At 38.5% G+C, this 69,494-nt stretch overlaps 16 protein-coding genes across 16 annotated transcripts; 6 read left to right on the top strand and 10 right to left on the bottom strand.

Annotated features, from left to right (window-relative positions):
* Positions 1–30,985: 30,985 nt before the first annotated feature.
* Positions 30,986–33,765, bottom strand: GCK72_002284 (uncharacterized protein; the record flags this gene model as incomplete). The annotated part of the gene is made up of 7 exons (XM_003104666.2): positions 30,986–31,147; positions 31,346–31,685; positions 32,176–32,414; positions 32,459–32,655; positions 32,857–32,983; positions 33,031–33,128; positions 33,723–33,765. 7 exons carry the CDS (start codon positions 33,763–33,765, stop codon positions 30,986–30,988), a joined length of 1,206 nt encoding a protein of 401 aa, XP_003104714.1.
* Positions 33,766–35,524: 1,759 nt separating this feature from the next.
* Positions 35,525–37,876, bottom strand: GCK72_002283 (uncharacterized protein; the record flags this gene model as incomplete). The annotated part of the gene is made up of 5 exons (XM_003104730.2): positions 35,525–35,737; positions 35,846–36,100; positions 36,144–36,341; positions 36,899–37,010; positions 37,776–37,876. 5 exons carry the CDS (start codon positions 37,874–37,876, stop codon positions 35,525–35,527), a joined length of 879 nt encoding a protein of 292 aa, XP_003104778.2.
* A 1,058-nt stretch (positions 37,877–38,934) lies between these two features.
* GCK72_002282 (uncharacterized protein) lies at positions 38,935–42,260 on the bottom strand (the record flags this gene model as incomplete). The annotated part of the gene is made up of 11 exons (XM_053723345.1): positions 38,935–39,250; positions 39,298–39,408; positions 39,452–39,550; positions 39,595–39,902; positions 39,946–40,027; positions 40,073–40,391; positions 41,012–41,241; positions 41,287–41,597; positions 41,711–42,033; positions 42,077–42,181; positions 42,239–42,260. The coding sequence occupies 11 exons, from the start codon at positions 42,258–42,260 to the stop codon at positions 38,935–38,937; spliced, it is 2,226 nt and encodes a 741-aa protein (XP_053591990.1).
* Positions 42,261–42,736: 476 nt separating this feature from the next.
* GCK72_002281 (uncharacterized protein) lies at positions 42,737–44,578 on the top strand (the record flags this gene model as incomplete). Its single annotated transcript, XM_053723344.1, has 6 exons — positions 42,737–42,820; positions 42,866–42,931; positions 42,976–43,056; positions 43,105–43,197; positions 43,241–44,011; positions 44,069–44,578. The coding sequence occupies 6 exons, from the start codon at positions 42,737–42,739 to the stop codon at positions 44,576–44,578; spliced, it is 1,605 nt and encodes a 534-aa protein (XP_053591989.1).
* A 280-nt stretch (positions 44,579–44,858) lies between these two features.
* On the top strand, positions 44,859–45,540 carry GCK72_002280 (uncharacterized protein; the record flags this gene model as incomplete). Its single annotated transcript, XM_003104797.2, has 3 exons — positions 44,859–44,981; positions 45,076–45,377; positions 45,423–45,540. 3 exons carry the CDS (start codon positions 44,859–44,861, stop codon positions 45,538–45,540), a joined length of 543 nt encoding a protein of 180 aa, XP_003104845.1.
* Positions 45,541–45,667: 127 nt separating this feature from the next.
* Positions 45,668–47,229, bottom strand: GCK72_002279 (uncharacterized protein; the record flags this gene model as incomplete). The annotated part of the gene is made up of 5 exons (XM_003104835.2): positions 45,668–46,060; positions 46,107–46,427; positions 46,471–46,904; positions 46,997–47,124; positions 47,174–47,229. The coding sequence occupies 5 exons, from the start codon at positions 47,227–47,229 to the stop codon at positions 45,668–45,670; spliced, it is 1,332 nt and encodes a 443-aa protein (XP_003104883.2).
* Positions 47,230–47,707: 478 nt separating this feature from the next.
* GCK72_002278 (uncharacterized protein) lies at positions 47,708–53,158 on the bottom strand (the record flags this gene model as incomplete). Its single annotated transcript, XM_053723343.1, has 12 exons — positions 47,708–47,785; positions 47,835–48,561; positions 48,627–48,786; positions 48,892–49,576; positions 49,623–49,985; positions 50,031–50,805; positions 50,853–51,391; positions 51,540–51,635; positions 51,746–52,486; positions 52,534–52,827; positions 52,874–52,980; positions 53,026–53,158. 12 exons carry the CDS (start codon positions 53,156–53,158, stop codon positions 47,708–47,710), a joined length of 4,698 nt encoding a protein of 1,565 aa, XP_053591988.1.
* Positions 53,159–54,310: 1,152 nt separating this feature from the next.
* GCK72_002277 (uncharacterized protein) lies at positions 54,311–54,862 on the bottom strand (the record flags this gene model as incomplete). The annotated part of the gene is made up of 2 exons (XM_053723342.1): positions 54,311–54,535; positions 54,626–54,862. 2 exons carry the CDS (start codon positions 54,860–54,862, stop codon positions 54,311–54,313), a joined length of 462 nt encoding a protein of 153 aa, XP_053591987.1.
* A 192-nt stretch (positions 54,863–55,054) lies between these two features.
* Positions 55,055–57,329, bottom strand: GCK72_002276 (uncharacterized protein; the record flags this gene model as incomplete). The annotated part of the gene is made up of 5 exons (XM_003104721.1): positions 55,055–55,219; positions 55,267–55,459; positions 55,577–55,979; positions 56,055–57,190; positions 57,256–57,329. 5 exons carry the CDS (start codon positions 57,327–57,329, stop codon positions 55,055–55,057), a joined length of 1,971 nt encoding a protein of 656 aa, XP_003104769.1.
* A 234-nt stretch (positions 57,330–57,563) lies between these two features.
* Positions 57,564–59,018, bottom strand: GCK72_002275 (uncharacterized protein; the record flags this gene model as incomplete). The annotated part of the gene is made up of 3 exons (XM_003104804.2): positions 57,564–58,123; positions 58,226–58,768; positions 58,811–59,018. The coding sequence occupies 3 exons, from the start codon at positions 59,016–59,018 to the stop codon at positions 57,564–57,566; spliced, it is 1,311 nt and encodes a 436-aa protein (XP_003104852.2).
* A 402-nt stretch (positions 59,019–59,420) lies between these two features.
* On the top strand, positions 59,421–61,651 carry GCK72_002274 (uncharacterized protein; the record flags this gene model as incomplete). The annotated part of the gene is made up of 7 exons (XM_053723341.1): positions 59,421–59,471; positions 59,525–59,690; positions 59,844–60,345; positions 60,392–60,698; positions 60,750–60,899; positions 60,959–61,375; positions 61,418–61,651. 7 exons carry the CDS (start codon positions 59,421–59,423, stop codon positions 61,649–61,651), a joined length of 1,827 nt encoding a protein of 608 aa, XP_053591986.1.
* A 178-nt stretch (positions 61,652–61,829) lies between these two features.
* GCK72_002273 (uncharacterized protein) lies at positions 61,830–62,909 on the top strand (the record flags this gene model as incomplete). The annotated part of the gene is made up of 5 exons (XM_003104761.2): positions 61,830–61,884; positions 61,934–62,305; positions 62,349–62,488; positions 62,534–62,657; positions 62,713–62,909. 5 exons carry the CDS (start codon positions 61,830–61,832, stop codon positions 62,907–62,909), a joined length of 888 nt encoding a protein of 295 aa, XP_003104809.2.
* Positions 62,910–63,014: 105 nt separating this feature from the next.
* Positions 63,015–63,863, bottom strand: GCK72_002272 (uncharacterized protein; the record flags this gene model as incomplete). Its single annotated transcript, XM_053723340.1, has 4 exons — positions 63,015–63,310; positions 63,436–63,561; positions 63,613–63,706; positions 63,756–63,863. 4 exons carry the CDS (start codon positions 63,861–63,863, stop codon positions 63,015–63,017), a joined length of 624 nt encoding a protein of 207 aa, XP_053591985.1.
* Positions 63,864–64,518: 655 nt separating this feature from the next.
* On the top strand, positions 64,519–66,162 carry GCK72_002271 (uncharacterized protein; the record flags this gene model as incomplete). The annotated part of the gene is made up of 4 exons (XM_003104686.2): positions 64,519–64,566; positions 64,649–64,780; positions 64,827–65,911; positions 66,093–66,162. The coding sequence occupies 4 exons, from the start codon at positions 64,519–64,521 to the stop codon at positions 66,160–66,162; spliced, it is 1,335 nt and encodes a 444-aa protein (XP_003104734.2).
* Positions 66,163–66,411: 249 nt separating this feature from the next.
* Positions 66,412–67,699, top strand: GCK72_002270 (uncharacterized protein; the record flags this gene model as incomplete). Its single annotated transcript, XM_053723339.1, has 7 exons — positions 66,412–66,467; positions 66,521–66,631; positions 66,678–66,876; positions 66,921–67,085; positions 67,132–67,377; positions 67,421–67,589; positions 67,635–67,699. The coding sequence occupies 7 exons, from the start codon at positions 66,412–66,414 to the stop codon at positions 67,697–67,699; spliced, it is 1,011 nt and encodes a 336-aa protein (XP_053591984.1).
* A 298-nt stretch (positions 67,700–67,997) lies between these two features.
* On the bottom strand, positions 67,998–69,117 carry GCK72_002269 (uncharacterized protein; the record flags this gene model as incomplete). Its single annotated transcript, XM_053723338.1, has 7 exons — positions 67,998–68,046; positions 68,093–68,262; positions 68,310–68,434; positions 68,482–68,583; positions 68,627–68,777; positions 68,824–69,032; positions 69,084–69,117. 7 exons carry the CDS (start codon positions 69,115–69,117, stop codon positions 67,998–68,000), a joined length of 840 nt encoding a protein of 279 aa, XP_053591983.1.
* Between the last annotated feature and the right edge of the window lie 377 nt (positions 69,118–69,494).

The raw sequence follows: 69,494 nt of genomic DNA, 5'->3' as shown, positions 1-69,494 counted from the left end.
TCTGGAAGACCGACAACCAAGTCGTCATGCGAAATGAGCGAGCTTGGAGCGACAGCCTTCTCGTTGTTCGAATCTGTGACAGCCTTCAAGGTGGTGGTATCGGCGGCGAGTTGATCAACAATCGGAAGTGCATCCTCTGGCTTGAATTCATCGACCTTCGTCAACTCCTTCTCCAGATTGTTGAGACGATCTTGAATCTCTGCTTGCTCACGGCGAATCACATCCTCTTGTGGAATGGATTTTTCGAGAATTTGAAGCAATTCCTTAGCCTTGGTCTTGGAGTCCTTGATGTCCTTGGCGACTTGTGGATCGATCTTGTCGCTAGACTTGGCCAACTTGGTGAGTTGTTCAACGACAGTCTTGAGTTTGTTGGCATCTTCCTTGGCAACGTCGAGTGGCTGACTTTGATTGTGATATTTTGAAACCACATCATCCACATTGTTGACGGCATTTCCAACATCGTTCTTCAATTCTTCGGCACGCTTTTCATCGTCACCAGTCTTGTGGATGTTCTTCTCAAGATCAGAAACGAATTTGGCGGCACGGTCACGCAAAGCAGCTGCTGAAGGCTCAACACTGAGTGGAACTTCTTTGACAGCTTCAACCAAGGTGGCAATGTGTGGAGCGATGCGATCCTTGAACTCGTTGAGTGCGGTCACATTGCTTGGAACGACAGTCTTTTCGGCATCGTCGAGAGCGTCTCCAAGTCTCTTGATAGCATCGTTTGCGTAGTTCAACTTGTCGAGTTCATCTTGTTTCTCGGAAACTTGAGTTTCAACGTCCTTGACGAATGATTCGAGATTCGAGACAAGTTGTTCGGCCTTTGGTTTGTCATCGGCTGGCAGATGCTCGTTCTTGGCAGCTTCTTCGATCTTTGGAATGAGTGCCTTTGCTTCAGCAACTTTAGCACTGAGCTCGTCAATCATCTCTTGTGGAGACTTCTTCTTGTCCTTCTTCTTCTTTTTGGCTGATTCCTTAGCGGTAACGTCCTCAGCTTCTTTCTCAAGTGTCACAAGATTGTCGTGAGCGGCAGAGCGAGCTTCATCATTTGCTCTCTTTGCATCTCGTAGTTCTTGAATCTTGGCCAACAATGGTTCGGCTTCCTCTGGCTTCAATGAGTTGGTGATTTCCTTTTCGGCGGTCTTCAAGTCATCCGGCTTGAGCTGATCCAATGGCAACTGCTCGAACTGAGAGATGTTGAGTTTCAGTGAGATAATCAGTTGCTCCTTGTCATGCTCATCAGAAGTCTTGATGGCGTCATCGAGTTCAGCTTCGAGTTTGGCCAACTTGTTATCCAAATCTTCAGCAATCTTCGGATCTGTCGTCACATGCTTGCGAGAAGCGTCGGCGTTGACAATTCTGTCCTTGATTCGATTGATTTGGGCCTTGAGAGCAGGAATATCGCTTTTAGCGATCGTATCCAAAATTGATTTTTCTGGATCCGTCGAATCAATCATCTTGCTGATGTCGTCAATTTCCTTGGCAACTTGATCGGCAGATTGCTTGAGAAGTGTTTCATCTTCGAGCTCGGCGGCAACGTCGTTGAGAACGTCGTCGTATTGATGACGTGTTTGCTCGCCGTCAACATCGAAGAATCGAACATCAGCGTAAGCACTCTCAAGTGGATCAAGAAGTTCGGAAATGCGTTGCAAGTTGGTGATCTTGTTATCGAGATCACCAAGCTGTTGAGCGCTTTGTTTGAGGTTTTCCACGTCTTGAGCGGCTTCTGCAGCTGATCGTTTTGGCTTGGCAACGACTGCATCCAGTGGTTGTTGGAGTTTTTCAATGAGAGCATCGATTTCGTTGCGAGCGACAAGGAATTCGTCCCAGAGACGGGCTCTCTCCTCGAGGTCCGGAATGAGGGTTTCTGCGGTGGCAACGGCTTGTTGAAGTTGTTGCACATGAGCATCAGATGCTGGAGCATTGGCGATGATGGACTTGGCAGCTTCGACCTCCTTCTTCAGTTCTTCAGCCTTTGGAGCGTATTGGGTTGGAACTGCTTCAGCATTGTGACGAAGTTCTTCAGCGTCACGAACGAGTGGTACAAGACGAGACACAATGCGGTCAACAACGTCGTGAAGGGATTTCTCCTCAGCCTTGGCCTTGATTGCTTGCTCGAGCTCGGCACGCTTGTTCTGCAAAAAAATAGGTTGAAAATTGGAAAAGTTGATCGAAAATTAGAAAACAAATGATTTTTTCGTGATTTTTCAAATCTAGACATTTTCAGAAAGTTGATGAAAGTTGAATATAAACATTGAAAATAGTGGTGTCTTACCTTGAGAACATCAGCAGCGGTTGCAAGTCTTGCAAGCAGATCGTTGTACTCGGCTCGTTCCTTTTCATCGAGCTCGTCTGGCTTGACTCCGGCCACAATTTCACGAAGCTTGGCAACAGTTTCCTCCTTCTTGGTGAGGTCATCGATAAGCTCATCTGGCGACTTGCTATCATCAGTTCCATCTTCGCGGGTGATGTCAAGAAGAGCGTCTTCGGCATTCTTGCGAGCTGCATTGAAAGCGGCAAGAGCGGCAAGTTTGTCTCCGACGGCAGAACCAAGCTGTTTCAAAAGATCCTTGAGTCGCGACAAATCCCATTGGCTCTTCTGTCTCAATTCATCAGCAGCTGGGTCGTTTTCAGGAAGGTTGGCGAGCAAGTTCTCCAAATTGTGCTTTTGGTTTTCAACATCCTCCAAAAGTTGTTTCTGCTCATCAAGTGAGGATGGTACTTCTTGTGGAACGGATTGGAGTTGTTGAGAAACGAGTTGGAGTTTTGGAGCAATTTCGTTGACAGCTGCAGCCTTGTTCAAAGCTTGTTTCTTGTCATCGATGGCATGTTGGAGTTGGAAGACCTTCTCTGGAAGACCGACAACCAAGTCGTCATGCGAAATGAGCGAGCTTGGAGCGACAGCCTTCTCGTTGTTCGAATCTGTGACAGCCTTCAAGGTGGTGGTATCGGCGGCGAGTTGATCAACAATCGGAAGTGCATCCTCTGGCTTGAATTCATCGACCTTCGTCAACTCCTTCTCCAGATTGTTGAGACGATCTTGAATCTCTGCTTGCTCACGGCGAATCACATCCTCTTGTGGAATGGATTTTTCGAGAATTTGAAGCAATTCCTTAGCCTTGGTCTTGGAGTCCTTGATGTCCTTGGCGACTTGTGGATCGATCTTGTCGCTAGACTCGGCCAACTTGGTGAGTTGTTCAACGACAGTCTTGAGTTTGTTGGCATCTTCCTTGGCAACGTCGAGTGGCTGACTTTGATTGTGATATTTTGAAACCACATCATCCACATTGTTGACGGCATTTCCAACATCGTTCTTCAATTCTTCGGCACGCTTTTCATCGTCACCAGTCTTGTGGATGTTCTTCTCAAGATCAGAAACGAATTTGGCGGCACGGTCACGCAAAGCAGCTGCTGAAGGCTCAACACTGAGTGGAACTTCTTTGACAGCTTCAACCAAGGTGGCAATGTGTGGAGCGATGCGATCCTTGAACTCGTTGAGTGCGGTCACATTGCTTGGAACGACAGTCTTTTCGGCATCGTCGAGAGCGTCTCCAAGTCTCTTGATAGCATCGTTTGCGTAGTTCAACTTGTCGAGTTCATCTTGTTTCTCGGAAACTTGAGTTTCAACGTCCTGGACGAATGATTCGAGATTCGAGACAAGTTGTTCGGCCTTTGGTTTGTCATCGGCTGGCAGATGCTCGTTCTTGGCAGCTTCTTCGATCTTTGGAATGAGTGCCTTTGCTTCAGCAACTTTAGCACTGAGCTCGTCAATCATCTCTTGTGGAGACTTCTTCTTGTCCTTCTTCTTCTTTTTGGCTGATTCCTTAGCGGTAACGTCCTCAGCTTCTTTCTCAAGTGACACAAGACTGTCGTGAGCGGCAGAGCGAGCTTCATCATTTGCTCTCTTTGCATCTCGTATTTCTTGAATCTTGGCCAACAATGGTTCGGCTTCCTCTGGCTTCAATGAGTTGGTAATTTGTTCAACCAATCTCTCCAAACTATCAAAATCGATTGTGTCCACTGGTATTCTGGTAATCTCGCGAGTTTTATTGATAAGTTGTTCTTTCTGTTCTTCTTTTTCATCTTGAACTGCTTCTTCATGAGTGTTTTTAATCTCAGAAATCTTATTTCGAATTTTATCAACGAAACAAGCTGGAAGAGTGTCAATATTCAGAAGGAATGGTGCCAATTTGTCCTCGGTGAGTGTCAGTGGTGGTTCTTGGCTGAGTCTGTCCAACTGAGATAGTATATTTTCAGCGTTGTTCTTCTCGTCTTCAAATTTATTTTGTTTCGCGCGAATTTCGTTGATTTTGTATTCAATTTTCTGTGATAGTTCTGGTTCGAATTGATCTACTCCACTTGTGAGCATTTTCAGAACACTCTCATCCAACGACTCTGCTGGCATCTTCTCAATTTCAATAAGCTCATTCAAGATCTTATTTCCTTTTTCATCATTCTCTTTCTTCTTGTCTCGAAGTTTTCCGATTGCAATTTGAAGTTGATCTGACGAGTCACTTGGAATAGTTGGAAGTTTCTCCTCAATTGAATTCAACAAGTTCTCATCAATCTCGTTGACTGGAAGCTTATCAAGAACCTCTATTTGAGCCACGATATCAGCTTTTGTTATCTTGATCTCTTCGATTTTATCCTGAACGGGCACTCCTTGTTGTTTTGGAAGTGCTTCCAACTTTTCATCAATTGTATTCAAAAGAGTGTTGCTGTAATCCTTTGCTGGCAGCTTTGAAATTTTTTCAAGATCATCAAAGACTCCAGACAACACTTCCTCTTCTTTCTTCAATGATTTCAACTTATTCAATGTATCTTGAACACGAGACTGATATTCAGTTGGAATCTGAGAAACTTGATCTTCAATGGTGGCGAGAACGTTGTCTCCGACAGAGCTGATTGGCATTGCTTCGATCTTTTTCAATTCGATGAGATAGTTCTCAGCATGATCAGCAAGGGCCTTTTCAGTTTTTAATTTAGCTATTCTGTCACGAATTTCGATGGTTTCTTCATCTGGAACACCAATCAAACTGTCTTCAATTTTCTTCAATTCTTCCAGATTGATAGAAACTGCTGGCTGTGAAAATTGAATTTCAAGAACTTGAGTTGCATTTTCGAATGCATCAGCTCCTTCCTTCTTCTTCCTCAAGAAATCAATTTCAGCTCGAATTCTTGATGCTTCTTCAGCTGGTAACGTGTTCAATCCATCCTCAATTCCCTTCAACATATCCAAATCAATTGTATAAGATGGCATTTCAGAAATTATGTTCAATTCTTGAAGAAGTGATTCCACTTGATCAGAACATTCTTTTTGACTTCTAAGTTCATTGATTTTTTCACGAAGTTTGTCGGCGTCTTCTTGTGGAATAGTTGGAAGATTATCTTCGATTCCTTTCAACATGTCTAAATCGATTGAAGACGATGGAAGCTCACCAATCACATCGAGTTCTCTTAGAATGTCATCAGTTTGATCAGCAACTTGTTTCTTTTCTCGTAGTTCTCTGATTTTTTCACGGATCTTGTCTGCCTCTTCAACTGGAGTGTTTGTCAAATTGTCAACAATTCCTTGTAACATTTCCAAATCGAAAGTTGAAGGAGGTAGATTAGAGATAACATTCAACTCTTGAAGAACAGCTTCCGCTTGATCGGCGTTTTCTTTTCTCTTGCGAAGTTCCGAAATTTTCAAATGAATCTTCTCGGATTCCTCGGCTGGCAGAGCCACGAGTCCTTCTTCTACGGATTTCAATAAATCAAGATCCACAGTAATAGCCGGTAACTTAGAGAACGAATTGAGATCTGCCAGAATTTGCTCAGATTGATCAGCAATTTCTTTCTTGTGGCGAAGCTCGTTGATCTTGAAACGAATTTTCTCAGCTTGTCCTTCTGGTAATGTGACTAGTCGCTCCTCAATTGCATCTAACATAGCCAAATCAATTGTGATTGATGGCATATCTGAGATGACATTGAGTTCAGATAAAATCTCGTCTGAGGCGGAAGTATCTTCTTCAACTGGTTCCGGATTCTTTAGTTCTTCAATCTTGTCTTCAATCGACACTATTGTAGCTTCATATTGTTGATGGACGTTTGACAGTGCATCAATTGCATCAGACGCATCTGGAGATTGTTCACGAGTCAGTTTCTCTACATTCTCTCCAATTTGGTCCAGTAGTGGTTTAGCATTCTCCAGTTTCACCTTTGATTCCTCCAGCTTTCCAATGTCTTCGCAATCGATCACTACATCTTCACATTCAGCAATGACATCTTGAAGTTGTTGAACAAGATCTTGACGGGATGGGTCATTGATAGGAACATCAATCTGAAAACAACGTTTTTTTGAAAACATTTTTGAATAGAATATACTAACCTCATTAGACAGTTTCTGGTCAATATTTGAAACCAATGTAGCGTATTGTTGCAGAACAGGTTGAACTACGTCAATTGATTCCGGATTACTCCAAATATCTGCTTCAGCTACATCGACAAGTGGTCTCACATTCGTCAAAATCTGTCTGGCATTCAACAATTTCTCCGTATTGCACAAGTCGTCATAAACAACATTGGATGCTTGTTTGATTGCATCTTCGATATCTTCCAATGGAGTTTTTGTAGACTTCTGAAATAAAAATAAGTAAAGCCTGATTTGAAAAAAATGGAAATAACCAATAATACCTTTGGAGCCACAACTGGTGTTTGGTTGTAGTTCAAATTGTCAATTTGTCGATTGATGTTATCACGAGCCATATCAATTTGACTTTTGATTTTGTTCAACGATTCGAGAATAGCTGGTTTCTGCTCTTGATCATCAATGGTTTCCAAAATAGAATGGATCTTTCTCATTGTTCTATCTTGTTTTGTCAGTTTGTCACTGGCAACTTGAAGAGCATCCACGTCATCAGTTCCTTCACAAGCCAATGGAGATGCTTCATCGACAGCGGTTTGAAGTTGTCCAAATAATTCAATAATCTTTGGAACTGGATCTTCATCAGTGCGAACTTCAAACTTATCAATGGCGCTTGGGTCAGTCTTCAATTCAATTCGTTCATCCGATAGAACTGGTGGTTGTCTTGAGAACTCATCAGTATCCCAATTGCTTCTTTCGGTTGGAACAGCTTGAACTTCTTGAATATGTTGAAGTGGTTGATCTTCTTTTGGAGCTTCCGATGGTGTCATCAGTTCTTCATAAACTTCTTCAACTGCAGATTTCACATTTCCAAGTTTTTCTCCAACGGAACTGGCAATATCAATAGCTTCAATCTTATCTTGTTCTTGTTCTACAGGTATTCCATCGAGAACATTATGAAGATGATTGAGAGTAACTTTCTGATCATCAAGCAGATGTAGTGCTGATTTCAGAGCATCCTCATCAGTTGGTGCATCTTCATACATCGAAGAAACTGTATCAATTGCTTGATCGATTTCAGCAGCAAGTCTCTTCACTTCTTCCAAATCATTTCGATTCTCTGTTCCAACTGGAGACATAATCGAAGGTGGATGAGGCGTTAATGTAGCAGTGTCCAATTCACGAAGATTCTCTTTTACGGCTACAAGTTTCTGTTGAAGTGCTGGATTTTGTGGAGCATCCATTGCTTCCAAACGTTCTTCGACAACATGAATGATGGTTGTAATAGTATTTGATACCATTACCATTACCTTCTTCTTTCTTCTTCTTTTCTCTTGTGGTGAGCCTTCACGGCTACTGTCGATCAGTTCACATTCCACATATTTACGTGGTTTGTTGCACATCACTTTCACAAGATCAAGTTGCATTTGAAGGCGATCGAGTTCTGCAGAAATATCCAGATCTTCAAGTGGGGAATTCTGAAGAGTTTGTTCGGCATTCGAGAGTTCGGCTAGAATTTCCTTGTTCTTCGCTGTCAGTTCTTCATCATCTCGAATCTCGTTTTCGATTGATTTGAGAAGATCGTCGTAGTTATTGAGCATCAGAACGAAACGATGTTTCAATCCTTCTTTCTCAGCATCTTCGATCTTACTTGTTGATAGTTGCTGGAGAATTTCAGCTCCACGACTACGATACTTCTCGAGTTGTTTCACATCTTCTTTGACTGTATCAAGAGGTTTTGGTCCCTTGAGATACGAGTCTTCGATTGTGTGAATTTTTTGAAGCAATTTGTTGATTTTTGCTTCGTATGGTGACAATTCTGCGACATCAGCTGGAACAACTCCAATTGATGACGTCAGAGACATCACGGACTCTGGTCTCTCCAATTCAGATGAGGCGATTGACGACACCGAAATCTGAAAATTCAAAGTTTTACTAAAGTATTCACATCAACATGAAGTACCTGAGATTGGAATGGTCCATTGCGATCCAGATTGGTAGAGACGTGCAATGGTAGGCCGACGGCAGATTGGAACGGTGTCAGCTTTTGCATGATGGTATGGTAGCGATCACAGAGGCGCAGCACTTCCTCTTTGTTCGTTACATTCAGACGTTCGAGTTTCGCAACAAGCCGTTGTTTGGCGAGTGCAACTTCAAGTAATGAGCCAAACCGATGTGATCTTTCAGGATCTTCGAATTGTCTTTCTGTTTGCTCGATATCTTCTTCGATTGCTTTTAACCATTTTTCAAATTGCGAAAGTTTCGCATTGATCTTGGCAGAATGTGTCAGATATTTGTTGATACGAGCCTCCATTGAATCTTGTTTTCGATGTAAATCAGCAAGTTCAGCACTCAAAGCTTTCTTCGTTTCCGGACCAACTTGACGTTCAATTTCAGTCAAATCAGTTTTCCATTGATTCCATTCAGTTGTATTCATTCTTCGAAGATCATCAGCACGGCTCGTTTGAATCGTCATTCCGATTTCCTCTTCAAGCTCATCGAATTCACGACTGAGCCAATCAAGATAAATCAGAACAAGACGTTCAAATACAATTCGATGTCTGTCGGCGCGTCGACGATAATCCTCTATCAGTGGAACGAAACTGGCACGTTGTTCATCTGTCAGTGTCGTCGCCTGAATCTCGTCAATTGTCTTTTCGTCACGCTTCTTCTCGTCCTTCATGCGGAGGATGTCAGCCACAATTGCTTCCGGTGAAACATCGCGGGGCTCAGATATTGGTCGGGCGATGATTTCACGGAGGGCACGTCTCAACTCTTCCACGTCGGGTTCAGCGTCCTGTAAATAGAAATTCTGATCTGGTTAAGAAGTAAAGAACTTACGCTTCCGAGTTGTCGGCGTCTGAAGGAAAGAATCAGAGCAACGACGACGAGGTCGGTTATATTCATTTCGGCAAGCTCGCCGAGTCTTCGCAACTCTTCTCCTTTGATTTCGAGGGATTTTGTCACTTCGTCGGTCTGAAATCAATTTTGATTGGAACAGATTCTTCTTTGATTAAAAAAAACATACAGCACGAAGAATATCATCAGGATGGTCGCTAGAGGTGGCACGTTGTGTTAAGTCAGTCTTCGCATCGGTAATCAGTTCGTTTGCGGCAGTAAGATAATGGCGTCGGTGTACCATTAATTCCCGAAGCTTGTCTTTCTCATGAATCAGCATATTCAATCTGAAAGTCACTCAATTTTTGTTTGTTTAATCATCTTCCAATTCAATTACTTTTCATTCAATCGATCAAATTCAAGCTGGAAGAAACTTCCATGAATGCTGGCAAGCTCGGCTCGCAACTGATTCGCATCTTGAGTCCATTCCTCGTCGAGACGAACAATAAGGTTGTCAATCTCAGACTGTACTTGATCAATCTGAAAATAATTCCTTTGTTTCACTCCCTTGTTTAAACATTTGTTATGTTCCAATTGTGTTTTTAGATGCCCTTTGCAACCAACTAAGTGTAATAAAAGAAACGGGTAATATGATAAATGACCGATTTTTGAGAATGTGACATGGGAGAGAGAGTGGCGGCAAGTTGAAGAGGAATCACTGAAGGGAGAAAAGAACAACCACATGTTGTTTCAGGTGATTTGCAAAAAGAATGATGACTAACCACAGGTTATTTTTAGCACTTCCAAAGAAAAAGTTCTTTGTAAGAAAGCTCCTTTCGCGGATAGCCCTTCTAACATATTCAATTGAGAGCAGTCAACTTTGGAATAGGGTTACTGTGAAAAACGAAAGCATAGGCTTTTACTTTGTGCTTGAAAAAGGAAACAAAGAACTTTCTAATCACAGTCAAAATACCCTGAATTTATTCCTCTAACATTACATTATTTATACTCTTTTCCTTCTCAATTTGTCATTAGGTAATATCATAAACAAACACTGAAAACTTCTGGAGCCACAATGGTTTGTACACAAGTAATTACCATTCAAATTGTGTCATTAACATGGCATATTTTATCGTATTGCCGTCCCGCTATAGCATTTTCTCTCTCTTTCTCTTTTTCTCTCTACCCGTCATTTAAATTGTTGCATTATTCGAATTATCAGAGGCAAACAACAAACGATAGATAACAAGAAGGGAATTCCCTTCGTTCCATTTTGAACTTAGATCTCAATTAGTACATATCAGGTCACATGTGATACTTGTTTTCTTTTTTCAATTGTGTCTTTGGCTCTATTGGCAAAAAATGGTCCCAACCGCAAAGAACGGTCCCAACCGCAAAGAATGGTCCCAACCGCAAAGAATGGTCCCAAAATTTTTGGTGACCCAAATTTCCGAATTACATGGTCCCAATCGCAAAGAATGGTCCCAACCGCAAAGAATGGTCCCAAAATTTTGGGTGACCCAAATTTCCGAATTACATGGTCCCAACCGCAAAGAATGGTCCCTACCGCAAAGAATGGTCCCAAACTTTTGGGTGACACGAATTTCAGAATTGAATGGTCCCTACCGCAAAGAATGGTCCTTCAAAATTGATACGAAAAACTTTTCACCATTCTCTTAGGCTTAGGTTTCTTAGAAATTGGAGAAAAAATTGACAAAACCGGTTGGTAATCGTATTTGTCAATTTTTTCCCAATTTCGAAGAAACCTAAGCCTAAGAGAATGGTGAAAAGTTTTTCGTATCAATTTTGAGGGACCATTCTTTGCGGTAGGGACCATTCTTTGCGGTAGGGACCATTCAATTCTGAAATTCGTGTCACCCAAAATTTTGGGACCATTCTTTGCGGTTGGGACCATTCTTTGCGGTAGGGACCATTCAATTCGGAAACTTGTGTCACCCAAAATTTTGGGACCATTCTTTGCGGTTGGGACCGTTCTTTGCGGTAGGGACCATGTAATTCTTTGGGACCGTTCTTTTATTTTTTGGGACCGTTCTTTGCGGTTGGGACCATTCTTTGCCAATAGAGCCGTGTCTTTTGCTCTGAAGAGTTTTAGTGACGGATGCGGATGCTCTCTTGAGATTTTGTGTCAACAGGCGATTCAGGAATTTTTGAAAAAAAATAGTTTCGAAACTGCTGGGTCTTCCTTTATTTTTTTTGTCTGCTTTTTGCAGATTTTGCAACAAAAATAAGCGGAAAAGTATTTTCTGAAACTGAGAAATACGTGGGTGTTGGATAGAAACGATTTCCGAACGTTTGAACAATTTGCAGTTTTATTTGTTTTCAACTTTTTTCTAAATTCTTTTTTTCCTCAATTAAACTTATTTTATGAGACAACCTGATTCTGGTCTCCGTCCATTTTGTAGCCTCCCATCTCAATGCTACAGTAATCCTTTTCACAAACAAATTTAAAACATTTTGTGCTCACTGAGCATCACTCAATTCACAAACCTGCGAAATCTTAATTGCGTTCCATTTAGTGTTTTGCGATCGCAATATTTTGACGGCGTCGCAGAAATTCTGAAGCCGTCGGAACAGCTCCATCTTGGTTCGGAGCACGTGAAGCGTGTAGATGTATCGCTCGTCAACTGCCTCTGATAATTTAGTGACCGACTCACGGCCAACCTCCTGAAATTAGAGAGGTGAGGAATCAGATGAAGTGGGTTAATGGAATGATAGCAGATGGATGTAGTGGTGGAAACTGTTATTTTTGAACTGAAAATATGGAGAGAGAAGATGAAATTGAAGGAATGAAGCAGCGGAAATCTAGATTTGCAAAGGGTGTTTAAAGTACAATTTACTATCCAAAATATATTTGAAAAGCTGAAATTCTGGAGGTTGGCTGTTCAGAGTTATTAGAATTTGAAGGTGGATAATTTGAGTGTTATTTACAGGGATCCTGGTGAATAAAGCAAGTGGAAAAGGGCACAAAAAAGTTGTTTGACTTGGAACTTTTTTGTTTCTAGTTGAAAGAAAGTAGCCGAGTGAGCAAATAAAAGAAAACGGGAAATGGTTTGGATTGAAGGGATCCACTCCATCAATCAATACTATTTCCCCAGGGCTCCTATCTTTTTTCTGTGAAATGGACACTCGCCTTTTATGAACACAAAAAGGGTTTTGAATACCTCGAAACGAGAAAAAAGGAGAGAGAAAAAGAGAAAGAATGATTGTTTGTGGGTTGCAATATGTTTCAATATCAGTACGTGCACACTGAGCGATGTGCACAATTGAGAGGAGTGAGAGGAGCACAAGAAGAGAATGTACTGAATCAATTGGAGGTGGAGAAAAAGAAAAAAAAAAGAAGAAGAAGAACACGGGCATTAACAAACAGAATTTCGGAGAAAAAAATGAGATGGAGGGGGAGGACAAATTGAACGAGATTGTGATAAAGCGGACGGTATGTTGGCAGGAAAAATGAAGAAATTGAGGGTGAGTGACCGAGAAAAAAGGGCAAAATGAATTAAATTGGAGAGGATCAAGAATCAAGAATTTCGAAGGCGTTGACGAACTGAGGAAGGTTTTCTTCAAAAAATAGTGAAAATGAAATATTTTCAAGTACAGGAAACTGTAAAAGTGAAATGGTTTCCGGTATGTTTATCAGTTGTAACCTGTCGTGATCGTTCGAACGGTTTTCGGGAGAAATGGAAAAATGTGACTTGGCAAGAAAACGAAAAAAAAAAAGAGAGATAGGTTGCAGGAGGCAGTGAGAGAAACTGTAGTTTATGGAAGTTTGTAATTGGTTTATAGTGAATTGGGATACCGAATTTTCAAAAAGGAAACTGACCATAGATAACTGAGAGTAATAGTTTTCAAATGATTTAGTAGGCAAGTTTTCATTGAAGTTTTTGAACTCAGCTGTATGATGTTTAGATATGAGAGAGCTTATTTATAAATTCAAAATTTATGAAAACTTTAAGACCTGAACGAAGAGAGCACAAAAAATGATTCAAGACAACTTTTTTCTAAAAACAACTAATCAATGGCTATTTATTATCCGACTGGATAGGAATATGATCTTTCTTGAAAATGTGTTAAATATTTCTCATTCAGAACTCATTTCCTCCATTATCTACAAATTTGATATCGAACTTTTGGCAGGTTCAGTCAACGATTATAGTTGCATACTCTCCTCGGACTCCCTCTTCTGCTCGCAGTTTCAAAATTGGGTGTTCACTTTGTTACAATAAATCACCGAGACCCTTTGTCGCTCAAACTTCAATTCTTTGTCTAATTTGTAAAAGAAATTTCGGAATTTTTGTTTGAATCGATCGAACAACGACCACAAGTTATTGCCTCCTCATGTGAAACATTCTCTAGCTGCCGAGATCAGATTAGCGGAAACGTTTTTGGAAAATTCTTTTCAGGTCATTTTGGAGAATGAAAAATGAAAGATACAGTAGGATCAGTGATATGGTAATAGGCGAGAATTTGAAATTACAAGAAAACAAACAACTTGATGAGAAGACTTTTGATCGGATGAAGAGGAAACAGCTGATGAGAAAACGGACATATGGTTCAGAAAAAATACGGAAGATTCGAAGAAAAAGAAATAAACAAATGAAAAATGGCACTTGTTGGTTCGGTTTCAACCGTTTGTTGACATTGTTCAATTGGAAAAAAGTTCGCACTTTTTGGAGAAAAGATACATTCAACACTGAAGAATAGAGAGAAAGAGTGAAATGACGGGAAGGACAACCCCTCTCTCCCGCTCTCTCTTCAACGGGGCACACGGGAAAGAGGCGACAACCCACACGGGCGGGTTGAGAGATATCAGGTTAATGTATTGAACTGAATAGAATTAGAGAAAAAAAGAAGTAAAGACAAGAGGGAAAATTGAGAGGATAAGATAAGAAGAGAAGTGTAATGAGCGGAAAATGACTATACTTACCTCAAGAAATTCAATGGCATCTGGACAGTCCTGTTCATTGCTCAATTCTAGATTCTGAAGGTGTCGATGGACAGAAGTCTCACTTGTTGTTGCTAACTGTTCGAGAGATTCACGAAGTGTTCCTCCAAGTTCACTCTGCTTTATCTCATACGAACGTTCCTTGAGAATCCAGATTGTTTGAATTACAGTAACATCCAGTCTAGTCTGAATTGTTTGTGAAAGAACATCAACTTGTTGCATCATTTCATGCCATGATTCAAATTCTGACAGTTTCTGATTCCACGTGGCACGAAGTTCTTCAATTTCTGAGCTCTGCCATCCCTCAATAATACGATCACATTCTTCCATATCCCGAATCGATTCTCGGATTTCGTCTTGGTTGTGCTCTCGACGGATCAGAATATTTCTCTTGCGATTGATGATCTCACGAACATAATCGGCACTCAACACGTTTTCTGTTAGGTTCACCGGTACCTGAAACTTTCCAATTGTGCATGTTCCATAGATTTATTCTCAATAATCGGGTTAGACCGAGCTCTCCTTTCCCGCGTTAAACCTCCCATGTACCGTAATCTGGATTACTGTACCTCCGCCCCTTTCTCTTCTCCTACCTGATTATACTCGTCATAGACGAACGCGTAACAAGAGAGATCAACAAAGCTGGCATATTCACCAGCCTGAAGCCCGTAGATAATTGTTCCCATATCGTTTCGAATCAAATTTCGATCGGCAGTGTCAATCTGAAATTATTTCGAAAATCCTTTTTCAAAATTACATCATCATCAGTCTCTTCTACACTTTCAATATGATACATGATGCTTCCTGCATTTCTGATCTTTCTCAAAACGTGTCAGGTGTCCCTCTGAGTATGTGCCAACTGTGTATTTCCCGTGTTCATTTCATCAACTTTGATGTATGTATTTCCTATCCGTTTTGTCGGTTCTTTTTCCCTTTTTCTCTTTTTTTTTCGCAAGATTTCAAAGTGAAAACAGAAGAAAAAATATTTGGAATCGGCGCGAAAAAGTTCACTAATCATTGGGGGTGTCCAATTACTTTTTACACTAAAAAATGCAGAAACGGCCGTTGGAAAAGCATCTACAGGAGGGTAACAGAATCATTGCCGACGAAGAGAAACGAGAAGACAATTACGCGCGAATCGAAAAAAAAGAGAGAATGACCTTGGATGTCTTGTTGAAATGCAAACAGTTTTGATAAACATGCAAGTTGTATTCGAATGTACATAAACACAAAACATTCATTTCTTTTTCGATGATATAAAAACGGACACCTATTAATCATTCTCTCTCTATCTCTCTCCGAGTGCCGAGTGACATTTACGGGACGGCGGAAAGATGGATTGATGATCTGATAGGTGATAAATGATAAAGGGCATTTTGGTGAAAAAAAAGTGGGAGAGAAAGATTAATTTAATTGAGAAGGGTAATTTGGAATGAATACTAAAAAGGAACTGGTTTCCTGGTTTCCCAATTAATTTTATGTCAATTTGGACTGTCTTATTTCAATAAGCGAAGGAATAAGAAATATCAACAAAAAAAACTGATTTTGATATGGATTTTCAAAAAATCCACTTCTAGAGCTCTGAAATTGATCTAAATTTCCGATCCAGTTTTATGGCACACGCTTCCAAAATTTGTATCCGTGAAACTATGAAGTTTTGCAACTTTACAGTGTTAGGTCCAAAAAAAGAATCAAAGTTTTACAAATTTTCAATTCTGCAAAACTCTGCAAGTACAAAGTTCATATCTTTGACCCGAACTATACGTCTCAAATTCGTTCTTTTCTAATCTAAACCGACGATTCCTTAAAAATTCGAAGTATGTGAAACCACGTGGTTTCGTATCAAATCAGTTTGATCTACCGTAATCCTTATCAATTTTCTATTAAAATAACTTTAATCCAAATCATCATGTGAGTCATGAACGCACTCTCTTTAACTGTTCAAGAATCTTCTTATTTCTCTTCGAAAGCCTCAATTCAATCTGGTTCTTTTCTGAAGAATGTGTCACATCGAATCAGGTAACAATCTCTTCCTTTTGACCCTTACCGCTTGTTTTCTTTCTCTTCATTTTCTACTCTTTTTCTCTTTTTTTCACTGTCAGTTTTTGCCACCAAAAAACCTATAAAAAAGTTGTTTACGCCTTTCCGTCACAGATACTGAAAGCGCTAAAACGACCTCTGAACCTATTTTTTCTCGATTTGCGAGAGGAACGTTGATCTTTTGAGAAGAAAAAAGAAAAGAAAGAAAGAAGAAAACGACACGGAAATCACGTTTCTGAGCAAGAGCAGGAACCGAATGATTCTTATTGTTGTAACTCACCTGATCCCGACTGTGTTTATCATAAAGTTCATTCAACCGTTCCAACTCGATCAGTTTATCCCGAATGTTTCGAAAAACTTCAACCCGATATTCAAGTGGTTCACGATCTGATGAGTCAGCATCTCGTTGAATTCGATCCCGTAATTGCATTTCAACTTTCAATAATTCATCAGATGCTTGATAACTATATGAGATCTTAGAAGCTTGTTCAGATGTGGATGGTTCTAATTCGACAACAAGTCTACCACCGATTTTGATTGTTGTCTGAAAATAATATGAAGAGGTTTTGCAGAAGAAATCTAAATTCTACAGTAATCAACCTAATTTTCCTATTCTCAAAAGAAACTTCTCAACTTTGAGGAAGCTTGAAACAACGTCTTCAAATGAGACTTAATGACGAAATTTGAATTAACTGCTGTTGAAAAACGGAAATATTTTATGTGACTTTCTCTGGGTGTATGTAACATGCTGGAAGCTAGTCAAGTTTACAGTAATTCCTGTTGTTAAATGTTTAGACAAATTCCAGATGGAGTCAAGGGAACGTTTAAAGAAACTACAGCATTTCTTATTTTTAAATCTATCCAGAGAGTACTAACCTTGTGGAGTTTCTTAAAAGAATGCGTGAGCACATCCAATCGTTGATTATTCGAAAGACGTGCAGAAGCCCCCAACTTCGGAGCCAATTGATCAGCTCCAGCAGTGATAACAGCCAGTGCTTGTTCGTCTTCCTGAGTCGGCGCGATTCCATTTCGACGTCTCTCCTCGACGATCTCCTCTAAACGACTGACATGTGTCTCCCATTCGACCCATTCGACTTTCAGTAATTTCAGCTCGATATACAACGATTCGAATCGTTGCAATGTCTCAGCTGTTCTCTCGTTCGATATCTTCAGTATCGCTTCTTTATCTAGCTTACTGCCTGCAATGATATATAATTGATACTGGAAATACCCCTGAAAGTGAACTCACTACTATCGTTGTTCATTGTCAAAGTGAGTTTATTAATATAACCAGCACATTTAGCTTGCGGGTTCTCGGCATTCAATTGCGTGTATTCCTTTATCCAACGGAGGAGCAAAGTTACACTATCAGCCGTTCTGAAACAAAATCTTTATTTATGGAAACAAACGAATTGTTGTAAAAACAAACCTCCAAAGAATGATTTTCTCATCAATGTGTTGCAGATATTGCAGGAGAATATAATGTGTTATCAAAATGCGCAATGTGGAAATGCGCGGTTCATTCTCCTCTTCGATCTGGATGAATCTTGCTCTCAATGGCTCACAGAATTCCGGAGCAACTGGACGTCCTCCGAGACCTCCGTGTCTCACAGCTTCTTCGAAATCTTCTCTTCGTTTAGGCAGCTCTTCGAGATATTTTTGATGTTCACTTATCAATTTCTGAAGCATTGTGACTGTCTTCTTCGCATCGTTTGCATCTAAATCCAATGGTCTTGACAGAATATGTTCTGCACCTGCAAGCCACGTGGCGATAGAAGCAAACGGTTCCGGAAGTTCTCGTTCGGAACGGCGAGCGTACTTCTCGAGAGTTTCACGGATACAGTCCCATTTCTTCTCAATTTCCACTAATTCTTCCACATCATAATTCACTTTTGTGACGATGATTGTGTTGAAAAGTGGACGATGCTCAATGAATTCACGACGAATACGAGAACATTCCTGAAAAAATTTAAAATACAATTTTAGAATTCATCATAAACTTCGAAACCTGTGAATTGAGATCATGTCGTGAGCAGAGAAGATATGTTGCCTCGAGCCAAGTCAGGAATACAGCGTGTTGCTCTCTTCCTTGCATTGGTGAACGCTCTCCGAACATTCTGACGAATTGTGAAACGTAAGTGATAACTGATCGTTTATCTGGTTTCTCAATCATCATGTCTTCAACAGCCAGAAGACGTCGAATTCCAAGATGTTGATGAGCAAGATTGAATGCCAATTCAAGATTATCTCTTGGATTTGCATTTGTAACTTCTTTCATACTGATCACATCTGGACGCCATCGAGACACAAGAGCACAGAAAAGAACTCCATCTCTCCATTGTTTATCCATATTCTCGACTGTTCGTCCACCGACTAAATCTCCAATTTCAGAATTAATCCATCTAAGGAATACTTGTTCAACTGATTGTTTCACTGGATGAGTTGTCAATTTCGGAGTCTTCTTTGTCGGTGTCAAAAACGATGCGATTCGTTGTCTGAGTGGTGACGACGGTGCCTTTTCCCCGGAGGCAATCGACGTTTTACTACCAGACAATGATGAAGTTTTTGATGAAGATTTCTTCAATGAAAGGGTTGGTGAAGGTGCAGTCACAACTACTTGTGGTTGAGAAGATGTTGATTCCTCTGTTGACGTGGCAGCCCATCCCCATTCACGGAGCAAGATCATATTCGTTTCGATCTGGAAGTAATTATACTGAGTTTTGGTATTCAACTTTATGTATTGAACCTGTGTATTGTATTTGTATTGAATTTTATTCCCCAATCTATTCTTTCACAATACTTTCACGATCGTAATGAATAATATTAATTATTATTATTAAAATATCTTTTGAAAAAAAGTTTTCCTTGTTTTGAATCTGTTTAGTATTTTCAGTATTGTTCTTTCAAACTTCTCATGAAATAATTTTCAAGAACTAAAATACTTGGCTTTTTTGGAAAATAAATCAAAACGTCGTTTCAAAATTTGTTGCAAAAAGTATAGGATGTTCAAAAAGCGGGCCGAACCAAATTCTGATTTCGAGATAAGTATGCATTTGAAAACTGATTTTCTCGCTTTTATATTTCTTGGAAGATCGAATTTCGAACAAAAAATAATTGTGCATTAATTCTTTTTACAGCTAGAACGCTTTTTTGCCGTTCCAGACAATTTCAGATTGCAAAAATACACACATCCTTGAACCTAAAGTTTCAGGTTTTCAGTTAACAAATATTCCGGATTCGTCTTTAAACTTCTTCTTCAAAAACTCAGAATCCCCGTTTCACGTGTTTCAATCAAACATCGACCGTCGACATTCCATCCATCTCACAACACATTTCATTCGAAAAGACCTTCATTTCCAATATCCGTTTCAAATCTATCTTCTACTTCTGTATCATTAAACATAAAAAATGACCCCCTTTTTCTCGCTTTTTCCGTGAAAAAGCCAACCGAAGTGTGATCGTTCAAATAACATTTTCTCGTTTTCTTTCTTTTTCCATATTTAACTACAAACAGTCAACTTTCGTAGAGGTGTCCAATAAATCATCGTCATCTCAGTGTCCTTGAGACGGAGAGTGATTTGTGTGTGTAGAGAGTAGATAAAGCCTTTTTCAAGGTGCCGGTTCAACCCTTTCATCTTCTTTTTCACACCTTTGTTCTCAGAAATTCGAAAAGAGAAACAAGTGAAAAATGAGTCAAAGATTACCTGGAAGTGAAGAATAATTTGCCAAATGAGCCCGAGTACGATACGTGGATTTCCATCCGCAATATCAGCAGCATTGTTATTTATCAATTCAAGACCACGTCGACGCAGCACTGTCAACGCAGTTGTTAGATTAGCAATGTGATGAACTCGTTTCGATACTCGTCCTTTGTGAACCGCCTGAATTTTGTACTTGTTATTTTTTAGATTTTCAGATTTCGACTTTCTGTGGATTTTCACTGGATTTAAAAATTTGGATTTTGTAGATGAATACAGTATTCGATTATGGTATTTGATAATATACATTTCTGACTCACAATTCAGAAAAATATTTCTGAAAATTTTTGGCTAAAATTCGAATTTCTGTTTTAAATGCATTCATCTCAAGAAGGAAGAATATGACATGGCAGAGTTGGATCCCACTTTTCGTCCTTAAAAATTTTCAGAGCGAACTTCGAATAGTTTATAGTTCTAAAACACAAAATAAGAAATTTTGAACTAATTTATTAAATATTCGGAAAGTTTTTTGCTACGGTTCAAAAATTGTGTTTAGTGTTTCTTTTAACAATGGTTTTCGTGTCAAATACTCAAAATTTAATACCAAAGCCAATCCTGTTCAACTAGGTCGGTTTCAGTTTCTCCACACTAAAATTATATGATTCAAACTATTTTTTTTCTTTTATGAAATCAAGAATCTCGTTTTATTTCTGCTTCACTATTCAATAATCGGGTTGTTTGTAAACGAATTTTCTTAAACCTTTACGGTAGAGTGAATCTGAATTGAATTGCATAAATACATCTAGTTCAGATGACAGCCCTCTTCCTCTCTTTTTCCAAAATGCCTTTTTTCTAATTTCTATATTCCCAGTCTCCCAAATTTATTTTGCTAGTGAGTAACCAGTAGAATGAGGCAAAATCTTGATGAGATGAGCTAAAAAGATAAGTTATTTCTTGTCTCCTGTCCCTCATCAAAGCCATCATCGAAAGGCTGACCGCCGATTGTCTGGCTCTCTTCAAATGGTATAGTCTCTCGGGTTGATCCGATATAAAATAAACATGACGGTATGTCACTAATTGTATTTCTCAAAAGAATCATTTCCTAAGTAAGGGACACAGAGAATACTACTATTTGCAATGCTCTCATGGATACATTTCGTGTTTTTCATGTGGCACTTCAGTCGAAAAAAAACCCGCGTTTCTCTTCGGTTTTATTTTAGTTTTTCTAAGCTTTTTTATCAATAAAACGAATTGGAAAAAGGCGGAGAGAGGGGGTGACGGGGAGAGTAGAATCATCATACAACACCGTGCTTTTTTGCAGTTGATGATAGAAGAGCAAATAGAAAAAAGGAAATTGTACTATGCGGGAGGCACAAGTAAAACATAAAAAGAGATTATATGTTATGATGATTTTGTTTTCTTTTTTGTTGTTTCAGAAGTAAAGAAATACTTACGAGGGCCTCTCCGGTGAGAACTTCAATGAGATGACATAACAAAACACCATCTCGAATATCTTCGAAAAGATCCTCAATTCGACCGGATGAACTGTGCTGAAAATATAAATAATTGGAAAAAGAAGATTCTGATTCCGAATCTGAATCTGAAAAACAACATTCGAAATCAATGTTGACAGTCGAAATTTATATTTTTGTAGACTCAGCTTGTCGAAACCTCCAAATTTCCCAAATTTAAACAATTTCCATTTTTCTCAACAAAAACTTAAACAAACCTCTTCCAAATGAAAGTTGATCCATCTGGTGAATGTATTCTTCTGCGCTTTCTCGTCCTCATCTGAAGTAAAACATTTTTGATTTATTTTTTTCTTCGCAGATGTTTTCTCTGAACCATCTTGACTGTCTAGAGTGTTCCCCATATATTGAATGTCTCTCTATCTCAATTAGTACTTTCTATAGAAGTGTGGACAAATATTGTCACTGATTTGGACGGCAAAGAGCATTGACCGACTCATTTGGAGACAGTAATTTGGGTGCAGGTTTACTAGATTTTCGGTATTCAGATAGCTCATTGAAGTAAGAACCATGAAATTTGAACTTACGAGGTCTAAATCTGAAGCAGACACAGCATGGTCTGGCAGGAGGAGAGCTTGACATGATCTAGTTTAGACCTAGTATAATGGAATTGGCAATAATAATAGTTTCTACAAAAGTAGAAGGGTCTGGGAGATTGTTGTATATAGGAAAAGAGGTTAGGTGTCTGGAAACAGAGACCTCCCACTAAACAACAGAATGCAACAAATATAAATAATGGAGGAGAGAGAGAGAAAGGGCAGCACACTCACTCGCACAGCAACTAGTCGAATAAGAGAGAAGGAGAGACTCAATGGTGTTGCCGATTTGGAAACGATTCGAGAGGAGAGACGCAGGAATATACAGAAAGAAAGATTATTATACACAAGGAAAATAGAAAAGGAAGAAAAGGGAAGTAGGAGGAGGAGAAGGACAGATTGGGACACTTGAAATGAGGAAGAGGACCGTTTTGTATTCATGGTCAGATCTAGAGACAAGTTGCCAACCGGCGATTAGCATATGCGACAGAGAAAGAGTCTACTTCCATTCAGATGTTTTCGGTTGGAGCTTTTGTATTTTGAGAAATAGTCTAGATTATTAGAATCTGTTTTCCGGTTCAGCCCAGAGAAAAGTTTTCAACTTCAAAATAATTATTAACCACTCTGAACGGATATGAATGGTACTGTAAGTATCGCCCTGGAATTGCGTCTACATCTCAAGGTATATATCTCCACTCATTTGATTTTTCCATTTTCTCTCAAAATCAGAATTACGATAAAACTGGACAAAAGAGACAGTTTGATAACAAAGTACGGGCCATTAAAACGTCAAGATAGCTGCCAATAAATCTTTTTGATAATGAGGTTTCTCTGTCATTTCCAACTGATCGAAAAAAATAGAAAGAAAGAAAATGTTTGGAGGTATCAAGAAGTTTTCATATAGGGCAAAAAATGGAATCGTATATAAAGAGTTTTGAAAAGAACTGACTGGATATCACTGAACTGATAGAAAGTAAAACCGATTTTCTTTTTCGATTTCAAGACTGAATGGAGGTTTTTCTTTCAGCTCTTACTCTCCTACAGTAACCCGTTTCAAATCTGTTTTCTCACTTGCTCATCGTTTCTAAATGTCAGGAAATCACTTAATATTTGCTCTCCATTTGTTCAATGTTATTCCTTATATTTGACTCATCTCCACTCAATATCAATTTTCATAATTGTTTCCTTCCGTAACCATTTATTTCTGTCTTCTCAAAATTTCGGGCAATTATAACAACTTTGAGGGAACTGGTTGAATGCGAAGAAAAAGAAAAATGAAAAGAAAAAAGTGAAATTCGAGATTCGAGAATTGGGAATCTGGAGATCTTGAAATTGAGTCGGAAATCTCATAAAATTGAGGAAACCAGTGGTTCTTTTAGTGCTCCAAGGTTACTTCAGATGAGAAATAGAATGAGAATCACAACTTGATTCTCATCGTTTTCTTTGAAATAATGGGCATATTCAAAACTGGAAAATGACTATATTCTGCTCTATAGTAAAAATAAACTTGTTTTCAAATTGAAAAAAAGTTTTTTTTCAGTTTATTCAAAAAAAGAAAAATACATGTAAAACTACTTTTCCAGAGTAAGACAGAGATTCATTTTTGTATCCCTCAAGATGTATAACGTTTCGAGACGAATTCTACTTTATTGGGGGTGTCGGCTTCATTTTTTAATAATATTTTTCTCAGAATTTCATATAGAAAAAACTCACCAAAATGAGTGAATCTGAGACCGAAAAGTGGCATATTGAATGTCGTTTCCGTTTTCTTTTATCCCTTCGTTCCGTTACTCTTCGATCGATCGTCGCGTTGATGGTTCTGGAACGCGGGATGATCAGAAGAGCTCGTTGGCAGTGATATTTCGTTTATTCTGGAAGAAATCCGAGGTTTAAATGATGGAATAGTAGGTAACAAGTGGTTTTGAAAAAGAACAAATGAGCAAGTCAGTAGGAGAATGAACAAGTTGACACAGTGACTTATGGTAAGGAATCGAGGCTAAACACAACATTTCGAAATTAAATTTTGAAAAAAGAATGGAGTTGGATATACCAGATGTTGGAATTTCTCTTGGTGTGGAGATAACTTTTTAGAAAATTTTTGGGAAAAAGTCAGTGTTTAGACAGGAAACAACTGATAAAAACAAAGGAAAACGTTTCATGGAAATCAACATATTGATTGGATTCCGTTCTTTTCCAGACATGAGTCATGCCTATTTCTGTTATGAAATAGGAATCTGAATCCCTTCCGGTTCATACTTGATGACGTGGCATTTGATTGTTTAGGTGGGTGGGGAGAACCGAAAAAATGCAATTAAAGCAACAATGATAAGAAAGGAAATTTTGTGCTCCGGGAAAATAGAAAATGCACAAAAATAGTTGGAGTTGAGAGATAAAACCCAGGTTCTTCTTCTGATAACGATAATGAAATGTTGCCAATTTCTAGTTGCGGGGAATCAAAATGAAACAATTTAGACAATTCGTGGATTCTGCAAAATCCGGGGGTGAAGAAAAACATATATTTGCAGGGATAGAAAGTGTGTTTTGAATCCATGAATCACAGTGAATCAGGCGACAGAAAAGAAAATGAAGAGGAAGAACATTTATCAAATGGGATATGAAGAAGAAACTATGAAAAAAGAGAAAGAGATGGTGGAGGAGGAGGAGCACAAGAAGGAAAAGAGGACATTTAGTGGACATGAACAGTGGAATTGAGAGGGGTTGAGAGAGAAAGTGAGAGGTGTGATAATGTAGATACAAGCGAACAATTGATGTAATTGTTTGCATAAACTAGGACACATGATGAAATGATACGAACACTCCTCCCCGTTTTGAATACATTTTTTTGTTGTTTTATGGAAATTGTTCTAGAACTCTCTGGACTAAAATTTTTAAGTTTGGTAGAGAATTCAGGGAAACCTTCGGGATTGAGATGGTGGTACAGCAGGATTACGTAGTGAAATTTAACAGCATACCAAAATCTGACGAAATTCAAAAGAAATGGAAGGAAACGCTTGAATATATCTTCAAAGAATTATACGAATGATTGCTTCTCAAAACCGAAATTAAACACTACAGAATCGTCTTCTACTGGCTCAGAGAAGTCTATGGAAACTGTTCTATGGAAAGAGACTCGGGTATTCGAACGAATTTAAAATCTGAGAGAAATGTAAATCTGTGAAAAAGAAAGATTTCTTTCTTCTTCTCTTTCTTCTGAATCACTAGAAACTGTCATCAAATCGGGATTTTAATGGCTTCAGCGGGGGTACATCGTAATTCAAAAAGTGACTTGATTTGGATACTCAAATGAAAAGAAAAAAGAGAAAGATAGGGGAAAAAAGGGAGGTCTATTGAATCAACATTGACACAATAATAGTAGTTTTTGTAATCAGAATGAAGAAGAAAAAGTGATACATGCTGTGAAAAAATGACCAAAAGAGAAAGAAAAAGCGAGAATTTTGAAACGATTCGAGGAGACAGGACAAGGTAAACGAAGAGGGAAAACAAGGGAAAGTGAAAGAAAAAACGGAAAAGAAGAGGGATGAATGACGTGGCAGAAACAAGGATTTATTCGAGTTTTGGAGAGAAGAATCTGAACTTTCCTGAAAAAATGAAAACAGAAAATCTGAGATCTGTCCCCGAGTGCTTTGTCATCACAGAATATTGGGCGGGAACAACAAAACTCCATAAAGAACATTTGTAATTCGTAGAGTTAGACTAACAACAAAAAAATGTTTGTGAGTAACCGATGTCTCATCGAGTTCAAAGGGAAGCACCGACACTTTTTCAACATCTGGCATTCACAACGAGTGGTACTATTACGATGCTACAGTAGGCCTCTTGTGTCCCTTTTTAGAAAAAAAATTGAGTAACATTTTTCTGGAAAAAAACAGTTCAGCTCGAATTTTCACATTTTTGTCCTTGTTTTCTATCAGCAGTCCTTCCATGAAATTCCGGAAAAAAAACCTTTTAAACAGATAGACAGAATGAACATCTGGAGACAGTTCTTACTGCAAAATATTCCGATTTCTCAAGGTTTCCACTGCTGAATTATCTAAATTTCCATCTAGACTTCACTATCCAAACATGTGATAATCTCTGTCAAAAGTGTCTGTGTTAACCTCGAACAAGACACACTCGCACACTCAAACTGCGTCATTTTTCGTTTGCATCTGATTGTTTCTGCTAACAAATTGATAAAAGAATAGGAAAAAGAGGAGGAGGAAGAGAATTGATAAGGAATGACCGCCCGTGTGGACGAACGGGGAAAAGAACGGGCGGTCGAAAGAAAAGAAGGAATGAGGTTTAAAAGTGATAAAAGTTGGGAAAATTTGTATTAGAATGGATGAGAGAAAGCGGTGAGAACCTGAAGATCAAAGGAAATATTATAAAGATTCTTGTTTGATTTCAGATTAACTGTGATACTGTTCAATCGAGCACGATGACTATTCACAATCATGATTTTCATTCGAGTCTCCACAAAAACGTGCTTGAAAAAATAAAGAATCTGTTGAACTTCGAAGAGTGGACAACAGAACGAAATGATGACTAAAATGATGGGAGGGAGTGACAGGTGCATGGGGTACGGTAGATTTCTCTTTTTGAATGAGAGTAAAAACAGAAAAAAGAAAGGAAAAGGGCACGAGAAAACGGGTGAAAGGCAGGTGTCGACATGTAAATGAGACAAAAATTGTACTTTTTGTGCAGAACATGACGAAAAAAAGAGAGAAGAAGGAGAGGTTTATGGAAATAATAAAAGTTGCGAAATGGGAAAATTAAAGAAATTTGACACAGTATGTACGAATGTGTTCTGGAGGTCAGTATTACTGCGTTCGGGCTAGATTTGAATTTGAGAAACAACAAATGAAAATAGTTACAGTACTCCTTGAGATGAAAAATAGTTTTTAGCATGATTTTAATTCAGAATAATAAAATTTTCAGTTCATTTTGCTGAAATTATCTTTGAAAATAACTTGAAAAGGCTATAGTCTTCAAATCTCTCCGAAACTGAGCAATATTGAAATTTTCGCCGACGCTTCTGGTCGAATTTTCCTTGATATAAAGAAGAAAAAAACAAATAATTGTCATGATAAGCATTTTAATCAGAAATCCAGAAATAAAGCAAGTGCCGTTTGATATATAACAGAAAACGCTTGTTCAGATTTCTCGAATTATGAAAAATAAAACTTTCTGCTGTTATACTTCCTGAACCTTCGAAAATAGAGATATTCTTATTTATTTTGGGATTTTAGAAGAATATAAACGAGAAAACAGCTCAAAAACAGGGAATTCTGGAGAACGGAACAACCGGAGAAGAGCTCATCGAGCATTTGACGATGTGCAGAAACGGAGAGATTGATAGACGCAGACAGAGAAATGTTTCCATCTTTCGGAAAAAGGGACTCAATGTAGAAGAAGAAGAGGTCAACAACAACCAGGCAACGAACCATTATGATTCATTTTTAATTAGTTGAGGACCCATTGGGGGAGAGACAATGGAATTAGTTATAAAAAAGAGTATGGAATTCATTAGAAATTGGGAAAAGTTGGGAGGAGAAACATGTTGGCAGTGTCTTTTTTGTGGTTGTTTTGTCGAAAAAAGACAGAAAAAGAGGAGAAACTGAGCAAATATATTCGGAAATGGGAATGTTTTTGTTTTTTGAAGTGGCAGATTAGATGGAAAATTGGAGATTGGAAAACATGAGAATGGAGAGAATTGACAGAATTTCTAATTTGATTTATTTCTTCATAGAAGAAATTCCATAATTTATTATTACTTTTAGAGACTTGAAGAGTTCATAAAACAACATGAATCTGAGCATTTTGAACCATCTGAAAAGAGCCCTTAAAGGGAAGAAAACCAGAATCCGAAACCAGTTAATTTCTCACTTAACTTCGAAAGTTCAATTTGCAACCAAACTAGGTCAGACTGTCTCTTTCTCTCTCTCTCTCATCAAACAATTCAGTTCAGCGGAACTATTTTCACACTGAATGTCATTTATATGTCGAGTTAGATGTAAGATTTGAAATTGAACAATTTTTCAAGATCGTCTTTTTATAAGATTTATGAAAACAACTACACGACGAACCTCAATTTTTAAATACAGGCATCTTGCACTGTCTCCTACTCTTTCTCTTTCTCATTTCTTAGAAACTTGAAACGGAGAAAAAATGAAAATGAGTAAGGACAAGAAAGAAAAAACCGACGACAATGCGCACGATTGGGCGCCAAACTTTTGTCGCCTCCAAACAACATTTGAATACGCGGGCAGAATAAGAGAGATTAATGAAAAGTTAGAGGACTCAGACACAGTGAAAACTGAGTTGAATGAGGATGGAGAAGTGGAAAGTATTGGAATTGGAGAAGACGCAGAGAGAGGGAAAAAGAAATAGAGAGGAGCAAGTAAATAGAGAAGACAACAAGTTAGTTGACACTATTCTGTGCTACTTCTGAAAAAGGAATGCACAGGAAAAAAGATGAAAGAAATACGATACTTGGTGTATCATTCAATACGGGAACACATGGTAAATAAAAGAAGAAAACATCAGGAAGCGGATGGCAAAAACTGGAGCAAATGGAGAAACTTAGGTGGTTCACAGTACTGGAATTCTGGATTACAGTACTCCGGGCGAAGTTAATGATAGAATTTGAATCTCCTCCTTTGATGAAGGATCTTGCTCTCCCATTTCTTCTATCGGACAGTTCCTCAAATTTCAGAAAAAAGATTTACAAATTAGCGTGAAAGGTATTCCAAAGGAAGTCTCAAAACGTATTATTCCGCTAATCAATTTCAGAATAGAAACGGTTGATACCCCTAAGTTCTCAAAAAGTGCAACAAGCTGAGCTTCGTGAGCAGTAGAAGTGAGAAAAAGTCGTTGTTTTCTGACCAACTTGGAACCAAAAATAACAAAAAAACTGAAGCGTGACAAGCGAAAAGACAAATTTCTCCATTGTTTCGTCTAGCTTTCTTTCTTGACTTGTCACAACAAATTCCACTTTTTAGGCCATCCCTCATTTTATCTTTGTGAAAAATCTTGCAGTTTTTAGGTGTCAAAATCGAATTTGTATTTCTTTTCTTTCCACAGTTTTTGCTTAATTTGGTTTCAGATACTGGACAGTTAACAGTTTGGAATCTGAAAATTCAGATTCACTCCTATTACTTTGAACTCAGAAGACTACTCTACGAATACGTAATTTTCAAACGGCTACATGAGAAGCATTGAGAGCGGGAAAAATTGTAGTGGAGACATTATGTGAATTCACATAAATTCGAGGTGCGGGACGGCAATTTTTATTGCGTTGTTTGTTGCGAAGACGAGGAGGGCAACATGTCTCTGTGTGAGGTTTTTCGAATTGTGATGCTTGACGCGTGCCATTTGAAAAATGGAAAAAAAAGAAGTAGAAAGGGTAAACTTGAATTTATTGGGTAATAAATGTATAAATATCTGTCGAAAAGGTCGTCTTACTGTAGTCCATTGGGTATTAGAAAATAAAAGATTCGATCAGTTGTCAGTTCTAGAAAATGACGAAACGAAACATTTCGAAACTTCAGGAAAGGGAAGGATCGGGAAATAAGAAACTTCTCATTTTTTCACCTCTTTCAACTCTTTCCAGATTTGAAATGTTTCGCTTTTGTAACGTCTCGGAATCAATTTTCCTTAAATGTCTGTATTTTTCAATTAAAAGGAAGATTCAAGAAGGCGAAGTATTATAAATGTTTTCTCGAAAGTTGGATTAACATTTCCATAAAAATACCAAACATTTCCATCTGATATACTTTTAAAAACAATAAAGTCCTTGGCGAATTAAGTCTGACAAACGAACTGCATAGACTCCACCGCCACGAGTGAAATAATCTGCCAACATTTGGTTCATCTAACTGGTAAAAAGACTTTCTGTGTCAACTGTTCCTGTTTGTCTATTGACTTTGAGAGTAGTAATCGGCGTGAAAGAACATTGTTCTTATGGTCAACAAGAAGAGAAAGAGAAGGTCGAGCTTTCTGAACCAATAATGGAGCTTCGTTTTTTTCAACAGAAGAAGTGGTTGGGTATAAATATAAATGTATGAAGGATATTGTTCGAACGCAACTACTCAACTTCCGAATATAAAAATTCCGTATCTCAAGTCTCTCTCTCTCAAGAACTGAAGTCATTCCAAACCTTGCTGAATTTTCTAGAATAAACTTCTAGTTACTTCTTTGAAGACTGAAAAGAAATAAATGAAAGGAAACACAAAAAGAGTTTTGAATGACTGTGAAATACGGAAAAAGACAAAAGAAGAGCACAATGAGAGAAAGTAAGAGAGACCGATTGCGCGGACTTCTCTAAATCTCTTGATTCATTATAATGTTTCACTTCTGGTCGCTTCGGGTCAGTGACATAAAGTAACAGCAGAACCAGATGTGGAGAAATGTGCAAGGTTAATGTGGAAACAGGCATGGTGTGAAGTGGAATTAACATGTGAAGGGGGTGAATGAAGAATCTGAAACAATGGGGAATAGATTATCTTCGAGTTACGATGGGAGATTCTGTGAAAGGGAACTATAGACATCATCTAGGGAATACAGTTATGTCATGTAATAGAGTTTTGCGGGCTGAAAAGAAAAATATCAAATTCAATAAGACAAAATGGTGCATCCGAAGAGAATGCACAGAATTACAGTACATTTTTTGTATTTTAGTATTGTGGGGAACCTCTGTTTGTTTGAACTGAAAATCTGTAAAGAAGAATTTCCAATAGATGTTTGAACATTACTTTTCCCAGAAAATGACTTTATGTTTTAAATGTACAACTGCTTGATTAGGTTATTAAAATCATTTTTTAAAACGGTGCTTTAGTAGAAAGGCAATAAATTAGAAAAAAAGACATGTTTAGTGACTTTGCTTGGAATAGAAAGAAACATCGATACCACCAACTATGTCAGTAACTGTCAAGTTTTGGCGTCAAAATGGTATGGCCCTGAAATTACATAAATATCACAGAAGTTGAAAAATAAATAGTATGTAACAGAAAAACCGAAAATAACGCGTTATTGGCTCAAAGAATTATCTGATTTTTGTAGCTACACGTGAGCTCCTTGTATGGCAAGACGACGCAGTTGAGAATGATAGTTTCTGGAGCAACTGAAACATCAGATCCAAGAATTGTAAGAGATGGAGTGAGACGACCATCCGGAAGGAAGAGTGGCTTGTTATCCATCTGGAAAAAATGTTATCCTCCTCGATGTTTTAAGCTTTAGGAATTTAATGTCCGTACTGAAAAATGGAATGTGAACAGTGTGCATCAACTACTAGAATTTTTCAGATTTTTAAAAAGTTTGATAAATTCCGTTTTTACCATTAAATATAAGAATATTTTTTCAGTTTCATAAATTTTACTTTCTTTCTTGAAACTAACCTTGGCGAACGGAAGATTTGGATTCGGCTCGAGCGGAATCCCTTCTATCCGAGCCCACATTCCCACAATTGAACGCCAACCGATAACTGATTGAAGAACACACGCGTTTTCTTCAATAACAGCCTCCGGAAGAATAATTGATTCCTTGATACGTACTCCTTTTCCGATTACAGCGTTTGGACCAATACTAACATTTGGGCCGATCTTCGCAGTAGGATGCACTTGGGCACTTGGATCAATGAATACATCTCCTATAATTTGAGCTCCAATTCTGCACAGTCTTGCAGCATAACGTTTCTTGTAAAGACGAAGATAGTGACGATTCGCATAAAGTACAGCTCTGAAAACTAGAGAATAAATCGACGAATACAGTGAGCGAAATGTCTTTAGGACCCCCAACGATTGGAGAACTGATATACAAGTGTTGAAGTTCTGAAACAGTGAAAATTTCAGATGGTTGAAAATTCGAAGGTGGCAAACACTTGATTTCATGTTCGGAAAGGACGGAATCGAAAAGAAAATACTTGAAAACAACGAAAGAGTATGTTTCGACCACATAGAATAGATTTCCAAGAAATTTTTCTAAAAATCAACTGAAACTTCGATTTTCGAGGTGGTCCTAAAGATATTTTGCGACTAAAAAAGTGACTTTTTGGTGATTCGAGGTATGAAAAGTGATAGATTCATGAAAATGTGTTTTCGGGGGTTATTTTGGATTTGAAATCGACTGGCTTTTACAGATTTTTGATATCTCCACTTGTTTTTCAAGAACCCCCGAAAATGAGGGGTCCTAAAGATATTACGCGCACTGTATAAAAAAGTAAACTTACGCAGCGGTTTTCGTCTGACTCCACCATCTGGTGGTGTGAAGAGCATAAAGGTTTCCAGACGCAGCAAGTTGAGGGATAACGTCTCTTTCCAACCAGATTCCATCGCCATTTAGAGGAAGATCGAGTTGTCGGATGACCTCTGCTTTCATCAGATAAACTCCGCATGAAATGTTGGTTGACACGAAAGTCGTTGGTTTGTCGACATAATGAACTACTTTTCCTTCGGAATCTGTCACAACCTACATCAAAAAATCGTTATGATTTCTAAAAAAAAAGAACTCACAGAGCCAAAGTTCACCGACTGCTGACGTGTAGCTTCAGTTGTAAGCATAAGCATACTGGAACCAGAGATCGAATCAATTTTGGCTCCCATATCTTCAATTGGAAGGTCTCCACAGACATCAGCATTGATGACGAAGACTGCATTTGGATCACCAGATAGAATTGTTGCTTTGAAAGAAACAAGACCTCCAGCAGTACCTGAAAATGAGTCGTATCGGAGAAGATTCCATACATTTTTGAAAACCGTTGCGTTTAGTTGTAAAACCAGGTTAATGACGATTATTCTGTTTTCAATCCAAAAACGAAATCTTTCACCTCTCGAACAATTAGATTACATTTGGTTCCACCTCCCACCTCTACGCAATGGGAGTTAACCGGTTTCTAGGAAATAAAACATACCAAGTGGATTGGGTTCTTCGAGATATTTTATGCTGACGCGGTAGGTCTTCTGGCAGCGATCGATGAATTCAGTGAAGAGATCAGTGGGGAAAAAACCAAGTAGCAAGATTTCAGACAATCCAGATAACTGAAAGATCTGCATATAAGGAATATTGAAGAAAAACAAATAATTACCTGACAAAGTTGATCGATGTGATGTTCAATCAAAGGAACTCCAGCAATTGGGAAAAGCGGTTTGGGCAGTTGAAGTGAGAGAGGGCGGAAACGAGTTCCTGTAATGAAATTATAATTGTTTTTTTAATGCTTCTATTGCCTAATAATTAAAAAAAAGATTTCTTTCATCTCAAACTTTATTTTATGATACTTTAAGAATCATGTGTTTGATCTTAGGTATTTCTAACTTCGAATGCACTTTTAGGGTCAGAAACGTTGATCTTGACGGATCACATAGAATAGTACGAGTCCCTATCTGGTTTCCCTGTCTTTTGCAAAAAGCGTGTCATGTCTTTTTTTTGTAGACTAGAAGTGTTAGAAAGACTGGATCTCTTCAAAATCGCTCAAACTTACATTTTCTGGGGATATGAAAACAGTGAATAGATTAGAAATTCTACGAGAAATCATTTGGGTAAAGCATCTGTTGTGTCTACGAATTTTCGGAAGATGCTAAAGTCGAAGTGGATAATGCTGTGCGGCATAAGCCATGATAATGATGGGGAGCACCAGGAAGAAGGCGTACAGGGACAGCAGAGCTCCAGCGGCAAGAATCATGTTGATTCAGAAGATTCAGAACTGAGGATTTCTGACGCAAGTTGTCTTCTTGTATAGGGGCGGGCCTGTCTGTTCGAACAGTGACGCAGTCTCCTCACCTTTTTGTGGGCCTCCGACTAGAACGACCGCTTTGAAGGACATTTTGGTGGAGAGAGGCAGGAAGCGAAGGAAGACGCGTTTCTTTGGAACCGGGTCACTTTCGCCGCGGAAGAAGGAGGTGGGCTGCAAGAAGAAAGAACTAACTGGATGGATTTGTAGTCGATGCGGTTGGAGGCTAAAGAAGACGTGGGTGAAGGAAAGGAAGATAGAAGAAGCATCAGAATTGAATTGAGAATGATTGAAAAGACCGGGGCTTTTGGGCGGTCGTTTTCTGTGGGAGGTACTAATTTATTGAACTTTTCACTTTCTTTATGTGAGGTCCACTATCAAGTTCCTAGACAAGAATTTCTAGAACTCTCTTTCTAGTTTGAACTTTTCTTTTTTTTTCTGCGATGTTTTTTCGGAGTTTTTGAAATGCAAAAAGTTGAGCTTGTAAGCTCGAATGATGAATACAAAATTGTGGGTAAGAATAACAAAACCTGGGGTCGAAATAATGGCCCAAAAGAATATTTTCTAGAATAACTACTAATCAAAATTGCAAAAAAATAAGATATCTCTTCTAAAAACAAATAAAACTCTAAAAATAAACAGGTGGAAAAGAACCAAGCCCAGTTATTTCAAGCTTATGAGGAAGTGTCAAATTACATAATTAAGAAAGCTGAATATAACGAGAGAAAAAACATCAAAAGTGAAGTCCTTTTTTTCAGAAACAGGATAACGAACTAGATGAAGTGTCAGCAAGCGTCTCGTCTGGCGACACAATGTCGGCATGGAAACGTGAATATTGAGGGAAACGAAGCAGTTTTCGACTATGCGTGATTTCTTCAAAATATGTTAAACATGTAACTTGAAAGAGTTCCGCTATTTCTAGGGTTACGGTAGTTTTCGACTCGAAACGCACTAGATCTGATGGTTGAACAAGTTCCATGATGCAAAATGATGAAGTTTTTGCATTTGAACAACATTACTTCATTCAAGAAATAATTTTTTGAAAAAATTGACAAGAAGCAGTTTTAAACGAGCTCCAGCTTGTAGAATGTGTTGTTTGTCGGCGAGTGCAACGTATCAGTTTAAAGGCACACGCCTTTGTTTGTCCAACGGGTCTCGCAGCGGCTATAGTTTACACGCTCACGGCCTCCAGCGGAGGCCCTCTCAATGCACTGCGCGCAGTACTTTGAGAGGGCCTCTGCAGGAGGCCGTGCACGCTCTAATTTCAAATTTTGAAGCTAAATTGTTTAATCAAATGAGATAAAAACGTTTCCAATGCGTTTATTGAGTCATAAATTGGATTATAGTTCAACAGCTAAATGCTAATTATCCTTTTTTATTATCGAAATGAAAGTTTATCAATACTAGAGCATGTTTAAGGTAACGATTAGTTGCAACTAGTTGTAATACATTTTCTCTGTCATGCATTCTCGCCAACGTATATTACTAATTTTTTATTATTTGGCAATCTTCGATATCGAACTAATCATTTTTCTACATGAAAAAACTATGCGGTTTATTAAGTTCACAGGGATTGTTTTAATGAGGAATATTTGACACCGAAACTTGGGTATGTAAATGAGATTGGATGATGGCACATTGTGCAAAAACGAGTATTGAGAGTATCTGAGGTGGTTGGGAGAAAAAATATGCAGATCATTTTTTTTCTTTTCGGTAAGATATAAAGGCGGCGAGGAAATGAAAGAATAACAGTCTTGAGGTATTTAACTGGAGGAGAAAAAAACAACAATCGTGTTTTCTGGAATGGGGACTACAATATTTACAAACAGACAGCTTTGAAAACAGAACGAATTCATCCCTGTACTAATTGTAGAGGTTTCTGAGCCACTTGTGTTATTAACTGCTCTTCTACGTGATTTTCTTCCACTTCTTGAGCTGGAGCAATGTGTATTGGCATAATCATTGGCATACGACCAGGTCCTTCTTGCTGATGGATTATACTGTAGAAAGGAATGTGGTCACGGAGGCGATATCTACGTCGTAGGATTTCGCGGACGTCACGACCCTGTAATACGACAATTTATCCTGAGTCATGCAGTTTGGAATTGAAAGTAAGTTGAGAAGTGGAAGTTCTAAGAAATACTGTTTGAAAAAATAAAAAGATAATACTCACGGCTGACGGAACAGCTTCAAAGAAGGAGCACAATTTTAGCAATTCGGTGTCACTTTTATCCTCGAACCAACTTTCGATCGGAATTCCATTATCCAGTTGATAAGCAAATGATTGAATCGCGTTATCAAGGATCATTGTCTTCGATAAATCTCTTCCCAATATTGTCAAATCTTTTACGTAATTGCCATAAACGCAGACGCAGTGTTCTCGGAACAGTCTATGTCGGATCATGGTTTTTTGAGGATCGATGATGTCCTAAAAATTGAAATTTTTGAAAGGTTATAAAAAATAAACTTACACATAGTTTATTGGCATATACTTTTTTACTGGCGGTGAATATTATAATCTCAAAAATTTTTGACATTCGCCTCAAAAAAGTTCGTAGATGTGGTCGGAGACGAACGTATACTTGATATGTTATATCTTGAAACATAACAGGAAATATCATTGTGGCATTGTCGAGTGGTGTGAGACTGCAGTGGACGAGAGTTTCATCCTGTAATTGGAAATTGTTTCTTGAAAAAAAGACTTGGATTTCAAATTAATTGATGATTCTTAACTAATGTAACTTTCTTATTCAATGGAGGTCAGCTTTTTTTATAAATTACAATTTGTTTTGAAAAAAATTCAAGAATTCAGAAGTTAGTCTCTTCATGATAAGGACATCTTCTAGTTTAAAATACATACTATACTTCTTGAATAAAATTTGTTCTGGTCTTGATATCTTGATACAGTATCAGAAAAAAATATTTCAAAAACCGTTTCGAAAAGAAACCCAAGATTATCTTCCTAGTTAAGAGTTATTCAAACGATTTTTAAACGAGAAGATTGTACCCGTATTGCAGAGAAAAACAAGGTTTTGAACTATACGCACTATAGAGATCTTATAGGAAGGCTGTCATTGACAAAGATGAAAATTCAAATTTGAAGATCTTGTGAGCTTAACTTTCAAGGTTAGTGTCCCTAGGATTACGGTAGCTCCGGGATTCTAAATATATTTAAATATTCGATTTCTTAATTTTTTTCCCCATTTTTTCCCCATTAGAAACTTACCAAGTCCAAAACCAGTGTAAACTCTGCGGATGACCGAGTTTTGACAGGAAGAGCTGGACTCCTGCTCAATAATTCTTCAGTGAGGGGAGGGAGGTTCGCCAGCATCACCAGTCTGAGATTATTCCAATTTTAGAATATTTGTTCTCGATTTGGCACTGTGCCAAGCACAACGTTTTGTTTTCTACGTTTTGCAACAAATTTCTTATCAACGGTGTTCTTATCAATTCTATCTTCGACATGTCGGTCTCTCATCGTTGACATTTCAACTGTTTTCCCAGCTTCTTCTTCTTCAATTTCGATAATATTTTTTCTATTTGGCTAGCTTCCAAGGTTTATTGCGCAATACAATTCAAAGTGTCTACGTCTCATCCCTCGCTTTTTCTCCTAACAATACCGTCGGCAAGGTCATTGACATGAGGAATAGATTCAATCGATGTGAACCGATAGATGACGTCATTCTTTTAGAGAACCGTAATTGGAAGGCAGTTGTTTTTAATTACGGACCACCGAGAGAAACCTTGTGAAAAGTCAAAGACATTCAGAAATTGCGGTTTAAACTGGAGAGATATTGGTAAACAAACAGGTGATGAAGATAGATTTTCTCTCCTTTCTCAATCTATCACGTGGTGGAAACGGAGACATCAAAATGTTCGTTTAGACCTATTTTTATCAAAAAAATAGAAATTGATACCGTGTCCAAGGTGGCCACTGTCTAGAATTAAAATAACTTTGTGAATGATGAGAGTTTATTAGATTTTTAACAAACACAGCTATTTGACTTTTTGTACAAATCCATACAGTCTCGGAAAAAAGAGCCATTTCCTATCCCTCTACTGCTCCAATCTCAGTTTCATCGATAAAAGTGAGAAACACTCACGCATCGTAATCCATTCTTTCGGGTCCTTCATGTTCTTCTAGTTGTTCTTCATTCACTTCATCATCTTCAGGCCATACAAATGGTGGAATAACGTTATTCATATTTAGAGGTCTTTTAGGTATCAGAGGGATAGGAATAGGAGATGGAACTGGTGGACACCTCTTCACAACTTTTGGTTTCGGTTTAACTGCCAAAACTTTCTTCTTTGATCTTTTTTTTCTTGCAAAGACAACAGAAGACGAAGATGTCACTTTCTTCGTCTTCTGATTCTGAATTGTCTTTGAACGGCGACGCAGTGTGCTCAGCAACACGCTCACCGCACAGGGAGGGCGAATGAAAAAGTAGAAAGAGTTGTGTGAAAGAGAGGGGAAGAAGAAGGAAAAGAAGGCTAAAAGATCTCTTTTCTCTTCCCTTTTCTCTATGTTGTTGCTGCAGGAAAACGGGCAGCAGAAACCGGCAGCAATAGGGTAGCAGTGGGAAAAACGGAGTGGCCGGGGGGTAACGAAGGAGGACTCTTTTCGAAAAGAGGAGAAGAGAAAAAGAAGAAGAGGTAGAGAGAGAAAAAGAGAAAGAGAGTAGTGTGATCAATAGTTGACCGCCTCCCTTCACTCTTTTTCGATGTATGTTGGTGTGTTTGCTGTTGGCACGCCGCCAACATTTTCCTCACTCGATTCTCTCTCGTTTCTCTTCGTCTTCTTCCTCTTTTTCCGTTGTCGCCCACCCATGCCCGTTGAGTGAGGAAACAACGAAAATAAGGGAAATGCAATATATACATATACGACATATAGAAAAAAAAAGTGGAAAGGAGTGAGAGAAACGAAGTGTTATGGCAAACAAGGTAAATAAATGATAATTGGCAAACAAAGAAACGTTCGGCCAGAAAAATAGTTCGGGAACAGTGAAAATGAGCAGATTTTGGTGATCAAAAACTCAAATTCAGAGACTGTGAAAATTGGCTGAGATACTATATTTTTTGCAAGTTCAAGTTTTAAAAACTGTATAGGAACAAGTTTAGAATAAAATCGATAACCTTCCTTGCAAAAACATTACGACCGGGAGAGGGAATTAGCCCCAATTTCCATTCAAATTTATCAGCAAAACGAATGAAAAAAGGATTCCTACCCATTAAGAATTTACAGCATAATAAGTTAACATTTATTCAAAATCCAATAGGATCAGAGGCGAAAAATTCAGCATCAAACGGTAGAAGTTTCATAAGTTCTTTCTTCTCTTCGTCAGCTTTCTCTCCAGAATGACTTATTTTTTCTGCGGATTCATTGCTTGCTTTCTCTCTACTCGTCTTCTCTTTACTCGCTTTTTCTTTACTTGTTGTTTCAGTCTTTTGAGCAGTTTTCAGATCTTCTTTACTAAAATTCTCTTTGCTCAATATCTCACGACTTCCTCCATTCTTCTTTATCGTTTCTTTACTCAACTGGAGCGGCGATGCTGATGTGGATTTAGATGGCTTTGGTGGTCTGAATTCATACAGTTGATTTTAAAACTTCTGATAAAGTCTTCTTACATCATTTCCCAATCGAATGGGTCACTCCACTGAAACTTTCCCTTTTGCATTACTGAAATCAACAACAGAAAGATTCGATGGTAATCTGGCCTATTGAAATAATTCAAACTCCTGAATTAGAGATTTAAAAAAGAAAAGAAACAACTGAATTTACCTCAAATGCCTTGCTATCTCTAGAAATTCCATCGGACTATTTTGAAGAACGACTTCATCTGAATGAAGTCTTTTCATCTCACCAACAACTCTCTTGTCACTGAAATCCATTTTATAATCGTTTTCATTTTTGTGTTCACTAACTTCTGAGCAGACCATGGGAGAGGGCCTCGAAGTTCTGCGAGTAGGTATATCATACTCCAGAGATCATCGACTCTTCCTTGCTCCGCTCGATCATGCATTCTGATGGAACAATATCTTGTTGTTCCTCTGAAAAGAGATCTTTCTCGTGGTCTTCTCATCATCAATCGGGTCGGTTCGTCTGTATTCGCAACAATGAATTGACGAGCCAATCCGAAATCAAGTACATGGAAGAACCGGCATTCTTCCACATTTGATTTGTATCCGAGTGCCATGTTGGCTGGTTTCAAATCTCGGTGGATGAAACCGATCTGAAATTGAAATATTCCAGTGAGACCTGCGAAGTAGTCTCACGTCATGGATTTGTTTGAGACAAAAAAGGATATTTGCAGCGATCCGAACTTGTGAAGAGACTGTTATCTGACGTCCCACTCTTCTGAAACTCCCTTGTTAACTAGACACATGTTTCTTTCCAACTCACTTAACAATTTTATTTAAACTTTCGCCGAGAAGTGTCATTATAACATAGCTAAAATCTTGAAGCCTCGCAGCAAAAAGAAATTGACAGACATGTTGTTTTCCAGTTAATTTTTTGAGTATTGCAACTTCCAATTTCAGAACACATCCACCGGTTGCTGTATTTGATTCTGCTTTCATTGCTGCTTCAGTTTCATCTTCGAGATTTTTGACAAGATAGACACTTCCACATCCACCTTCTCCTAGTTTACGAATCACTTGCCACGAGCATCCGACTATTTTTCCTTTTGGTAATTCAACCGTTCCGTTATCTGTGTGTTTCACTGGAAAACTGGAGAATTTCGAAAGGAAAAGAGGTCAGAGTCACCTTCAGTCATTAATTTTGTCTACAGCTAGAAGTAAACAATTTTTGTAATAGGAATAACTAGAAACTGATCGGAAGAAAGAGCCAAATACTTAAAAAAGGGCAGGATCTTATCAATCTAGAGCAGGGCCACGTTTCGAATTATTTTATCAGAGAGTTTACGATTTGAAAAAATACCACCTATGTGCTCTGAATTATTACAAGGGTCTAGTTTTCATACTGAAAATCCACTAACAGGTTAAATCATTAAACCATTCCCAAGCAACTTTCGTATAAGGCTCCTCTAATTTCCCAGTCTTTAAACCATAAATTACCTTCTCCACGGGATAGCACTATCGGTCCTCCCCACATCAAGTTTCAGAAAATGATTATTTTGTTCAAAGTTTGTCGAACTTCAGAATAAAAAGTTCACTGGGCAACTAGGCTCATTGTTCTTTTTTGTTAAACACCTGGCTTAACGATTTTACATGCAATTAAAGTTTGAAATGATACTAACAAAATGAAAACGGAAATCAATTCAATAGTTCATTGTGTTTATTGGATCACTTCATGATGTTCTTCATCCATGTTGTCTCTTACTATCCTTTGGCTTAGCATTTCCAGTTGTAACAGGAGTTGTAGAAGGAGTAACTGGAGCAGCAGGAGTTGATGGTTTCGGCGGTTCATCTGGTTTCATGTAATACGGTTGATTACGAAGCCATTCAGATTCACAAATCGCTTTGTAAGTGGGACGATTTGGAGCATGTGGCTGAAGAATCTCGAGAATTAGAGCTTTTGATGAAGTGGATGCCGTGCAACTTTTTGGAAATCTGGGATTATTTCAAAATTAGAGCTTCCTTTCAGTTATAACTCACTTGATTTTGTGAGCTAATTGTCGTTCAATCATTTTTTGCGGATTACGATCATCAAATGGCATAGATCCAGTGAGCATAATATAGAGAATGACTCCAGTGCTCCAGACATCCACCGCATTTCCAGAATACTCTCTTCCTCGCAGAATCTCTGGAGCCACGTACGCACGGGATCCACAGAAAGTTGCCGACTTCTCACCCGGTTTCAGAATACGAGAGAATCCAAAATCACCGAGTTTCACATTTTCATATTTGTCCAGGAAAATGTTTTCACATTTGAGATCACGGTGAACAATGTTATAGGCTTGAAGATGCTGAAAATCGAGAGATGTTCTGTAACACTAATTGATATTTTACGGGTCAAGAGTTTTCTCAGAATTCAATTACTAGTTCGTAGAATCAGTTATATAATTCCATATTTTCTTACCGTTAGCGCAGCTATAAATTGTCTAAACATGAACTTTGCCTCATCTTCGTTCATAGTTTTGATGTCTTTCATTTTGCGCAACAGGTCACCTCCAGCACAGAACTCCGTGACAAAAATGATGTGATCGGGAAATGAGATCATCTCGTAGAGACGACAAATATTATCATGTTTCAGAAGCTTCACAATCTCTTTTTCACGAGGAAGAAACTTTTTAATGTAGTCATCTTTCTCACGAGTTGGAGTGATATTGATCACTTTTGCAGCAACTTCGATTTTTTTATCACCAAATGTTGCACGAGCTACACGTGAGTACGAACCACTTCCTATAACAAAATGATAACATCCGAACTCGGGAATTTCGATTACCGAGAATTCTGTCGAATTTCAACTTGTAATCTTTCTCGAGTGTCGGTGCGAATGCTTTTGTTTTTGGACTCAACTCCTCTGGTTCTTCTTGATTTTCAGAAACATCTGAAACTTTTGTCTAAGCTGTCTATATAGTTTAGTTCTAACCCTCTGAGCGATTACCCGTGTTTTCTTCTTTCACCATATTCAACGACTCGCCAGAGAATTAGAAATCAAAGTAAAAGCAAAGGCATTTAAATCTTCACTTTTATTATCTCTTTTGTTATAAATTGGTCCAACTCACGTTTAAATTTACTGTTTCTAAATCTTGAAATGTGGTATACTGTAGTCAATACTGATGGATACTGTAGTTTCCCGTTTTGCTACCACTTTGAATGATGTTCGATAAATTATGTATTCCAATAGCTCATTGTTAACTAAATAGGTCATTTCTTCCCAGATACGTGCCATCTGGCCTCAGTAGCATTCCAAACCGACTATTAGCCGTTTCGCGCGCACACTCAAACAAGAGAATTTCAAATGTGCTCTACTGGACACACACACAACCCTCGTTTTCCCAATATTCTTCGAAAATGTAGACCTATAATATGTTTCTGAATGTACATTTTATGTTAAAATGTCGTTTAAATTAAAAAATTAAATTATTCTGAAAATTTACAGATGAGCGGTACGCCAAGAAGTAGTCGTCGGAACCAGAAAGTGGAATCTTCTGTTGGCGAACCAGCAACAAGTAGACCGCTAGAGGTAATAGATAGTTTTTCACTAGATAAAAATTAATCAAATTTTAAGAATAACGAAACTGGACGAAGAAGAAGTTCTAGAATATCAACTAAAGTCGTGCCCACTGTGAATAAAGTGAGTTTTCGTTCAAATAATCCAAGTGTATGTGATTGTTTCAGAAACCTTCCTCTATATCCACAATTCGACGACCTGAAAAAGTTTTCAAAGCAACTAACTCGGAGTTTTCTGATTCAGATGATGTAAGAAAAAACTTATGCCACATTCTCATTTCCACTGATCATTTTTAGGACATGCCAGCACCAAAAAAGAAGTCTGACAAAACAAAAGAATTGTTGATGAGTCCGACGTCTGTTCTTGCGGAACAAGTTGGAACGCTAGAGGTATATTTGTCTTGCATTAATTATTCCACCAAAGTATTTTAAGATTTCAACGACTGACGATACTAAGAAACGTAATCCAACGAAACCAAAAACACTAAAACCGACTAATTTGAAAAATCGACTCGTGCAACAGAGAACTCCAGAAAAGAAGATGAGATCACGTACCACTTCTGAGAGCACACCTGAAAAAAAATCTCGTCAGGAAAGTGATTCTGAATCGGACTCTGAGGCTGAAAAACCAGTGTCATCTTCTTTAACTGAGGGCAATGGAGCACTAAGTGGAAGAGAAGATGAGTTCAATACTCTGAAGTCGTGGATTTTGGAAAGTAAATCGAAAAAAACCTCATTGTCAATGTATGTCAGCGGTCAACCAGGAACTGGAAAAACAGCTACAACGCTGAGAGTTCTCACAGCTCTAGGAAAAGCTGTTCGCAGTTGCATAATTAATTGTGCATCAACGAGTACTAAGACTGCATTATTCAAAACAATTTTTGAGTCACTTGATTTGGATGGTAAACCGAGTGTAGAAAGCTTCGAGGAACACGTGAAACATTTCACTGTACCACTTGTTCTGGTTCTTGATGAAATTGACCACCTCGCAAATCGAAAAAATGCTGCACTTTACGCTGCTTTCCAATGGCCCGAAACTTTGTCTCATAAAATTATTATTCTTGGAATCGCCAATTCGATCGACTTAACGGAACGCCTTCTACCTAAATTGATGCTCACTAAGACTCCAAAGCGTTTAGTTTTTGAGCCATATACCAAAGACGACATTGTCAAAATTTTGAACGACAAGATGAAAAAAGAGAAGGTGAGTCTAAACTACTTACCAGTCATACAGATACTCATACATGTCATTCAATTTCAGGCTGTTATCGACGCGAAATCCATCGAACTAACGGCGAGAAAAGTCGCTGCCATGAGTGGCGATCTTCGTACAGCTCTTCACATTTTCAAGCAACAAAAAAGCCGTCTGATGCCTATGGATCAGGAATCTGGCCCTCCTGGAACTCCTGTCAATGGGTGTCGCGAAGTGCTTGGTATCATAAACAACGTTTACTCCTCACCTCTCTCGCGAGCTAAACTTCCTCTTCAACCAAGGATTCTTCTTGCAGTATCATTAGCACTTTCCTCCAGCAAAAAGAGTATTTTCGATCGGAACTCACTTTACCGTGCATATTACAAAGCGTGTACAGCACTTCGAATGCCGCCTCTTGAGGACGACGATCTTCATTCAGCTTTTCAGACTCTTGAATCACAGTCCTTCATTCGTCTGCTGAATGGTGGCAAGCTTGTTCTTCAAGTGGACGCTCCCACAGCAAAATCGGCTATCAGTGACAATGCCTTGCTCGATCAAATCGGAATCCTCCAATTTTAATCACTTCGTTTTTTCCTAAATTATCATTTTCTTATTTTTACTCATTCTGTAAATTATATCATAATCGTCTAATTGCTCCTTGTTCTCAAAACCTGTCTTCACTCCACCTCCGGGTTACTGCTACGCAGTTGTAAATTGACTTGTTACCTAATTATAAATCATTACTGAATCCTTTAAAAAGTTAAATTCTTATCACTGAAGCTTGGTTAAAATTTCCAAATACTTTTTTAAAAACATTATTCTCTTTGTTATGCTTAACTTATTAAAATCAACTTCTCAGATGCGTCCATTGACCGAAGAAGAAACATCTCTTGTGTTCGCTAAGCTAGCCTCATTCATTGGAGATAATGTATCAATGCTCATCGACAGAAATGATGGAGACTATTGCTTCAGAAATCACAAAGTGAGTTCAGAATTAGAAGAAATAAAGAAGTAAAATTCAACAAATTATTGGGCATTAATGATGTTTTCAAGACCAACCAAACCACCATTTTCAGGAACGAGTGTACTACTGTTCAGAAAATTTGATGCGTCAAGCTGCGTGTATCTCACGCGAGCCACTCCTCTCGTTCGGAACATGTCTCGGAAAGTTCACCAAATCGAAGAAGTTTCATCTCCAAATCACTGCACTCGATTATCTTGCTCCGTATGCCAAATTCAAAGTCTGGCTGAAGCCGAATGCTGAACAACAGTTCCTCTATGGAAACAACATTCTCAAGTCCGGAATCGCAAGAATGACTGACGGAACACCAACTCATGCTGGAATCGTCGTTTATTCGATGACAGATGTTCCGTTGGGGTGAGTTTTCATTTCACGTTATCAATAATGAACTAAACTTTCCAGGTTCGGAGTCTCTGCAAAAGGAACATCAGACAGTAAACGCGCTGACCCAACAGCACTCGTTGTTTTGCATCAGTGTGATCTCGGAGAGTATCTCAGAAACGAGAGTCATCTCAATTAATTCAAATTCCTTGAATTCTTTATCTTACCCATTGTTATCTTTTGTTGATTTGTTATTGTTTTTGAATGTTCATTTAATTCTTGAAAAGTAATTTCTTTATGAATTATTTTCATGCATTGAAACTTTCTCATTGAATGAAAAATTTGAATAAGTTTCGAGTTATCGGACGAGTTAATTGTGGTAAAATGTGTAGCAGTCGAATCGGCGCATCATCCCCATTTGCTCGGAAAAACTTCAAAAGAGCTGGCATGGAAGGGAAACGATCAGCAATTGCTTCTGCTCGAGATTGAGACATTCCTGGACAAACCATCAATTGCCTGGTCCATGCATCTTTCACTGTTTCCGCTTTCTTTTTCTGTAGCAGATTCTGAAGTTGACTGAATGGAACACCGGAAATCTCCTCAACAGCCGCTTTATTTTGAAGACGAACAGTTACTTCTTTCAAAAATGCAGCAGTATCCCGCGTATCTGCACACCTTTGAATTAGATATCCTCCATTGGAAAGTGTGGATGCTACGGCCTTTAACGATATGATTAGTTTCAGAATATTGATTGAGAATACAAACCTGCTCGCATGCCACGTCTCCTCTATTCGGAGCCTCGATTAAATATACTCGATTCTTCATCGGTGCCATGCCTAATCTTGCTTTCTGTTCATCATATCTTCCTCCTCGAATGCTCGATTGTAAGTCATCCCAAGTTTTGCGTTCCACTACCCAATCCAACACAATTTCTGACCCATCTATTTTTCTACACACCCAAATGTAGTCACCGACGGAAAGTGATCGAATATCTACACGAATATCTTCTTTTTTGATCAGATGTTCAATCACGGATTTGATACGAGGATTGTTGCGATGTTCACGGTTATCAGCAATTAAGTATACCTGAAACTTCATCGTCGAAAAGATTAATTTATAGTATGCTTACTGTAGGTTGCTCGAAGGGTTTGCATGTGAGAACACGAAAAGATAGAGGATCCGAGCTAGAAGATGGAACTGAACCACTATTGGAAGGTAATGAAGCATTGACACTTGTAGGACGTTTGAAGCTAGAAGAGCGAGAAATTTGCAAACTTGTTGTCTTCGTTCTTTTTGTAAGAATATTCTGATCTCCATCATCTTCTCCATCCGACACAAACTCATCATCGTCAACAACCTTCGAGGAAGACGATTTTTGTTGTTTTTCCTGTCGTTTAGCCTCTTTCATAAGTTCAGTTGTCGATTTTCGATTGTTTTGAAATCTTTTATAATCTTCTGATGTGAACTTTTTGATTTTTTTGAGAGTCAGTGTTTGCTCTTTGTGTTCTCGACAAGCTACATTCCATGTTTCTTCCAATTTCGATGCAATGTTCTCCCCGATTCCTGAAAATTTTCCAATGATTCAAGAAGGTTCTGATTATTATTTAGCAACTTTTGTTTTCAAAATGAAGTTCATCGAAACATATAAATTTTACCTTGTACATTTTTTAGGTCAACAATATTCTGAATTTCGAACGGACACTTTTTCAAATTTTCGTGAGCTTTGTGCAACACATACTTCAGTTTTCGGTCTTCTTGTTCTTGATGTTGCAGCTTCAAAAGTCTGAAAGCTTTTGACTATATTTAGAAAATATTTAAATAATTGAAATTACTTCTCGAAGAATGTGTTCCTGGAGTATTCTATTTTAACTGTGACCCGTTTCGACATCTGAATGAAGATCTCTTGCTTTTGAGAACATCAATGTGCATAGTTAAATTCCGATTGTATCTAAAAGTAATACCAAAGAATCTGAAGGAACTTTTAATCAATTGAATAATTCACACAAACCGTAAATCATTATTATTAAAATAAATTTCATAATCGCCAAGATGGCAAGAAAAACAAGATTAACAGAGTGAAAAACAGGAAAAGCCCTTTGAAAGAGCTATAATTGGCATATAAAGATTTAAAAGATAACATATGTTTAAAAAAAAGCAGATGATATTTTGGCAACTTTGAAAAACTAAAAAAAGCTCTGAGAAACGTTTTGATGCTTTTTTAGCGGTTTGAATAGACTCGTGCATTGGGATCAGGTGGAATAGAAATCGGTTCAGAAGGTAGAGATCGTTTTGAGAACATGATAAAAAATACTAATGAATGAGTGAAAAGTAAATTCTAGGAATTGCAGTAAGAGACGAGGAAATTTTTATCGTCCATTGTAACCTTTCCAAAGATCGTTCGAATCGAGTTTCCGATCAATGAGTGATTTTGTATAGTTTCGGACCTGCAATGAAAATATTTTCATTTAGTGAAGATCAGTGAAGTGTGCTTACTTTCTTATCCGTATTTTCAGAGAACTGAAAATCGAATTTGCTTTGCGAACTTTCCCGTTTATACATTTCCTTAGCAATGAGTTTGATTAACCATGTAGTTTTATCATTTGTTGCTTCTTGTGATTGCCGGAGACGAGAATGTGATCTAACGACCGATCGAATTGATCGCTCCAGTTCTTGTTTGAAGTCACGCACACGACGTTCACTTACGGAACTTTCACGATACCCATTCCGGTTATTACTATGCGATCCCTCTCGTCGTTCTCGATCTCGGTGAGACTTCGGAGATACAGACGACTTCTCTGTTGAAGATCTCTGTCGTACGGATTGCTGATCCTTCGATTGTCGATTTTGATCGTACTGTTCGTTGTCAACGCCTTCTACAGCACCATTTTGAACTTCTGCTGCTGGCTCGTTCTTCACAGTTTGTGTATTTGCCTGGAGGGCGGCAGTGAAAGGACACTTATACCCCTCTGGTTCAAGAAGTCCTTGTTCTGCTGTTGGTAGCGTCCATTGCGTCTCTTTGGTGATTTTGTTGTAGTAGTAAACTTCACCAGACTCTGTCTTAGCTTTGGCCCATACATATTTCATAGTATTTCGAGCCCTGGCATCTTCCTCTTCTCCGAGCCGACGACGTTCGGCTTCAATTCGTTCGTTCTCGGCACGTTTCTCCGAAATTATGCCTTGAAGCAATTCAAGTTCTTCTCCGACGGCCACGAGACGTTCGCTGTAAAACAAAACAGTGATAGGAATAATAGAAACACTTTTAAATTAAAAAAGTAAATAGCTCACTTCAGCTGTTCAAGTGATGCTTTCACATATAATTCCTCGAGATGCGCTTTCGGAGGTAATGTTTCAATTGTGCACAAAATGTGGGGAGACTGATATGATTGCTGGTAATAACCGTGATTGGGTGGTTGAAACCACATTCCTGTCGTTGGATCGTACACACCTGAAATAATTTTTTTTGTTTCGAGAATCAATGCTATTACGGTATTCGAAAAAAGGAAGATTTCCACAGGAAAATCTATATAATGTTTTGATAAAAGTTACTAACCATATTGTTCATAACCAGGCACAGGGTATGCAGGCATAGGCTGGATGGCAAGTTGTTCATGAGGATATGCGTGAGATGGCACTTCGATTTCTTCCGTTGCTGTTGTCTGGTGTCTTTCTCTTTGTCGTTGAACACCACGATCACCAGAAGTACCCGAACCAGGGGTTTTCTGATCGGGAGATGTGCATCGACGTTCGCGAGTAGACGGAGAGCGTCCCCTGTGACTTTCACGATCATCCACTTTTCTTCTTTTGTGGCTCTGTGGAGAATAACTTCTGGAACGACTCCGTGAGCGACGTCCGGATCGTCTACGGTCTCGATATGTTTCCTTAGTGTGCCTCCGAGGGAGATAGTTTGCTTTATAATTGTTTCCATGGTAGCCAGTGAAACGATACTGATGAACATCATTTCCATTATTGAAGAAGCGCGGATGTGATTCACGTTCAGAATAATATGGATTAGAATAGTGGTGGTTGTGACGATGAGTTACAGGAGAAGTGTTTCGATTCCTTTCACTTTCGTCTCCGTGAGAAGGAGGAATCGTTGCAGGTTGTCGTCCGATTTCTTTCGTCACTGATTCACGCTTCTTTTTTGGAATCTTGAAACTGACGGAGCGGTTGAACCAATGATGATTCAATCGGTAAGCCATATCCTTCACTCTGTTGAAGTTTGCAATCACTTCTTTCTGAACATTTTAACTTAATTCTCACGTCTCACTCTAAGAAACTTACTTCAGACTCATTTCCAACCTCAGCATAATTCTTTGTTGGATCTTCAGTACATATAACTAAGGAGTTTAAAACTGCGTGAATATCAACCCAATCTCCTTGAGAAGCATTCAACCAACGTGTCAATACTTCCAGCAAAAGTCTATCAGTTTTTGCACACGAAAGAAAGATATCACTATGAAGAGTTTGAAATATGACCTGAACCAATTTTAGATTTGCTAAAGAATAATCATCTGCGTCGAGCCATTCCGCCATTAGAGTAGTCATTCCTTCTCTGGCATAATACGATTGACTCTTGAAATCCGTAGCAGTAGAGAAGAGTTTTCTCAAAAGCTGTTCACGTTGGTTGTGGTCGGTGATTCTGGACTGCAAAATTGAAAATCGTACCCTTCTGGGTTAGTAGCAACTTACAGCAATTGTAATGACTTTCCTCTCAGTTTTCTTATCTTTTTTCGACGAATAAAGATTTTGCAACATTCTATCTATCAGCACGATCTGTTGATGAGGTTCAAGATCATTCAGTTCTTCTAGTTTCTCTTCCGTTTCGTCGTCCATCTCGATATGTCTTGATGAAGTGCTGCAATTGTCGTCATCATCATCATCGGAGTCTTCGAGCTTCGTGCCAATCCATCCGTTACAAGAAGGAGCTCCACAGAAACATTGTTGCGCCTCTCGACCGTAATTCACGAACTGGTAATCGAATGTGATTTCTTCGCCAGCTTTAATAGATTTTTTAGCGAAAAATCCGATTCTACTAATATCTCCTGGGGTTTTAGGGACTGACCACTTCTCACAGACTGCGTTAGGTTCACAACTGTGGTTCACAAAACGTGACGGGTTACCATAGACAGTGGCGTCAATAGTATATACTCCAGTATCGCACAGATAATGATGCCTGTGTTTTTCATCAGCAGCATACTTCTTTTTTCGCTTCTCATAATCATCTCTCTCCACGACTTCGCCGACGTATTCAATGATGAATCGACCTTTCTTGATGTCCTTCAGTGCTCGTAAGCCGCAACCTTTTGCTGTTCCCGTGTGAAACGCCTCAACTGAAGCATATTTCTTTTTTGCAAAACGTTGGTTTTTGCAGTTTGCCGGACAGGATGACGGACACTCTGTGAGCATGGCGCGGTTAACACAATTGTTATCTGAGCAGGTCAAACCAAGTCGAGAGCATTCACATCTGAAACTTTGTAAATGCATAAAGCGTTTCGTTTTTTTACAACTCACATTAATGAATCAGTCTTCTTCTTATTGGCATTTCTATTGAAATATTTATTTTCTGCTATTGTTATGTATTCTGGGATTTTCATCTCTTCCTCTTTTATTCGTTTTTCTTCGATTCTCCTTTCTTCCGCTTCTTTCTGTTCCTGTTCTTCAATTTCTTTCTGTTTTCTTTCTTCCTCTTCTTTCTTTTTTCTTTCCTCTTCTTTCATTTTCTGAAGCCTTTCCTCTTCTCGCTCACGATCATGTCTTTTTGTTACTTCTCTTTCTTTTTCTCGAGCTCTTCTCTCATCATCTTCTCTTTGTCTTGTTCGTGAGTACTGATCATTTCGATCAGGATCACTTTTCCTGTATCTGCGATCACGATCATCTCGTCTTCTGTCGTAATCATCTCTTTCCTCTTTTTCCTTTTCCTTTTCTTTTTCCTTTTCCTTCTCCTTCTCTTTTTCTTTTTCTTTCTCTTTTTCTTTCTCTTTTTCCTTCAATCGCATTTCTTCCTGATGACGTCGAGCTATATCTTGAGCAACTTTTTCGGCTTTGGCTTTCTGGAATGAACTTGTTTTAAAAGTTTGAAGTACACATTTGTTTGCAGTGCGATAAGTATTTAACATGCAATTTCGTGATTAACAACAACACGAATAGAACTAAACAAGTATCCGGGTATCCCACAACATCGATAAATGTCAGGCTCACCAGTGCTTGAATTTCTGACTCAGACATTTTTGTTGAACTCGTAGGAACAGAAGTACTCAACTTTGAAATGACCCGTTCTTCTGGTGCAGAATCGCTCTGAATGGAAAGATGATGTTGTGAAGGTTAGATAGTGTAAGCACTTCAATTGAAAGTTTTTAATAATGAAACACGGTTTTTGAGTGCAATTATGAAAAAAATCAACTCACTCCTGACGAGAATACACTGCTCATAGCGGGTATATTGAAAAATGAAGGTTTCGGGAGCTCGACCATTTGGGGTGGTGGCAGTTCATTTGAAGCAGACGTTCCGAAATTCGAACTGCGTTTCAGAGGAGAAACTGTAGAATCTGTTCCAAGAGACGACGATATTGATGTCGCAGATACCGACGGAGACAGGGAAGATGTCGTATTTTCCAAAGCCGAAGATTTCATAAGTGGATTAGCCGAAGCTTTTTTGAAAGTCATTTTGAATCCTACTGATGCTCCATTTTCTGCTTTCTCTCGTACCGACCCAGATTCCGAAGGGGGTTGGGGAGAGGTCAACGTATCGCTCGCAAAGCTCGAGTAAGCTGGATGTAGGAAGTGTATCCTGGGTCGACTCATAGTCGGAGACGACAAAGGATTCACAGCACTTTTGTCAACATCAATGTGAATTTCTCCTCTGATCGAATTCGTCGGTGGTGGTGAAGTTGGCAAGGGTATGGAAGAAGATGAAGTGTTTAGCAAGTTATCACTGCCTTCCGATGGTTCATCGTTATCGCCGTCGCTTTCAGAGTTTGCTATATCCATCGATTCCGAGTCATCTGCATTCACAGCTGATTCAGCGCCTGGAGAAACTGGCGGTGAAGCTTCTTCAAACATGATAGGCGTGGAGGATCTCGGCTTCAGATCGCTTTCGGGATCAGTAGGTTCCGTTTTTAATTCTGGGACGTTGAATGAAGTCGAAGGCTGAAATAAAATTGAATTTTATACATCGAAATATATGTTTCTAATACCTGAGGATCATCTGGATGCATAGGAGAAACAGAACTGATATGATTTGGCATCTCTACTTCACATGGTGTAACATCGCTAGGTGATGCGTTATCATTACTATCATCTAGTTCTTCTTTGATTTTCAACCTATCGATTGATATACGTTTCGATGAGGAATCGATCGTTAAAGACGAAATTGTTTCTTTCAAGGAATTTTTCTGGCCACGCGACTCAGAATCATTAGAATATTCATCATCGTTTTCTTTTTTTATTGAAAACAAAGCAGCTTCATTTGTCGGCGGTGTTTCACTACCCTGAACACATAACTTTTATTTCAACAAGTATTTTTCGAATTAATACCTGATTACAGCTGATAAAAAGAGTTGATTCTTGTAATTTTTCATCAGAATACGAATTTGAACTATCGACGTGATCAGATGTGCTAGGATTGCTTGAAGTAAGAGCTTCTGAAATTTTTTTCGATTTATCGGCTTCTGATCTCTTTCTAGTACCGGTCTTCACTTTTGGAGGTCGTCCGCGTTTTCCTTTTTTCGTTGGTGTCTGAGGGGCAGGTGTCATGCTTTTGTTCTCTTTCACGGCACCATCCTGGGCAGCTGCTGCTGTTTTTCGACGCGTTTGCACCATATCTGTTCTGCAAAAAGTGAAAATATTGGCGAATGGGAGATCCTAATCTATTGCACAACAATAAGAACATAATTTGAGGATCATATCTGCCACTTATTGTAGAATCTTTTTACGACCTTCAATTAGTAGCATTTACATAACCGATTATATAAATCAATACACATCTGAATTCGTCGTGCTCATCGATTGAAAAGTGGCTTGTCCTCGTGAAATACACGACGATAAACGGGATTCGTAAGAAGACCCTTGTTCAATTATTTGCAATGCTCCTATAATTTTTGGGCTACGATCTTCTTCACATACCGATTTATATTTGGGTTTTTTTAATAATAAAATTGAAATTCCTAACAAATTTTGAATAAGATGACAGGAAATGATCGAGAAGCGTTTTTAAAACTTATTTTTCAAACGCACTGTGAAAACTTGTTTCAGTGAAGTTGTAAAACCGAAAGCAACAAAGTTTTTGACCTTCAATACAATTTAAACCTGCACGATTCTTAGAAATTTTCGTTACAAGCAAATTCTCACCGATTTTTTGACAATATCATCGTGTTCTGTAGCTCTGACGCTCACTCACAAAAATCGATGATAGTGTGGAATGAGGAGGCAAAAGAGAATGAAAAATGGGTACCTTCTTCTTCTTCTTTTTCTCCTCCTCTTCGTTTTCTATTCGCTCGTGTTTCTAGAAGGGTGGGGCAGTTGCCGTATGTGTGCGTGTGAACGTCGTCTGGATGATGAAGGCTTCAAGAAGATGCGAGGAAAAGAGGGACACAGTGCGCGTATATCGAATTGAGAATAGGTCCCTGCTCTGAATGTATGTGTCTTGTCGACGAGCCTACAGAGAAGAAAAGAGTGAGAGGGAGGGAGAGAGAGAGAGAAAGAGACATTAAGAGGGAATGTGTGACGAAGGTTGCGATAGCCTACGAAAGTAAGAGTCGCAGATAATGCAGAGAACAGGGGTCTGCACATGCCAACCCATGAGGGAGGCGAATTCGAAAAGTGTGCGCGGCGCCATGGCGCGAAACAACTGAAAGTAAAAGTGGGAGACGCAGATTGCCCAGACAAATAATTTTTTTTGGAATACTTGCATGCATTGATTGATATATTTTCATTCGAGTTGTAAGTTGGTAATTCAAAATTTATCAAAAGATTTTATTGTCCTCGTGGTTGTGTTCGGCTCAATGCAGCCCGTGGCGCAACTTCGGCTTTCGCTGCAATAGTCGATCCTTCAGTGCTTAAAGATGTTAGCAAAGCTTTTTCAGCAGCCATCATCGTCGACGTACAGGAGACAACCTCCATTTCTTTTCCCTTTGATTGAAGGACTATGTTTGTGCCGAGGTCTTGATTCCAGGCTGCTGTGTATAGGGAATTATTGATCTGGAAAAAGTATGTTTGAACAGAAGACATGTGAAGTTTACTAGACATTGAAATATCTATTCCAAAGGCCGGAAAGATAATAAAAATTACTTGTAGAACTGGGACATCGGTGTCACCATATCGCAATTTTATGAGATCCCGTTCAACGGCATCCCTCACAAGATCAGCGTCCAAAATTCCGTTGACGGTTACAACCATCGTCACCTCTTCCCAGTCTTCGGAATCACTCTCGTCTTCTTCTTCATTCGTGGAATCTTCCTCGTGTATCTCTTTTATATCATCTTCATCGTCTGTCATCTCTGATGGTAACTGCTCCTCCGCAGACATATAAAAATCTAGAAAAATAAGAAATGAGAAAAGGAAAGAACAAAGGAGTATAATCATATGAATATCAAAGGTCAGATAACCTAAAATAAGCGAGAATAGAAAAATGTAATACTTGAATGTTTATTCTTTCACAATAAATATTATCACATGCATAAATAAACCCATTTTTGTTAGTAATGTGTATTAACGTTTCTAGAAAGCGTCTTGAAGAAGTTGCATGATCCGAGGGTAGTTCTCCACATAATGTTGTTGGCCACGTGAGATAACAGAAGAATTGTACGATGTAATTAGTCCGTTCAAGAAAGCGAGAACTTCCATTTCTGTATGTTCTTCGTACCATTTCACGTATTCTTCGGGCTGAAGAAAATCTTCGAAAATGATAGTTAAAATCGACAATTGCTTACCGCCCATTTAACAGATTGATTTGGGAGCAGAAGCTCAGATGGACTGTCAGAAACAAGAAGTTGTACAAGGACTGACTTCTTCACACCTTCTACTTTCAGCATCACATCTACATCTGATCCAAACAGATCCAACAATCGAGAGGTGTCACCATATTTCGATGGCCATTCCATAGAACGTACGGCTTCCAGTAGTCTGAAAAAAATTTTTAAAAATTGTTTTCATTCTACTTTTTCTGGTTAAATTTCGATTATTAGAAAAAGAAACCCTGAAAAACCGGTTATTCTCAATTTTTCCCTATGGGAAACTTACCTTGAGAAATCGATAACAATAAGCTGCCTTTCGTCCGAACCATGAGATCTGACTAGGGTAGCATTAAGAATGAATGAGTCTATGACATATTCAGCTATTTGAGAGAGGATATGCGAATGACAAACTGCACGAGAAACATGAGCCATGTGCATATCAATGTGATTTATGTAGGTGAGAAGTTCGATCATGTAAGGAGCTACTGACTTCGTCATTCCACGTGTTTCAACATGCATTCTCGCAACAATATCGCGGATTGAGTTTTTAACTTCTGTCACGATTGCATCTAGTGTTTCTTTTTGTACAGCAGCCACACTCTTCGATTCGGAGGGCCAGCGTTTCATAATACCGTCAGCGGTTTGAATAAGACGATAATTCACCATTTGATTCGCAGTGAGTCGGTCTCCTGCAAGTCATTGTTGAACAGCATTATAAGTTGTAAAGAAGTTTCAAAATATTAATTTGGAAAAAGGGAAAGTACCTAGTAACAAGTCATCTCGTTGCAGATGAAGATTCGCCTCCAGCTTTTTTGCAATGATCTCGATACACTTCTCAATATTGCTGCTCATTTTCTGGCTTAGATCTGCATCCCAATCAACTTTTCTATGTTCTTCTTCCATTGCCGAATTGATCAAATCAACAAATGCGTTTGCATGTGCTGTAGAGAAATCGTTTTCCTCAACCAGTTTATGCAAATGAGACAGTGAGTGAGTTAGGAGCGAGTTCTTGAGAGGACGAAGAGAATCGTTGAGAGCTGGAGAATTATCTCCTTTCGAGTTGAAAACTCTTCCCAACTGCTGCACAAATCTCAAGGCATATGGAGTATCCAAAGGCACTCTACTACGAATGAGTCTGGCCAACTTTTCAGAGAATTTTTTCTTGTAAGCATCACCAAGCATCGAGGCTTGTTCCAAATGAGATTGAATAGTTGCTGCTACTACTGGTAGTGACTTATTAGCGATTTCTGGAGAGGCATTCGATAGTTCTATCAATTTTTTATCTAGATCTACTACAGATGATGATAGTAACACTTCAAGCTCCGAGTCTAAACAGTTGAGAGTCCGAAGCGCTCGTCGAGCCGAAATAACCATTGAACTATTCAGAGATGCCAATCCTCGCTTAAGTTCTTCGGCACCACTACGCCGTACCTCATTTTCAGCTACTTTGAGCTTGGTATCCACCATATTCTTGAGCCATCCGATTTTCCGAAGATTTTTGTTATCATTCAGAATTTCTTTGATTTCAGCGGTAATCTCTGCCTTTTTCACCAAGTCACTTCTTTTCTCCAGTGATTCGAAAAGTTCTTCACAACGTTGTGCATCTGATGCCATATTTCTTTTCGACATTGTAGCTTCTAATAGTCGAGTTTGCTCCCGAAGTTTCATAGTCAGATCATCACAGACAGAGGCTAAGCGATTAGATTCATTTGTGACCGATGTCATTCTCATTTGCACTGAATGTAGAGTATCTTCCAGAGACTGAAGTGCGGGAACTTGTTCTAGTAGACGAGGAAGATTTGTTTCAACTCCTTTGCGAAGCTGTTTGTCAAGTGTATCATGAAGTCCCGCAACTTTCCTATTGAGGGAGTCAGCCACAGTAGAATCACATTCGGCGACTCTGAAAGATTTATCTTTGCAGTTTCTCACGAGTTCAAGTTGCACACTGAAGAACAGAAAACTCACTTTTTGAGGTAATCTTTCACGTCGGTTTTTCCCCACAGAAAATCGTCGAGCTGTTCGTCAACTCTGCCTGACATCTGAAGTTTCGAGAATTAGCAAGAAGCTAGCCGAAATTTGAAATATTTCACAGTTACATAGGAACTGTATCGATAACTAGTTTCAATGGAAGCATTCTTTGAACGTTTATTACAAACGGAGTATCTGTTATGATCTCGATTGACAAACAAAAACAAAAAGAAACAAAAAACGAAATTTTAATAACAAGCTAAAAAATCTAACCTACTAGAAAATAGTCAAACAAATATATGGGTTCAAATCTTTTCAGCGGACTTCTTCAGATTATGTTTCTCAACGGTAACGTGATCTTCAAGGTCTGAAATGATTCCTCTTGCAATAGTAGTCTTACTACTTCCTTCTCTCAATGTGAATGGCATCCCCTTTCTCAACGGCATATCTTTCATGAGAAGGACGGTAGCCGAAGTATGTTCTCCAGGCATCAGCAATTCATTATTCATATCGAATCTTCCCACTTGATCCCAAGTACTGCAGTACATTTTGTCAGTAAAACCTGTTCGAATTCCAATCTTTCTTCCATTTTCTGCCTCAGATAGAAGATATAGTTCGACTTTGACGCGATTCGTGATTGTGACCGCTCCTGGATGTCCTGCCCACATACCTCTTTTGACAGTATCAGCTTTGACTCCTCGACACAGTACTCCACAATGATCACCGGCACGTACTTCTTTGACACTTTTGCCAAAAACGTGAATATCGGAAGCAGTAGTTTGAAGAACTTGTCCATCTCCTTTAATCTCAACTTTATCTCCTTTTTTAAGAACTCCTCGCTCCAGTGTACCGACAATTACAGTTCCTGTAAAAATTTACTTAAAATATAGACGGTTCTCTGGGAATTAAGAGTTCTAAAACAATTTTTCAAGATAAACTAGGTTTAAAAACATTATTATGAAGTTACCTCTTCCTGTGATAGCTGTTTTTGATCCGATCGGCATTACGAAAGTGTCCTTCTCATTTCTATCGGGTTCTGGAAGTGAATCCAAAGCTTCCAAGAGGCGGTCGATACAAGAAATATCTTCTCCCTCGAGAGCCGATAGAGCAGATCCGCGAATAACTGGAGTTGCATCGCCATTAAATCCATGAATTGTCAATAATTCTCTTGCTTCAATTTCGACAAGATCTAATACATCTTCTTCTACCAAATCAGCTTTGTTGATGAAAATTACCATATTCTTCACTCCAACTTGCTTTGCTAGAATCAAATGCTCTTTCGTTTGTTCCATGACTCCATCTGTTGCTGCAATCACGAGAACAGCTACATCCATTTGAGAAGTTCCGCAGATCATGTTTTTGATGAAATCTGAGTGACCTGGACAGTCAGTATGCGAGTAGCGGCGTGCTGGACTTTCATATCCGATATGAGCGACATTGATGGTGATTCCTCTTTTCTTTTCTTCTTTTCCTTTGTCAATTTCATCGAACTTGATGTGTTTTGCAAAACCTGAAACAATTTTCTATTAAAAATCTTACTGAAAAGATCTACCTTTTTTAGCCTGGACTCGTGTAATTGCAGATGTTAAAGTTGTTTTTCCATGATCAATGTGTCCAATAGTTCCCACGTTGACATTAACTTTGGGGCTTGCAGCAGTAGCAAAAAAGGCAAACCCGTATCTAGAGTAGGGATGTATTAGTGAGGAGCATCGATTGAATAGAACAGATCGTGTGAAAGCTGATAGCGAGCATGGGTTCATTTCCTGCAACATTCATTCTGAACTGATCAAAGCTGATGTTGTTTTAGTACTTGAAAGTATAAATATTGCGAATTATTGATGGAGAAACGACGAAACTCGTTATTTTGTTTTGAATAAATACGTATATTCAAAACATTTATTTATAAAGTTAGGTAGGATGATGATAATGAGTTGATTCAGCGGCAAATATTCTCTTTAAAATCAATGCAACAAAAATTGCGTGGCAATTGAATTGGTCCTCGAGGACTACACGGCCGGGTGGCCTAGAAATCCGCGTACAAACAAAAGTTCGATTGCAATTTTATGTTTTTCCTCTCATTCAGAAGTCTAGACCCGTTTCATCGAGCCGCTAGCCAGTTATCGGGCCCTTGTCACGTTATCTAATCAGCTACCTCTTCTCAGATGACAACGGACAACAATGCAGCTGAATCGATCGCAAAAAAACTCGCGCAGGTACATTTTACCGCAATTGAACAAAATTAGTCAGTAAACTCAGATTGTTCTAGGAAGAAGAATGGTTACTAAACTTCGAGAAAAACATCGTCAAAAGTGGGCAGATAAGGCAAGGAATCGAGAAAGTTGTTGACAAGTTTGATCAACGCTTGAGCTCTCTTGAGAAGAATGTTCTCCCGATGCACATCTCGAACGGGAAATTACAGAAGAAGCAACATAGTAAGCTACAATTTTAAAGGAGCTGTAATGAGTGGCTTATTTTTAGCATTAGCTAGCAGAAAAATGTTCATAGCAAATCATCTGCAATCAGTTGTTCTGAAACACGATGAAAAAGAACATTCAATATGAAAAAAAAAATCACTGCGTTTTCAGATATTCAACGCCTCATTAATACCATCGATGCCACGCTTCAATTCTATGGGAAGACAAGCACCGTTGAAAATGCAATTAACAATGGTAACCCAACCGTCGATTTGGATCCGTACCTAGAAAATATGGAGAGTCTTCAACAAGCTATAATATTCTTCGAAACACACCCTAACTACAAAAGTCAAACAGAGAATATGAGGATAACACTAGATACCGGATACACAATGCTTGAAAAAGCTTACAAAACGCTTCTTCTCAAACATAGTGTCAATGTTGATCCAACTCCGTTTGTGAAAAACGAGCTGACACCTCGATTAAATGATGTCAAAATTCTAACTGACGAAGAGTCCATTATCAAAATCGGTGTCTGGCTTTTGAAGCAGCCTCGTGTACCACATCATTTCTTGGGATACTATTCGGAAATCCGCGGTGCCCAGATATTAAAAAACATCAAAAACATCGCGGAAGCACAAAAGACAATGCAGTTGGCCTCGCGAAGCAAATTGTAAGACGCATTCGGACTTTAAAACAATAATTACCGTATTTTGCAGGTCAACTGTACGTAAACCAATACAGCGTTCTGACAAAACGGATATATTGGCTGATGTAGATTCTTGTCATATAATGTGTTCATCATTGCTGAGTCTGTTAGAATTAGAAGAAAAACTCATGATGAAAGCAATTCCGGATACATCGAAAAGAGCACAAGTTTTTCGAGAGCTTGTTTCAAGACCATTAATATATGTAGTACTTCAAACACAAAAAGTTGTAAACGAAAAAGATATTGGAATCGTTCCACTGCTGCCTCTGCTTCACCTTTTATCACAAAACTCTGCAAGGTTTCATAACTTAGCCACGGTAAGAAAATAGTCATAGGTATTAATTCATTGTCACGTAGTCGGCTTTCAGAACAGCATTGGTGATGTCCAATTCGACTCCCTCATGCGACAATTGCAAGTGAAATGTTCATCTTATGTGAATGAAGTGATTGAGAACCTAAATGAAGATACTACAAAGTTCGTGCCTCCTGATGGAAATGTTCATCCAACAACTGCATCGGTACGTTGGAAGTTCTAGCTTATCTCAAAGCATCAATTAATTTGTTTATACTGTTTCAGACGCTCAACTTCCTTTCAAGTCTAACAGCTTATCGTCTTACTGTAACACAGCATGTTCTGGCATTGACAGCTCCTCAGGGAACCAGCACGAATCTTTTGTTACCAAAACTATTCGCCCGGATACTTTCTGCTCTTGGAAGTATGCTCAAAAAAAAAGCAAATCTGTATGACGATCCGACATTAGCCACTGTATTTTTGCTCAACAATTATAACTACATCGCCAAAACACTAGCTGATGAACAAGATGGTCTCCTTCCAGCAATTACGGAAATGAACTCGAACATTCTTTCATTTTATCATGAAGAGATTGCTACTTGTACTAATGAATATCTGAAGAGCTGGAATGGAATCGCTTCGATCCTTAAGTCTGTCGATAGGATTGGAGAAGACAAACAGATGGCGAAACACATAATGAGTGTAAGTCGTAATTGCAATTTCAAATCTACAGTACTTCTTCAGACATTCGTTCGTGACTTCGATCAAGTACTCGCCCAGCAAACGGACTATTGCATTTCCGATCCAAAAATTTCTGCCAACGTCCAATCAGAAGTGAAGGCACGCATCTGGAAAAACTACTCACTACTTTTGGACATATGCCAGCGACTTCATGTGTTTCCGCAAGGCATAAAATATACTGAAAACACTTTCGAAATGGCAATCAGAAATCTATTCTCATCTGCTAGAATAAATTAAATATGTATAATACTGTGACACACTGTGATATGTTTTCCCAAATCAAATTATCTGTTGCTTGCTTTACGTAACTTAAATAAATATAAGTCATTTGAATGCCAGTTTTGTAGTGAAGCCTTTATATTGGCTTGAATCTCTTCTGCGATTAATTTAGAAAATATCAGTAACAAAGTTCAGAATGTGTCTGGGAAAAGTTACAACAAACTGGCGATCAGCTGCTTCGATCATTCTAGGTACGCTATAAATGCAAAAAAGCTTGATTCAAATTCTGTCATTCTATAGCGTGCAAATCGTCACGTCGCGTACTTATGCTCAAACGAGGAGACACTGCAAAATTCATGCCGAATACAATGGTGTTTCCCGGTGGAGTGATAGACAAGTATGATTCGAAGTTAGGCGATGAATTTAGAATTGCTGCTGTCCGAGAACTTTTCGAGGAATCCGGAGTACTCTTGACGAAAAATGGATGGCAAACATCTGCGAATAATCCAGAAATGACAAGTTTGAAAGCAGAAGTTGTTAGTGATGCATCGAAATTTCAAAAACTTTCCCAATCTGTTTGCTCTGATAAACTCATTGAATGGACCACTTTTATCACTCCCGCAAACTATCCACGAAGGTTCCTAACAAAGTTTTATCTCGTCCTAATTGACGGTATGATTAATTGGCCAATATCGTAAGCTCACACTCTATTCAGATGAACCAGCAATTGACTTGTGTACTTCTGAAATGTCAGAATATAGTTGGATTGATCCGAAAGATTGTGTAGCTGAAGCATACTCGGGAAAGTATGCATTGCCACCACCACAAGTATACGAGCTCACTCGTCTTGCTCAAGTATGTTGAATACATTTTAAAGACGTACTTCAATTCATTTTTAAGATTAAAGACTGGGATTATTGCGACAAGTACGGAAATATCAAGAAGCCGATATGTCCACAACCCATAAAAACAATCGGAGAAAACATGATCACCAATTGTTTCCCGGGAGACCACATGTATATTGGTGAGTGTAGTCTCATTAGAGTTTAATGTAGTTCAACAGTTTCTCTAAATTTCAGACGAAAATTGCTTCCAACAGCCTCTCCGTCAACTATCAGCAGACCGCGTGACTGTTTCGCCCACTCTTCCGACTCATCGGGTCACCTACTACTCAGAACCAATGTATGGAAAAGTTCGTGTCTACCAGCATCTTCTGAAACCAGCTGATATCGCAGCTTTTCACCAATTTGAAACTCATTCAAAAGATTTGTTGTGATATTTTACTGCATAATTAGTTCGGGTGTATTCATAGTCATTTTAGGATTGAATCAAACTCTTGCTATGTATAAAATAAATTTAAAAATCTAATTTGATTCAGAATTCAATTTTTATTTTTAGATTCCGAGTTTGTTCCAGGCGATTGAAGGCTTTCTTTTGATGGAGGTTCAGAACTCGGGTTCTTCTTCTCCGTAATTTCTAGACTCAAAGCTGCAATTCTTGGATGTCGGAGATATCTTAATTTAGTGTCCTTCTCGTATGGACCATTTGTCAGAGAATCATCAGCTTGCATGAAGTAATTGGCATCTCCACCATTGTATGAACTTGGAAGATTAATTAAAATGAAATGAGTTTTCAAATCAACAGCGAGCAACAGTGCGAGACGATTCTCCAAATCTCCTGAAAACATAACTATATATATATATATATATATCCTTGAATAAACTTGCCATAAGTGGCATCTCGCCTAAGGGAAACCACAATTGGACGGCCTTTATACTCGAAATTCCAAAGTTTCGACCTACGGTAGTAGGACTTTCGAGAAATTTCAATCTTTTTTTTCTCAGATTTCGAAGGCCTTTCAGAATCATACCATTTCGGAAAAGGGCATTTCAGCTGTTTGACAGGACATTTATCAAGTGAATGTTCAGCTGAAATTGTTTTATTTGAACTATCAAAACTCAGAAACCTGCACAGCTCACCTTGTATTGAATGTCGAAAGCATTTCATACAAAACGTGTGGCCACATTCCAGCATAGCATCTTGTCTCTCGGCCCAACTTTCATAATTTATCATCTTGAAATATCTTAGTTAATCTTTTTTCTTACTCACAGAAGAAAATTACCTCCCCACATTCGTCACAACGATGACAAACTGCCAACGCATCTCCCAAATCTTCATCTGTTTTATTTTCTTCGTCCACCCTTCTCGGACTTTTTTCACGAAATGACATTTTGGAAGGGACTGTACGATTGGTTGCAGTATTACTTAATACACTATTTTTCCTAAGATTCACTTTTTTCAGACTGACCGTGCATTTTGATTCGAGTTCAAGAATATTTTTCGAGAGATTTTATGAGTATTTTGATTTTCCATGATTTCGATTGGATAGTGTTTCAAAAAAGGAATGCAACATTTTAATTATTATGTTTGTACACGTAGGTTGTATTAATCCATCCCCTTGTTCTTTTTATGAGCACATTCTCTTTTTTCTTTACACGTAAATATTTATATGCAATCAAGATTGGAATTGGTCCTGATGTTCTCAAACCTCATGTTTCTTCCTGTTTGACCTTTATGTTTCGCAACACTTCAACCATATATTTTCACTCTAGATCGGTAGCTTTCAAAATTACTCAATGCCGCCTTCTGAAGGTCATCTGTTGTCGTCTATTTCTGCGGGGGTACTGTGAAAATGCAAACGCGCTCTATCGAAGTACATTGAAAATGGCGCATACATTTTTTTCTGAATTTTGCAATAAAAATGTCAATTTCTTCAACTTTGGTTCATTTTTCTCTGTTTTGTTCAAATATAAAATCAGACATCTCAAAAATCTGTTTTAACCTGCTAAAATGACTGAAATCGACATTTTAGAAATACTATACCAATGCATTCTCAACAACGTCCAGGACAGATGGGCCGACATGCCTATGGGGTAAGTCAGGAATTTGATATGAATCTAGTTCTCAGCTGGAATTATTATTTTCTTTAGTGATTAGTTTAGAAACTGTTTTCAGACTGTACCTAGCGGGCACATTCGTCGCCCAGGTCCACACTCCACTCAACAACAACAACCACACGGACCACGTGCGCCTCAGCCCGCTGCCCAAAAAAAGAGACGATACGCTGATAAATGTATTCATCCCAAGGTTTTTATTAAATACTGAAAAAATAATTAACTCACTCCTGTTTTAGATACGAGAGTTGGAACCTGATGCAGAAAACTACATGGCTCTTCTTGTCTCTGAACAGAAATTGGATGCAACACTTTCGCGAAAAAGGCTGGATATTCAAGAGGCTCTGAAGCGTCCCGCCAAAATCAGAAGACGTCTCCGAGTATACATCTCTCATACTTTCATCGAAGAAAAGCAACCAGACAGGGAGCATGATGCTGCTTCATTGCCAATGTGGGAACTTCGTGTTGAAGGACGTTTGCTTGATGATCAAATAACCGCCCCGCCGGTTCCAGGACAGCGACAGCTCCCCAAGAAGAAGTTCAGTTCATTCTTCAAATCTCTAGTCATTGAACTTGACAAGGATATGTACGGTCCGGATCAACATCTTGTCGAGTGGCATCGTACACCTCAAACAAATGAGACGGATGGATTCCAAGTAAAACGAGCCGGGGACCGCCCCGTGAAATGCCGGATTCTTCTTTTACTCGACAACATACCCTTGAAATTCAAACTTCATCCGCGTCTTGCCAAAGTGCTTGGTATTGCTGCAGATACTAGACCAAAGATTATTGAGGCTCTTTGGCATTACATCAGAACGCATGGTTTACAAGATAATCAAGACCACGACTATATCAATTGTGATGCATTTCTGAAACAATGTTTCGGTGTAAACCGATTAAGATTTATGGAAGTTCCAAACAAATTGCACCATCTCCTTCAGCAAATCGATCCACTTGAGTTTAATCACATCATTCAAAGACCCCGAGATGGTCAAGATCAGGTTTCGACTTGCTACGATATTGAAGTGGAAATGGAAGATCCAGTGAAACAATATATGGCTGCTTTCGTTCATAATCCATCATTCGCAACTGATATTCAGATGCTCGATCAAAAGTGCTACGACATCATCGAACAGCTAAATGAGCTGAAAACCCGTCGTGATTTCTATGCTAGATTCTACACAGACCCAACTGGATTCGTCAAAAATTGGTTAATGAGCCAGAGTTCAGATCTGAAGATGTTGAACGATGTGAATGGAGATGTTGAAGCTGAAAGATTCGCAGCAGCCTATACAGGACCATTAACTGAAGAAGGTGTACAACGGTATGCGCTTAATAATTTGACGCATTTTCTTATGGGGTTATTCACGTCCGAAAAAAAAGTTTTTCCCTCAATTCGAATACAAAACGAGAAAAAACGAAAAAAAAAACTGTTATTTCCGGACGTGAATAGCCCCATAAATATATTTCACTTGAAAAATGATTTTAAAAAAAATTCTTTTCAGTTACATGTACCAAAAGGTGAACCAAAAACGACACGAGTTGGAGCAAAGCCTCGGAGTTCGTCCTAATTGATAAGTTTTATCTTCTGTGATGCACGTTTTTAAATGTTTTTTTTTTCTGAAATGGTCTCAATTATCACTTATTTTCACGTCTATCTCTCCATTAACTTATTCGTCTACATATCTTTTTGTGTATCAACCAGTATTTATTTTTGCAATAAATTTCACGTGACCTTTGAAACAACATAAAAACTTGGATCATATGTTGAAAATTATAGGCGTTCTTTAGTTTTTACTATTTTCTTTTCATTCGAGAATTTCAATGGATTCGGATGAAGAGATTATGTCTTCGTATTCTAGTGTTATATTGACTGCAAGGTGAATTTCTGAATGTTTCCCGGTTATTATAAACCCGATTAATTTATGTGCAGTACTGAGACTACAATTTCCACAAGAGATTCAGCAAGCAATGCTGTTCCAGCTGTAGTTGATATCAACGATGAAGAAGTTTTCGAGGATGCCAGCAGTGATATTAGTATTTTGTCAGTAACTTTTTTGAGACTACGTGTAAATTTTGTAATTTTTCAGAACTAAAAAACAAGAAACACTTGTTCATTTGGATAGAAATAAAATGCGAAAAGCGGTTCATCAAGACTTGTGTACCCACACTCAAAAAGTATACGAACCTCTGTTTCTAAGGAAATGTGAACTACAGAAAGCTAGACAACGAACTGCACCACCCGATCTTATTCCGATTCAAAAAGTTGGATTGATGGAAGCAAACCAGGTTGGATTGATCTGAAGTTAGCTGACTATAATTTTTGGTTTCAGAAGATGTCTGGTCATTCAGCTCTACTTATGAGCCTCAATACTCCAACTTATTGTGTTCGTTATATGGCAGCAAATGCAATCCAAAAACCGAAAAATGTACTTGTCTATGCATCTCCAATCAATTTTGTTCGGTTTGTCGCTCGCCCGGAACCGCAAAGAACTACTGTAATGTAGCTGTATAATAAAACATGCAATAATAATGATCATTCAGCAATCTGTCTTCGAAGATCCATCAGAAACCGTACATTTAATGATGAGTCCAGATGAATCGATTGTTGCAAGAAGACTATTACCACGATGGCAAACTGTCACTTTCACTTTGGCATTCGGAAAGAACATGGCAGTTAAATACCGTATCATCGAAACTCGTAAACAGCCTGTAATCTATGTGAAAGCAAAAGTCGATCATGTAAAACGTGTATCAACATCAACACTTTATCGCACCGAACCTGAGCAGGTTTGAACAGTATACTCGATATTCAAATAGTTTTCAGCTTCAGAGAGTTGAATATTGGACATGTTTCAAAGCGAACGATCTGAAGCTATCGACAGTAGAAAAGAACGATCCTCAAATTGTGAAAAAAGTGTTTTTTGAAACAGCAGGCATAGCATCATCTAATCACTCAATCAATATCGGAACTGGTGACATGGAAAACAAGAATCTGAAGAGTAATTGTTTCTTGAGTTTTAACCTCTTATAATAATAGTATTCAGAACGGAAAACTGTCAAATCATACAAGGAGTTGAATCTCATGTGGCAGAGAACGGACGAATATTGATAAATACATGTTTTGTTTAAATACCCACCGTATAAATAGTTTATTGGCAATTTTCTAGCGAATAGTTGATACTTAAAAAAATTACTTTGATATGTACAGAATTTTGAGTTCTATTCGGGTAACGAAAGTGACTAAACGGTAAGAAATAAAGATACTGAGTTTGATTTTAGAAAACGTCCGACGGATAAACGATATGACGATCCGGACACTGGTAATTCCAGCATTGAAAATTGAGGTAACCCTGAAATGTAATCAACGCATGCATCTCATTAATCAACTCACCGGGCAAATTGAGGTGTCAGGAAGCTTCCGCTGCCAGGCAGGTGCGGCGATCTTTTTTCTGAATTCTAAGTATACGGATGGTAAAAGGGTAGTACTGAATCAAAACGTTACCCAGCAATGTTCTTCACAACTCCATTATGAGAGAATGGACAAATACCAGGTACAAAACAGTGCCCGTATTTGTTCAGAATACATTCTTCAACAGCATTACTCGAACTTGATGGTACTGTGACTTTAAGCGTTGTAGCTCTTTCCGCAGTAACTGGTTTTCGCGTTGATAACTGAATTGCATTTTTCCTTGAGTTTCTCACATGAAAAAGAAACGCACCTCAGCTGGTGCCGATCCATTTCTCGATTTTTTTAAATGACCATTACTTGATGTGACTTGCCTATCTCTATGATTTTCCTTACCAGATACAATCAAACGTGCCTGAGTAGTGGAAGGTTGACTATCTTTAATTTCAAAGTTTCTTAAAGAGAGTAATCTTTGTAACAATTACCATCAACATAAATTTGATCGCTATCAGCAGCAGAACGTGGAGATGGCTGAGCAGATGTAGTGGGAATCGGGTTAACTTTTCGAATCAGCACATACTTACTTCCTAAACAATTCGTAGGAATGTGCATTCATAAAAATCAACAAACTGTCATAGTCGTTCCTGTCATTCCTTGATGGCTGCGAAGCATCACTTGCTCCTTGTGTATCGTTTTCTAAATCATCTTCTGTCATGAATCTTTTCTCAGGGTACGTTCGGTAACGTTCATCCTCGTCTGGTTGTTTGATTCCCAATTGACGCTTCAAAACTTTAGTTGAAAAATTAAAAATTTAATTATGGACTTACCTTTCTCAATAAGCACTTGTCTCTCATCCCCTTTTGATGTTCGACCCATTCGATTAATGTGTTTTCGGAGACTGACTCGATAATTTTCTTCCGCATTTCAACATTTTCTGGATCGCTGAAACTTCCTAGAGGGAATCGTCCTTCATCTGAAAATTGAGTAGCGCGAGGAGGTTGTCCGCCGAGTGTTCGCTGATATCGTTTGGTACTATCTGCAACTATTTTTCTCGATTTTCTTTCCGAATAGAATTGAGAAAACTCACTTGTAGAATACCAGTTATATTCATTATGATGCATCCGGGAAATTATTTTAATAATTAAAAAACTTGCAAGGCACGTGATAATGCGATAAAGCGAAGAACACAACCACTGCGCAAGTAAGCCAGCGCTTACGCTCGTAAATCGACACGGACTAGTTTCGCGCTTCGCGAAAACTAGAGCCTCAATGAAAATTGGCGCATTTTCAAAAAATGTTTTTAGAGTTTTTAGAGTTGTAATGTGATCATGCGGGAATTGTTGAATATTCGATTGAATGTTGTGCTACTAGGTATTTTCAGAAACTCACAATGGAATCTATGAACACCCATTCTTCTCATTTCATTTCTCAAATGAATAGAAGATATTTATCTTAAAGTAAATATTTAAAATTGTTTTTTTTGTTGTTCATAATCATA

Source organism: Caenorhabditis remanei, chromosome I, assembly GCF_010183535.1.
Source record: "Caenorhabditis remanei strain PX506 chromosome I, whole genome shotgun sequence".
Lineage (NCBI taxonomy): Eukaryota > Metazoa > Nematoda > Chromadorea > Rhabditida > Rhabditidae > Caenorhabditis > Caenorhabditis remanei.
Note: the sequence above shows the minus strand (reverse complement) of the source record. Positions and strands in the feature narration are given on the sequence as shown.